Source organism: Onychostoma macrolepis, chromosome 03 (assembly GCF_012432095.1).
Source record: "Onychostoma macrolepis isolate SWU-2019 chromosome 03, ASM1243209v1, whole genome shotgun sequence".
In the NCBI taxonomy this organism is placed as follows: domain Eukaryota; kingdom Metazoa; phylum Chordata; class Actinopteri; order Cypriniformes; family Cyprinidae; genus Onychostoma; species Onychostoma macrolepis.
Window position 1 is genome coordinate 11,827,902 of NC_081157.1, and position 60,948 is coordinate 11,888,849.

The 60,948-nt window shown below is 38.8% G+C and overlaps 3 protein-coding genes and 1 pseudogene across 9 annotated transcripts in view; 1 reads left to right on the forward strand and 3 right to left on the reverse strand.

The window, feature by feature from the left end:
- LOC131536687 (gastrula zinc finger protein XlCGF57.1-like) overlaps positions 1–13,291 on the forward strand; it is a 14,500-nt gene extending 1,209 nt beyond the window's left edge. For 2 of the 3 annotated variants that reach the window (XR_009270044.1, XR_009270045.1), the window contains exons 3-4: positions 7,707–9,302; positions 13,153–13,279. Coding sequence is in view for 1 of the 3 variants with exons in the window: in XM_058769728.1 (XP_058625711.1) it covers positions 7,707–9,229 (1,523 nt within the window). In the remaining 2 variants the exon portion in view is untranslated. Of the gene's footprint in view, positions 1–7,706; positions 9,303–13,152 lie in introns of all 3 variants that reach the window. The other variant, XM_058769728.1, reaches the window with a different exon arrangement.
- Positions 13,292–23,990: 10,699 nt separating this feature from the next.
- Positions 23,991–29,160, reverse strand: LOC131535865 (gastrula zinc finger protein XlCGF8.2DB-like). 4 transcript variants are annotated; one of them, XM_058768377.1, is made up of 3 exons: positions 28,969–28,987; positions 28,689–28,822; positions 23,991–25,750 (listed from the first exon to the last, which is right to left on the reverse strand). In XM_058768377.1, the coding sequence occupies exons 2-3, from the start codon at positions 28,771–28,773 to the stop codon at positions 24,687–24,689; spliced, it is 1,149 nt and encodes a 382-aa protein (XP_058624360.1). In that variant the 5' UTR covers positions 28,774–28,822; positions 28,969–28,987; the 3' UTR covers positions 23,991–24,686. The 4 variants fall into 4 exon arrangements, with proteins under 4 accessions (XP_058624360.1, XP_058624359.1, XP_058624358.1 ...); XM_058768376.1 differs by lacking the exon at positions 28,969–28,987 and adding an exon at positions 28,934–28,952; XM_058768375.1 differs by lacking the exon at positions 28,969–28,987 and adding an exon at positions 29,086–29,160 and having other exon boundaries at positions 23,992–25,750.
- A 477-nt stretch (positions 29,161–29,637) lies between these two features.
- LOC131537650 (uncharacterized) lies at positions 29,638–43,073 on the reverse strand. Of its 2 annotated transcripts, XM_058771228.1 has the most exons (9): positions 42,554–43,073; positions 42,361–42,451; positions 35,824–36,032; positions 35,209–35,407; positions 33,554–33,661; positions 33,318–33,469; positions 33,141–33,236; positions 32,820–33,016; positions 29,638–32,507 (listed from the first exon to the last, which is right to left on the reverse strand). In XM_058771228.1, exons 3-9 carry the CDS (start codon positions 35,835–35,837, stop codon positions 32,260–32,262), a joined length of 1,014 nt encoding a protein of 337 aa, XP_058627211.1. In that variant the 5' UTR covers positions 35,838–36,032; positions 42,361–42,451; positions 42,554–43,073; the 3' UTR covers positions 29,638–32,259. The 2 variants fall into 2 exon arrangements, with proteins under 2 accessions (XP_058627211.1, XP_058627212.1); XM_058771229.1 differs by lacking the exons at positions 29,638–32,507; positions 32,820–33,016; positions 33,141–33,236; ... (2 more) ...; positions 35,209–35,407; positions 35,824–36,032 and adding an exon at positions 37,728–38,330.
- Positions 43,074–43,677: 604 nt separating this feature from the next.
- Positions 43,678–60,673, reverse strand: LOC131537649 (gastrula zinc finger protein XlCGF57.1-like; annotated as a pseudogene).
- Positions 60,674–60,948: the final 275 nt, after the last annotated feature.

Consider the following 60,948-nt stretch of genomic DNA (forward strand, 5'->3'; position numbering starts at 1 on the left):
CAAATTGTGGAACACGTGCTGATCTGAGATAATATTGCCACTTGTGCTGAAAGCCCGCTCAGATGAGGAACTTGCGGCAGGGATGCAGAGGTATTTTTTTGCTCAGCAATCTGTAAATAGCTGTTAAGCTCCATTTCATTGGCTTCTCTCTCTGACTGAGAGACAGCTTCGCGTTTACATGATACAATTTTGAAGAAGCTGCCAAAATCATCTTCTGTTTCTTAGCAGGAATTTCTGACTCCTCAGCAGCTTCAACTGGCCCCGATATAATTCAAACGAAGTTCATTTTCGTAAATAAATATTGGAGTCATCACAACACAAACCTGTTTGTTGCTTTATTTTATTTAATTATTTTATTAAACTGGGTAAATTATTACACTTATTTTTTTATTTTTTAATATTTTGTGGTGTCATTATTTATTTTGGATAAAAACAGGCTTATTATTGTATGTTCTTTTGCCATTTTATTAATTACATACCTTTTTAAAATTCACATACTGAAAAAGCAGCAGCAGTATGGTATAACAACATTTATTTGAAAGGATTTTGGTTTCTTGCTTATATCTCCATTCTTTCCTTTCATTCTTTTCATGGCTTTGAAAAACTTGTCTCAGATTTTTCTCTACGTCACTTTTTTGCATAAACCCGAGTCGTCGACACCAAGCTTCGTTGCAATTTCTTTTTAGGAATTAAAAGCCTTCTCCGAATCTTTAAAGTCTCTCCGCGAGCGATCGTACAGGTGTGGATACGTTTCTGCTCAGCTGTTCGACACAGTGTATTCATGTTGCTAGTAACTTGGTGGTGGTGTTTTCCTGTCTGACCTCCGAGGAATGAGAAACAAACCGGGGCAGAAAAAAAATCTCATGTCAAAGAAGGTGGAGATCCTGAACACACACACCAATTGTTTAATAGCCACGGACCAATGGCAGCTCAAAGGTGTTTAGGAGCCAAAACAAACTCCTCCAGAAAGTTTGCTTTGGTGAGCTGCCTCGAACCGCCAAAATGAGCTCAAAACTAACTTGGTTTCAGACAGATTTTGTTCATTTGAATGAGCGCTCGCAGTTCACTTTCATGCACACTCTGTGTAAAGTGAGTACATTTTTTAGGTAAAAAATCCTAAAAAATGACCCTCACTTAATAAGAATAACATTCTGAAGTGACTAATTTTTGTAGGCTTTATAGATGGATAAGTTGAGAGTGACTCATGAAGGACCATCTCATCCTCTTGTGCCACTGTTTGGAGAATTTATCTTCCAGAATCTGGCAGTAAGTTTTAGGAGCTCATTTTTAGTCAATCTCTGCAAGACAGACTTTTCAGGATAGGAGATGAACTAAAAATGAACTTCCAAAACTTACTGCAACATGGAGCTAAGGATACACTAACTTAGCTTAGTGTAAATGAACAGCTTAGTGAAAATGAACAGCTTAGTGTAAAGCGTGTACTGTTTAAAAGCAAATAGAAAGTCCTGGGGTTTTTTTTGTTGCAGATTTGCACATGTACAAGGTTTAAAATATTCATGACATATTTTTAAAAAAAATATTGAAATTTTGAGCAGCTGCATGTTTGAGCACCTGCATTCCTCACGGTCAAAGATGGAAAAAATGGGATTTACAAAATAATTTTGACTTGAGTTATTCATTAATGAGTAACGTCTCTATTGAGAGAATGTGCAAATTTTTAATGTTAACAGGTTTCACAGTGTTATTACAACATTTAACCATTTTTTGTTAATTAAAAAATTGCGGAATTCTTTCAAATTTAAATCTTGTACAAGAACTACAGAAAACACTTGTCACGATCCTACTGGATCCCGGGAAACAAGGAGACGAGGAGCTCGGTAATAAGGACTTTATTTTACAACTCAGGAACACAGGAGACATGGGACTTCCAAACAGACATATAGACAATTAACAGCTGACCTGGAGACAGGGAAACACAGGGCTTATAAACAGAAGGAAATCAAACGAGGAGAACTGTAACAGGTGGGGAACAAATCAAACACGGCTGGAGACTAAGGAACTCATAATGACAGGAACAGGAACAAACCAAATATGGGCACGAGAGGAGGGGAAACGAGACAGGACTGACATTACTCCCCCCTCCCGGAAGGCGCGTCCCGCGCCTAGCAACATCCAACGGGGTGGGGGGGTGGGCGCTCTGGAGGCCTCTAGGGATCAGCAGACACAGACGGCCTCCAGGGCGGCGCCCGTTCTGGGAGCCATGGCGGATCAGGGGAGTCCGGCGGCCACGGCGGATCAGGGGACTCGGGATGCCATGGCGGATCTGCCTCCGAGACCTCGGCCCCAGCCCCCACCTCGGCCTCTCTGGCAGGGGCCCTACTACCCCCCCCAAAAATTTTCCTGGGGAAATTAGAGGTGGTCTTGGGCTGGGGTTCAGGGGAAGCGGACTCTTGGGAGCGCCTTAGTGGCGGAGGCACAGGGGGCGCTCTTGCAGCACGGATTCTGGGCGGCGCTCTTGCAGCGCGGTGACAGGGAGGCGCCTTCGTGGCGCACGCACTGGGAGGCGCTCTGGCAGCGCGGAGCTGGATGGGACCAGCGGAGACTCTTGGGAGCGCCTTTGTGGCGCAGGCACTGGGGGGCGCTCTTGCAGCGCGGATTCTGGGCGGCGCTCTTGCAGCGCGGTGACAGGGAGGCGCCTTCGTGGCGCAGGCACTGGGAGGCGCTCTGGCAGCGCGGAGCTGGACGGGACCAGCGGGGACTCTTGGAAGCGCCTTCGTGGCGCAGGCACTGGGGGGCACTCAGGCAGTGCGGTGCTGGACGGGACCAGCGGGAACTCTTGGAAGCGCCTTCGTGGCGCAGGCACTGGGGGGCGCTCTTGCAGCGCGGATTCTGGGCGGCGGCGGGCTTTCGTGGGCCGCGAACAGCGGCTGGCCTGTGTGAGCCGTGGACGGCGGCTGGTGAGACGGAGCCGCGGACGGCAGCGGGCTTGCGTGGGCCGCGAACGGCGGCTGGTGACTAGGGCCGAGGACGAGGGTGGAGCTATGGAGGACACGGGGGTATTTGGGGTCGGGCCGGCGGTCCGAGCCGTTGGCGCGGTATGTGGGGGTGCTGGGCATGAGGTGAGCTGGTGAGACGGAGCCGCGGACGGCAGCGGGCTTGCGTGGGCCGCGAACGGCGGCTGGTGACTAGGGCCGAGGACGAGGGTGGAGCTATGGAGGACACGGGGGTATTTGGGGTCGGGCCGGCGGTCCGAGCCGTTGGCGCGGTATGTGGGGGTGCTGGGCATGAGGTGAGCTGGTGCGACGCGGCGTGCTTCTGAGTGGGCTGGACGACGAGGCTTAGGAAGTTATTTCACTTCCTGAACTTCGAATTCAGAACTATTTACAAAGAGCACGAGATTAATCAGTTCGATCAGGGGAAATTCCAAGGCAGGAAGATCGCAACGGATCATCTCGTCGTCCAGCCCCAGCAGAAAGCACGCACCAAGAGCGGCATCGTGCCAGCTCAGCTGGTGAACTAGCTCACAGAAATCCTCCACATACCGCTCCAACCTCCGACCGGCCTGCCGCAAACCCCACAGCCTATCCTCGGCCATCATCCAGTCAGTTAGTTCAGCTGTTCTGTCACGATCCTACTGGATCCCGGGAAACGAGGAGACGAGGAGCTCGGTAATAAGGACTTTATTTTACAACTCAGGAACACAGGAGACATGGGACTTCCAAACAGACATATAGACAATTAACAGCTGACATGGAGACAGGGAAACACAGGGCTTATAAACAGAAGGAAATCAAACGAGGAGAACTGTAACAGGTGGGGAACAAATCAAACACGGCTGGAGACTAAGGAACTCATAATGACAGGAACAGGAACAAACCAAATATGGGCACGAGAGGAGGGGAAACGAGACAGGACTGTCATTACTAGTTTGATGCATATTTTATCAATATTTTAGAAATTGTATTTGAATATTACCAGTATTAACTTCAATGAATTTCATTAAATTCCTTTGAACACAACTGCTCAAAACGGTCTAAATTTATGAAACCTACACATTCAAAACATTATTACTCTGAAATTTTAAATGTAAATGTTAAGTGTAAGTAAAATGTTTAGTACTGTAAGGTTTTTCATTTCATGCTGGCGTGTGAATTTGATAGGTGCTTGATATAAAATAAATGGTGCTTAAAAAAGTCCTTGAATCTGGCGTTCATGAAAGAGTGGGAACCCTGTATGAAAATGTCATCAGAATACGTCTCATTTCCCCTAGCAAGAACAAACACAACAGGCTTGTTTGGGATGCATCGGTGCCGGGCAGACCAATCGGTACGCAATACCGAGGCTCCGCGGGAATGATCCAAAAGCATAAAGAGCTATCTGTCTTCCAGTCGCTCCTGCGGCACATTCGCCTGGCACCATCCCGAACAAGCCTAAACACCATCAACAGTGGTGGACATTGCATTGCTATTGATGTTCATGGCTTTAAGAACCTACATTGGCATCCAAACACAGCGAATCCAACGTGTTCGTGTTTAGCTGTTATTTCAAATATGGTGGTCAAAAGTATTTTGTTGGTCACGGTAACCCTGCCCCCAGTCCCTGACACAAGCGGTTCTTACTTCTAGCCCAGCAATGTTTTATTGCTACTCAGGGCTCTAGACTGTGACCAAAATGGTCGCATTTGCTACCGTTTTTTTGAGAATGTGCGAGTGCATGGTCTGCACTGCTCCAAAGCATCTGCTTCATACAGCGTGTGTTGCCAAGCCACGGCATACTGTAGCAGGAGCCAGATTTCACTGATCACGTGAAGAGAGGTGCTTTCAGCTCGAGCGCTTCGGGTGTAGAGCCTGGTTTTTATACTCGCCTCACATTACACTATGGAGGCTTTCTTTGTTGTTGTTTATTTTATTCATTTGATTCCTCAGTGTTTGCTAAACATTCTGTAATTTATTAGTCGTTATATAATACAGCACGTTATTTTTTTATTAATTAACGTTTTGTAAGCTAGTTTGTCATTGTAATCTACTGTTTTGTTGTTGTGCTTTTTAATTAAGAGTAACAATGAATCCATCTTTTGTTTTAGTCTTAAAAAGTGAAAGGTCAGAATTCAGAAACCGAAAGAGCTTTTATTGCCAAGTATGCTTGCGCATACAAGGAATTTGTTTTAGTGTCATAAGCTTCCAGCTCACAAAGACAACAACAACACTGTCAATAAAAATAAGATGAGAATAAAAAAATACACATGTAAATATAAATATTTTAAAAATTGAAAAATAAATAATTTGAAACAAATGATTATATGTACAGTTGTGTTATAGATGATAGAAAGGAATAGAATAGAAGAAGATGCAGGGATGTACTAGGATGGAGGTGGTAGCAAATAAATATAAGGTTATTGCATAATGTGGGGAACATTTAACTGTTCATAAGGTAGATTGCCTGGGAGAAGAAACTGTTCTTGTGCCTGGCTGTCCTGGTATTTGGGGCTCTGTAGCGCCAGTCAGATGGCAAAAGTTCAAAAAGGGGATGACTTGGATGTGAGGGATCCAGAGTGATTTTCTGAGCCCTTTTCCTCACTCTGGATATATACAGTTCTTGAAGGGTGGGCAGGGGGGCAGCAATAATCCGTTCAGGAGTCTGAACTGTTCTCTGCAGTCTTCTGATGCCTGATTTTGTAGCTGAGCCAAACCAGACAGTTATTGAAGTGCACAGGACAGACTTGAGTAGAACTGTTTCAGCAGCTCCTGTGGCAGGTTAAACTTCCTCAAGTTGGCGAAGGAAGTACAACCTTTGTTGGGATTTTTTTTTACAATGGAGTCGATGTGACTGTCCCACTTCAGGTCCTGAGAGATGATGGATCCCAGGAACTTGAATGTCTCCACTGCAGTCACAGTGCTGTTCATGATGGTGAGTGGGGGGAGTACAGGGGGTTTTCTCCTGAAGTCCACAATCATCTCCACTGTTTTGAGCGTGTTGAGCTCCAGGTTGTTTAGACTGCACCAAACAGCCAGCTCTTTAACCTCCTGTCTTTAGATGTGCGGTTGTTGGTGTACAGGGAGAAGAGCAGTGGGGAGAGGACGCAGCCCTGAGGAGCTCCAGTGCTGATTATGTGGGTGCTGGATGTGTATTTTCCCAACCTCATTAGCTGCTGCCCCTCTGTCAGGATGCTGGTGATCACTGACAGATGGAGGTGGGCACGGAGGGCTGAGTTAGACTGGGCAGGAGGAGGTTTAGAATGATAGTGTTAAAAGCTGAGCTGAAGTCCACAAACAGGATCCTCACATATGTCCCTGATTTGTCCATGTGTTGCAGGATGTAATGCAGTCCCATGTTGACTGCATCATCCACAGACCTGTTTGCTCTGTAGGCAAACTGCAGGGGATCCAGTGATGTCCTTCAGATGAGCCAAAAACAGTTTTTCAAATGACTTCATGACAACAGACATTAGAGCCACAGGTCTATAGTCATTAAGCCCTGTTATCTTGGGTTTCTTTGAGACGGGGATGATGGTGGAGCGTTTGAAGCATGAGGGGACTTCGCACAGCTCCAGAGATCTGTTGAAGATCTGTGTGAAGATGGGGGCCAGCTGGTCAGCAGTTTTCAGATAGGCTGGTGTCACACCGTCTGGGCCTGGTGCCTTTCTTCTCTTGTTTTTCCTGAAGACCTGGCGCACATCTTCTTCACTGATCTGAAGTACAGGAGTTGGGGAAAGGGGGGTTGCTGGAGGTGTTAACGGTTGAGTAGAGAGATGGTCAGGACAGGTGTGGGGGGTTTCAAATCTACAATAAAACTCATTCAGGTCTTCAGCAAGTTGTTGATTCACCTCAGTGCTGGGGGATGGTGTCCTGTACTTGGTAATGGCTTTCAGGCCTTTCCACACTGAAGGGGAGTCACTGGACAGGGGTTAAAGTTCTCCGGCACCATGCCAGATCTCTGGCGTGTGGTGTTCGGCTGTGAAAAAAAACAAAAGACAGTCCTACATAAAAAAAAAAAAAAAAACTTGTTGATATCACGTTCGAGTTCACAAGTTTGCCTACCAATGGTATGAGAGGAATGCGCTTTCACTCTCAAACAAACCAGAGCCATTGAGAGAGTCTCTCTATGGCTCTGAACCAAACTAACATTACTACTTCAGAAGTTTTTGCTCTTAGAGACAAGACGTGCATAATAGTATCCAGAGCCGCAGCCCTGATGAATGGAAAAGAAGCTGGGTCAAGAGCGAAACGCGTTGGAAAAAGCTGCGAGGCACAATGGTCAAAGATGTCACTCTAGCACATATTTACATAGAAAAGCTATTTAAAAAGCAAGTACAAGTACAACTTTTGATAGTAATAATGTATTAGTAAATGTTAAAATTAACATGATCAAAGATTAATAAATGCTGTAGAAGTATAGTTCATTATTAGTTCTTTAAAGTAGATAAGTGTTAACAAATTAAACCTTATCGTAAATTGTTTTGTTCCGAAGTTAAAGACCGAGATAAATTACTATTATTATTATAAATGTAATTTAATTACACACTTACCGATGGCTAAATGAAGACGATGCCCAAAACACTGTAACAGTTCTGATGTTGTGAGTGGCATTATCAGTAGTGACGCAGACTTGACGCTCCTCTCGCAATCCCCATGACCGAAGCGCTTCCTTTAATAGATTAGTGGATATACTTTCTAGCTTACATGTTGGTACATGTTTCTTTGTGCTATTAAACTGGGCTAACTTACATTTGTCTTTTTTCATCATAGACCTCATGCCGCTGAAAGAGGAGTGCACAGTATCGAATGAAACAGAAACGAAAGAACAATATGAGACTCATCATGATTTTATAACAGGAGAACAATCTTTCAGTTGGCCACAGATTAAAGAGACTTTCTCACAGAAAACAGCTCATGAAACAGGAACTAAAAGTTATTTCACCCCTTTTTACTGTGAAAAGAGTTTCAATGAACATGGAAACCTTAAAGTCCACATGAGCATTCACACCGGAGACAAGCCTTCCATCTGCCCTGAGTGTGGAAAAAGTTTCACGTCTGAAGGAAACCTTAAAGTGCACATGCGAGTTCACACTGGAGAGAAGCCTTACACCTGCCCTGAGTGTGGAAAGAGTTTTACTCAAAAAGTAAACCTTAAAGTCCACATGAGAATTCACACTGGAGAGAAACTATACTCATGTCTTCAGTGTGGAAAGAGTTTTACTCAAAGGGTAAACCTTAAAGTCCACATGAGAGCTCACACTGGAGAGAAACTATACTCATGTCTTCAGTGTGGAAAGAGTTTTACTCAAAAAGTAAACCTTAAAGTCCACATGAGAGTTCACACTGAAGGGAAGCCTTTTATCTGCCCTGAGTGTGGAAAGGGTTTCGATCAAAAAGTACACCTTAAAGTGCACATGAGAATTCACACTGGAGACAAGCCTTCCATCTGCCCTGAGTGTGGAAAAAGTTTCACGTCTGAAGGAAACCTTAAAGTGCACATGCGAATTCACACTGGAGACAAACCTTACACCTGCTCTGAGTGTGGAAAGCGTTTTAATCAACTTGGAAACCTTAACATGCACATGAGAATTCACACTGGAGAGAAACTATACTCATGTCTTCAGTGTGGAAAGTGTTTTATTCAAAAAGTAAACCTTAAAGTCCACATGAGAGTTCACACTGAAGGGAAGCCTTTTATCTGCCCTGTGTGTGGAAAGAGTTTTAATCAACCTGGAGCCCTTAACATGCACATGAGCTTTCACCCTAGAGAGAAACCATACTCATGTCGTCAGTGTGGAAAGTATTTTACTCGAAAAGTAAACCTTAAAGTCCACAAGAGAATTCACACTGAAGGGAAGCCTTACACCTGCCCTGAGTGTGGAAAGGGTTTTGATCAAAAAGTACACCTTAAAGTGCACATGAAAGTTCACCCTGGAGAGAGTCCTTGTATCTGCCAACTGTGTGGAAAAAGCTTCATTCATAAAGGATTCCTTAACGAACACATGAGGATTCATCCTGAAGAAAAGCGTTACGTGTGCCATCAGTGTGGAAAAAGTTTCAGCCAAAAAGGAAACCTTAACAAACACATGAGAATTCACACTAGAGAAAAACTTTATACATGCCCTCAGTGTGGAGAGAGTTTCGATCTACATGAAAGCCTTGAAGCCCACATGAGGATTCATCCTGAAGAAAAGCGTTACGTGTGCCAACAGTGTGGAAAAAGTTTTACTCAAAAATCAAGCCGTAACAGTCACATGAGAAGATTACACGGCATATTTTCAAAACAATCTTGATCGACACGTGAGGATTTATTTGAGAGAACGGTAACACTTTCTATGAAGCCCGTATTTATAATACATTATACAGGTATTTTTAAGGCATTATAATGAATGCATAATGCAATATAAATAACTTTTATAATATGTTGTATCATCTCATGAATATTCATAAGAACCATTTTAATGTATTATAATAGTTACTTATTTGTGGTTATAGCTTTTAAGAGTAGGATGATTTATAACAAACAATGAACACGATCCATCTGCTTAAGTTACAATGGATTATATTTCTCATAGTTATAATGGATTATAAGTCTCATATCTTGCCACGTTACTTATGTCACTTTACTTAAAGCAGACAAAGACCACTTATAAGTAGTCAAGATTTCAGTGTTGTAGCGGCAAACTACTCCTCCTCGCTGCTGAATCCTGATGGTTTAGAGAACAATTACTCCTAGTTGTGTCAAAGAATAGTACTCTACATAAAGATCACAGAGTCCTCTAGATAATGTAATGTTGTGCTTAAGACCGAGTAAAAAGGTTTGTAGAACTTTATCCCTCTCTTATTAAAAATAAACACAAAAACAAACTTCTTTCAAGCATGTGTTGGCTGGTACAACCAATGTAAAACCTCTTTATTGTATTTAAAAACACACATGTATGAATGCTAGCACAGGCTAAAGCTAATACAGACATTCAAGTGGAAGACTGTTCGATGTAAAATTACAAAAGTCAAGTGGTGCAGCTGCAATGAATGTCTATATGAAATTTAAAAACCTTATTTAAGGTAAATAAATAATCTAAGATTGTCTGTTTTTAAAAAAAAAAAATGTTTTAATTATTGTTTGAGAATTTATTTTAAGTTAAAGATATTTTACACTTTCAAACCATTTTCATGATTATATTTTTTTAAATTTACCATTTTAATTGCAACTCTCAAGTACAGAAAAATCACGACATGGAGCTCAATGCAGGGCTTAATTTGTGCCGGAACGAGCCGGATCCGAATCCAGCATCTCTGAAATCCGATCCGTCACCTCATTTTGGTGGATCTCCCTCCCCACACGCCAGTGAAAGTCGTTCGTGCTGACCTGTGGCGTGCATATATTTCATGAAAAATCTTCTATTATGTGCTTGCCGCACATCTACATTTGAAATAACAAACTTAAGCGCACAAAAGATGCGACGTGAACGGCTTCTCACATGAGGCTGTTCTCACAAGACCGAATGCACGGATCCATACTGTTACACATGCGTTTTCTTTCTCAACTGTTTACATTTAGGAACCTACTGAGCTAAAGAGGATGCTCACCAGGTCGGCCATTTAGACATCATTTTGTGTGTATTTGGTCGCTTAAGCTCAACAAACTACAAAAACTCTTATATAATACTAGCGAAGCGGCTTTATACTGCACTTTGGATGTGACTGTGTGAGCGCGCGAGTACCAAATGGCTTAAAAATACTTAAAAAGTGCAAATGATAAATTTTTGTGACAATGCAACAATGACCCGATTAGTGAAGTGACAGTTCTATCAGCTGTCCCGAAATGCGAGTGAAAGTCTTTTATCGCAGCATGCAGCAGCTCATTGTAGTGCAGACAAGATGCGCTGACATGAAGCGCGCTCTGAGAGAGTTCATGGTTTCAAACTACTGATTTAATCTTATACTTTGTGTGGATTTGTATGCGCATCTAACCTACATGCTATATTAAATAAATACAGGAATTTCTCTCATTATAAACTTGAAAGCTGCGGGAATGAGTAAAACGATGCGTTATAGCTACACACAATACCCCACCGAAATGTAGGACCTGATTAAATATAACTCTATTGTACAGAGAACTTTTTTTCAACTTTTTCAGGCCTGAAAATTGCTGTTTTAAAGTTTCATGGCTTTTCCAGGTTATTTATGGTACGGACCCTAAAAGCAACTGATGCACGCTGTTATGCCGAGTTCACACTGCACAATTTTCAAACTCGTCGGATCGCTGTTGTTTTCACACTGCGTGACTATCTGGGGTAGCATTCAGTCGCTGCTGTGTTCACACTGCACGATGGATCAGCGACAGGGGCTTTCACATTGCATGACTTTACAATAGGAAGAATCGCCGACAACTCTGTCTGATCCGCAAACTACGTTTCACAACAAAACACACGTGAGAAGTGATAAGGAAATAACGCGAGAACCCGCGTTACATCTCCCTCCTGTAATCACATGCCCAATCCGTTACCCCGCTTGTTCCGGGACCTCACAATTTACAAATTAAGCACTGGCACAATGAAAGTGATCCAGCTGCAAGAGAAGAATATCTTGTAAAAAGAAAAGAGACGAAAAGGTCATATGTTGAAAGTCTTGATAAAAGTCTTCATCTTGTGGAATGTAAAAGAGAATGTAAAGTTGCATTGTAAATCATGCAAAATGAAAAGACAAATGAAAGCTGCCAAAAGACTTGTTAAAGGGTTACTCCACCCCAAAATGAAAATTTTGGGATACGTTTCACGGATATGTTTCATTTTGGGGTGGAGTAACCCTTTAAGAGTTGTTGGCCTGGTTTCACAGACAGGGCTTAGACTAAACCAGGATTAGGCAATAGTTCAATTAGGACATTTAAGTACTTTTTATAAACATGCCTTTGAAAAAAACAATACTGATGTGTATCTTGAGACAAAACAAAGGCACTGACATATTTTAAGATCGGTTAGTGCAAGTTTCTTTAAGTTGAAACAGCTCAGACTTACATATTAGTCTGGGATTAGGCCTAAACCTCGTTTGTGAAACCAGGGGGGTTATGTTGAGGATACTCGCATACAAAAAAAGGCATGCAATAGTTAAACCCTTCACTGAACTCAGTGTGCGCTGTAATTCTGAAGTGCAAATGTCCAATTCTTTGTCACACAGCCAAAAGTATCAGACAGGAACACTTTTTAATTTAACTATTTTAATTTAAACACTGGTTTAATAATGATCAAATGGTTGGTCTGTTTTTAAATAAGTTTAATTATAATAAATTCATCAGCTAATCGTTTAAATTATAGGAAGTTCATTTTCTTGCACATAACTACAATATTACAATTATGCATATAAGGCAGTTTTTACTAATAGCCTAACAATAAATAGCCTAACAATTTAATGCTATAACTAGTAGTAAAGAGGAATAGATGATTGCACTTGAACTGATACAGATCTGTCAAGACGCATCAAAAAGCATCAAAACAACACTTATCGTTTGAATTTTCTGGAAAAAAAATGGACAGAATTTGAAAGATGAGACTTTTTTTCTTATTGAAATGAGAAAGTTCCACAGATGCAGTGGTTAAAACAACAATGTATTTTTTAAGGACACATGCAAACCAAACCGAAAGCTATTTTTGAAATAAATATATACTGTAAAGCCTTGGTAAATGCTAAATTGTGTATTAGTAGAGTTAAAACAGAGCTCCACTTGAGCTTATTAAACCTTATGTAAATTATTTACAACAAATATTTTACATTTAAACGCATTTATACACTTTCCCAGTGCGGTTGTAATCATTTCCATAGAACTATTTTGAGTGTAGTCTGTTTTGGGCCAAATGCCAATGAGATTAAATGGTTTGTATTCCAGTTATGTGTTTGTATCTAATTGTAGACAAGTGTGCTTCTATAACTATATGGCTTCATGTTGTCGACTCTCATGCTCTTCTGGTTTCTTGTATTACATTTGCAATGCTTAACAACTTTTCTACTTCACTGCTTTTCCACTTTCACTCAAATATATATTTTGGCTTAATACTTGGACTCAGAGCAGCCATTGAAACCAGCAGCAGGCTGTTCATTAGCACACATTCAGTCTTCAGTTACAGTCATCAGCAGGCTTTTGGCATCATCTCATGTTTTCTTATGAAACCCTCCATGTTTGCAGTCGTTTTTGATGAATTCCTTCACTCTTCTCCTACAGGGCTCTTTCACCAGAGCGGTGCTGGGAGGTCTTGGAGTCTGCTGAAAATGACGTCTTGAAACACATCAATAACCTTATGATCGACTGGAGATACATCAGAGAAATGACGAGGGAGCAGGAGCTGCTGCTGGTGTATTTCCTGGAGGCTTTAGTGATGCTGACATTCCTCCAAGAGCCAGAAGTGGTGAAGAAAATGACTGTGAGTGATTTAGTCTCAGTGACAATTAGTTGTCGACCGATAGTGGATTTTACCGATACCGATAGCTAGGTTGGACCACACTGGTCGATACCGATTAATCAACCGATAGTTTTCAAAATGGATACTGAAAGAAAGCTAGTGCTTTACTATTTAAAAAAAAAAGCAGTAACAGTACTGAACCATACTTTGTAAATTAATAAGAATATTAATATTATTTACTATATTGATCATTAAAGTTATTTCATAGTTTGCTAATGTTAAAGAAGAAACTTTAATATTTAGTAAAAAATTAGTAGCTAATAGTGAATGTTGAAATGAAAACACTCTAACAAGGAACAATACTTCTACAGTTTTCATTAATGCTACGAATGGACTCTTATTGTTAAGTGTTACCATTTAATTTCAACAGTCATGCTTAAAGATGGCCATGTTTAAATATCTACACAAGGCCATAACATTAAAATTACATACATATGGATATTGTATGTGTACTCACACACTTTATTTGCTTCTATTTTTAACACTTGATAACTATCTAATCAAAAAAAAAAAAAGTTAGTCACACACCGGGCAAAATCGCAGCGCTGTGTCTAGGAGAACTCAGAGGTATCACACACACACACACACCAGACGCTTTGCGTTCAAATCAAGTGGCGGTCTAAAACCATTAATTTAATCACCAAACGGACATGAGTTTGCTTCAAGAATGAACAATGTGGCATAAATGAGTTTGAAGTTCGGTGTTTAAAAAAACAGAGCAAGCAAAGTGAACGCGCAATCTGTATTACAGCTCTCTATATGAAGCATACAGACTTTATTACAGCCACAGAAAGACAAACATTTTGCTGAAAAATGCACAATACATAATTTATAGCCTAGGGTGAAGTCATTATGTACATTCACAACGATTTGGGACAAATATAATGTAATTTAATAGAAAACTATGTGAATGGCGCTCTGTTCCGTGGCAGGCTTTTCTGTCGGCTGTATTTAAATGCGCGTCTGGAGTTTCCCTCTCTGTGCAGTGTCACGTGTCAAAATAAACAACATGTGCTGTCAGTGATTTCCGCCTCTAGAGGCTGCTCTCGTACTGTATAATGCCAGCAGACCCTTCTCAGCCACTCCAGCAACGGTTGCAAACTATCGGCATGGATTTTTGCCGATAACCGATAGTTGCGGCAATCAACTATCGGTGCCGATTAATTGGTCAAAACCAATGAATCGGTCGACCTCTAGTGACAATGACCTCTTCTACATGAACTCATCAATCCAAAATAAAACTCTTGTTTTTCTATTAGAAGCACCATAAGCTTCTATGAAGTTTATTAATTAGTGTTACAGGTGTCACTACTCAAATAATTCTAAGAAAATCACTTCATAAACAGTAAATCAAGTTAATATCATTAACCCTTGTGCATCCTTAGAGACATTTTGTATTTCGCATTTTTTGTATTTTTGATCATTTTGGCTGTTACCACAAACAGTATAAATTCCGCATTTTATGTATTTTTCTAAGAATTTTAATATTTAAAAAATGTATTTACACTTGGTACACAAAATAGTTCAACTCAGGTCCTTAAGCACACAAATGTCCCCAGTGAAACAAATTAAAACCCACAAGTCTGTTGGGATGGATATCAGTGCATTATGCATGGGTTAAAACCCTGAAAATGAATGAGTGTTTGGTAGTTTTCAGCATGACTGACGTCAGTTAAAAATTACATCAATGCAAACAGAAACAAACAACTATATATAACTTTTTACTGACTGTTCTTTTTTGACATATTTTTGTCCTCCAAGGACCTTGGTGTAATTTTTTTTTAAGTTTACTCTGGTTACTCTATTTGACCGTACAACAAAATAAAAACGGGGGGGACATATGTCAAATGTAAACAATTTCTTAAGTCAGAAATTGAAAACAAAATACACACCATGTTAGGAAATGTCCTAAAGGTGACCTAAAATTGTTTATTCACAATACATATCAAGTCAGATTTTTCATGTATTTTTAAGAGAATTATGTGTATTTTTGTCATCAACCCCCATAATTGTAGATGTTGTGAAATGGTCAGTTAAATCTGGTCAGTTTTAGTTTCTGGTTGAGAGTAATTTTGGCTTGTTATTGTTTGATGGACAACAATTGATGCAATTGTTTGCAGGTTTCTGATTGGCTGAAGCGGACATACACCGAGGGAAATGATGAGCGAGTTATGGTGGGAGTGGACGAGTGCAATGCCTTCTTTGTTCTGTCAAAGCAGGAGGAAGCGGTAAGTTCAATAATAAATGAGATTAAAATTAAGCTACTTGGATTTGTCAGAACCTCACAGCTTTCTCTTTTGTCCATCATGCAGTGGTTTGACGTTTACTACCAATATCTGCGTTCAGTGATGATCAAGAGGAGACACAGAAGATGCAGTTTAGATGAAGCAGAGAAATTCTTCATGTACTCTTCGGGGAATCCGGTTGACAATCCCTGTGAGGATCTAAAGAAGCTGCATGACGAGTGAGTGCACTCAAATAAACCGTCTCACCTTTTGTGAAACTTCTTCGTTCTTTACTAAACCACCTTTTCTTCTGGATGCAGGTATCACCTCCCAAGCGTCACCACTGATATGGTCAGATCTTCGGTACACACTGCTGTGCACAGATTGCATTTGACGGATGATGAGAAACTTTCAAGGTACTTCAGCTACTGGACAGACAACGAGGAGAAACCTCAGTCCGGTCCTGCTGGGTCTTTATAGCATGTTATCTTGCATTTTCTCCATCATTCAAGTATCCTGACCAATACTGTGTTTCTTTAGTCCAGCTGAAGCGCCCGAGGCTGAATGGATGAATGAAAACATAGCTTTCTACTTGCTGAAGATGTCACATCCGTAATGGTACATGCAGCGCCTCCAGAATTAGCTGCACGGGTGCAAATCTCAAGGAAATTTGAGAGCGATTGCCACCGCTTTGGTGCGTGACTCAGAAGAAACTCCGTGAGCGTCTTGTACTTGGTAAGGCGTTCATTCAAGTCATCAAAACTGATATTCCTCATTTGGGTGTTACATCAACTTTGGCATTGGCAGATCTGACAGATTGAGCTTTATTAAAACAATTGTTCCTTTTCTTAATTTATTAATGTATTTATTTTGTGAAAAATTCTGACAAATGATTCCTCATGCTCCTGATCCTCACTTCAATATGCAACTTTTCTGACCAGCAAGTGTATAATGTCTTAGTAAAGACTAGTCATAGTGTGAAAACATTGAAGTTGAAGGCATTTTTGGAAGTCACATGCACAGCTAATATCGTCTTGTTTCTACAGATACGTTTGGTCCACGTCAGCCATCTGAGAGCAAAGTGCACAGCTGGATTGAGAAGCAGGGATGGATGGAGAACGTGCCAGATGCTGCTGAAGTTGTGAAGAACTGGAAGCCTCCACGAAGCATCCAGGCTCCGACAGACAGTAACTCGATCCGTCGGATGAGCCGCAGGCAGTGCTGGAAAGGTCTGCAGCTGATGGCAAGGGTCTCGGGGTCGTCACCAGCAGGCGGTTTGCTTGCGGAGAGGTGATCTGTGACTTCCACGGCCGGCTGCTCTCCAGGGACGAGGGACTGGAAATCCAGTAGAACAATCAGACACAAGCTGGACATCTGTTTTTCTTTACCAGCAAGAACAGACAGGACATGTGTTTGGAGCGCTGTGACTGCCATCCAAACAAAACTACGTTTGGCAGACAAATGAAACACTCTGCCAAACGCACCAATCTCAGTCCTAGACTGCACTTTGTGGAGGATGAACTGGTCATACTTTTCTTGGCCACACGGGACATTCAGACCGGTGAGGAGATCCGCTATGACTATGGAGACAACAGAAGGTCCTGCGCTGGGGACGGTCTGGATCTGACACCGTCCTAACTGAAGATGGACATTATCTGGAACATGTGTAGGCTTTTAGGAAAATATTCATATATGGATGGGACTTATTGGTTTTACATTAATATTGTGACAACAGATGATTATATAAAACAATTTCACTTGTACATTTCAAAGAAAAATATACAAACGACAAACCTAGAATTTTATATAATAATTCTCATCTATTGCTACAAAGAGAGTTTAACTTTACTAGGCAGTTATAAAATAGCAGTTTGTAAAAATAAAGAAAATCATATCTATTTTGTTGTTATATCTAAGGAATGAATGGTGCTAAGCTAAACGCTAGCATAGTTGCGCCGTGCGATTAGAGCGATTAAGTGCACGCACTGAGACGGGAGAGGTACGCATCAACTCGTCTAAGTTGAGGGAAGAACATATTAGAATATGGAAAAACGGTGGTGTTTTCCTATAAGAACGGAGAGGTGGTTGTAACATCACAAACAACGTGAGTTTCAGCAGAGCATACATGTCAAGGCTTTTACACAGCAGAAATAAACATGACAACAGCCACTATAGATTATATAAGATAATAAACACACGATTACGATAGGATATTTGTATGTGATTTTCTTGAGATGAATGTAAATAGCGATATAAAAGGCTATAAATAGCATATTTTAACAACAGTAAACGACCAAATTCCACATGTGATCGTAAAAGGAAGTTATTACAAACACTCGATGGTGGATTGAAGTGAGTTCTGAGTAAAAGTGCACTATTAATCTCATAAATTGTCTTATGTAGCATGACGCTAATATTAGCTCTAATGCACCTGCAGAACAGGTCCAATTCTTCTTCATAATGCATTTTGTCATAATATTTCACGTAAGGTCGCAAGAAATGTTTTGTTGTATTTATTTAGAAATACTTTTGATAATAGTTGGGTAAATGTATACTGGGATTGAAGCGATGTGGCTTGGTAAACGTTTTATTGCCAGTTTAAAGGCTGATAATGGCTGGATAAAAACAAAAGAATAATGATGAAAGAATAATAAGGATTATGTCTCATACCTGGCGGAAGTGTGAAAGATTCTGTTTCCTTAAACTAGTTTGTCATGCATTTCTTTATTTCAACACATTTACAGGTAAATCCTAGTATTTTAAATTTGTGATTAACACGATAAAATTTTTTCATCAATTGACAGGACTAATATATATATATATATATATATAATTAGTTTATGTTAACTAATGAAACATTATTGTAAAGTGTTACCATGATTATCAATGTTGATTAATTACAGTACATAACGTTTTTGTGTGTGGGGAAACAACACGTCATATTTTGACATTGTTCACATGGGTTATTTTAGTAGCATCAAAACCAAAACGTTAATTAAAATTGGGATTAAACCATATAAGCGAGCAATAGACGTTCCCCATCACTGAAACGTACAGTAAAACAGTCTAGCGCGCGCTCACTCGAATTTGCGAGACTGCAGAGTTCAGTCAGTGATTACACACACACTGAAATGTAAACTTGATGTACCATAAACTTGAAAATTAATTAGCTTGAATTTAATTGGCCTAATCGAAAATTCCTTACAACTTACCTTTCATATGGCTTGAAAGCGCAGCCTCACCCATGGTGAAGAGCTGCACATCCTTTTTGCAGGTGGATACTTGAAGATTTGGTCCACGTTTTAGCCATAATTTGTATTTTTCATCCTTCAGCCAACGAGCATTGAAACGGCAACCTCCCGGCTGTTCATCTCCCACTCTGCTCCAACAGAGGGCGCACATCCAAAACTGGCAGATTACACTATAGTCACACGCACAGACTCGAGCAGAGTTCTTTTGGTTGTGCAAATTACTCTGTAAGATAACAAATTATGAAAGCAATGCAATTACAATTTCAAGCATTTTCAAGCACTTCATCCAAAATCCAAACACTTTTCTAACCTTGAAAACACTATATTAAAATTCAAGCATTTTCCAGGATTTCCAGCACCCGTACGAACCCTGAACTCATCAGCCAGGTCCACCTGCGAACCCCACAAGCTCACTTTCCACGGTGCCTCAGCAGTGGCGGGTCCTGAACCGTGGGGAGCCAATGCGCTGTCCCTCTTTCCTCAAAAACCGAGAGCAGAGCTTTTTCATGGGAAAACGTTCACAATGCACACAAATTGCCACCAATCCTCAGCTTCCAGGGGTCCAAGAATATATTTCTGTTGATGTAAAAAATCCCCAATAGGGTTCAGAGAACTAGTGGTTGTGTCTCTTAGGTTTGCACAGCAAATAGTGTTTGGTAGGTTTAGTGTGTGTGCTGCTGTGCATGTTTCCTCCAAGAAAAAAGCAGTGAGCATGTCATCTCATCGGTATAGACGAGGAAAATAAATTTTGTGTGGCTCTCTACGTCACCCAGACTCATGAGGCCTAAAAATGTGTATCCAGGCCTTTGCGTGACGTTTCGGATTTTCTGATCCTTCTTCAGGCGAGCTCTGGACACAACTGGCTGGAATTCTCTACAGCAGCCATATATATATACTGTTTCGAAGTGGGTGTGTCCCTACACACACGCCAAATCACCCAATGTCACGTCCGTTGTGCTTTAAAAATAAACAAGTTGTTTTAAACTGTTGTTTTTACTGTTTTTAATATTTTTACATCCCCAGAAAATATTCCCGGAGCCCCCAGTCACCGAAGAAAGGCTCAGAGTTGCAGGCACTGGCTTGGTTAGGGGATGAAAATCCAGTATTCTGAACAATATCCAATTACGGCTGTGCACGGTTCTTGAACAACAACTGGCCACCAATCCTCAGCTTCCAGGGGTCCAAGAATATATTTCTGTTGATGTAAAAAATCCCCAATAGGGTTCACAGAACTAGTGGGACAATCGAGGACATCGCGCGCATGCTCTTCGCCCAAACATAAAAAGGCAAATATTGTGTGTGTCATCAGGTGTCAAATAACGAGGACACGGATCCGCAGACTTCTTAAATGCCTTACTAGTGCTTGCTATGGTAAAGAAGAATAATCGCTCTTACCGGAATGCACGCTTCAAACAAAACAGTCCCTTGAACACGAAGAAGAGGATGACATTCTTCCAGCACCCCTTTATACTGTGGTCGCACCGGTAATGACGTCATAGGCGGTCGCTGGACAATTTTATTGTCGTGTTTAGATGTATGCTTCAGACACCGGTCATGCCAAAGGCGTTCCCCATAGCGACCGCTAGAGGACGCAGTTCGATGTTCCCTCGGAAGGGAACTGCATAAAATGTGCAGAGGAAATTTACATTTTTGTAGGTACTAAGATATTACATGAATCCATCAAGTTTCGTCCATGTATGTGAAACATAGCAGGAGGGATGCTTTGTTTAAAATTTTGTAAGTGGTGCTATCGAGCCATTTTGCCACTCCCTGAAACCCATATCAGATGTAAAATCTCAAATGTGATTCATTTAGGACAAGAAGAAGAAGAAACAATGATGATGGGATGTAGTTAATTTTAAGGCGAGACACGGCAGGCAAAAAAATGATTTTCAGATTTTGGTATTTTTTTGCTTCTATAATATGTCTTCTTTAACAGGGATACTATAAAAATGACATATCTCTGTGGTTGCGTTTGAAAACAGCGAGTGTTTGGTATCACTGGAAAGCTCGTTCTCTTTAGCGTAACGATAGCCTGTCTATATTTGGTCATTTCCTAAGTAGAGCTCACCAATAGGGAAAAAATAAAGGCTGATCTAAATCAGGAGATGAAATTTCATTGGCTGAATCAATTTCCAGTGACCTGATTTGCCGAAATGTATCACGTGACATGCTCCGCTAACTCACAGAAACACAGACATCAGTCTAGTGAAGATGGGGAAAAACGAAAGAAATTCTGTGCTAACGCATAAAAAAAAAAAAAGATGGAAGCTGCTATCTATAGCTCGATTAAGTAAAGAAAGTGCATGCAAAAGAGTATTAGTTTGCAAGAACGAGGAAATAAATACTAATAGTGCATCGAAGCAAAAGATACATGCGATGAATGAAGACAGGAATATCCCCATGGATCACAGCCAAGTTACACAGCAGTGGCTAATAATGCATGTGTCGCATTTGAACGAGTTGATTAAAGACTTGATTTATCTAAACTGTATGTCGAATGATCTACAAATAAATATAGATCCCCAAAATCAAGGCTTTTGTAGCAGTCTGTTGCTGGAATGCAAAAAATGTAAATCACTAGAAAATAACTACAGTGTATTCTCATCCTCGAGTCTTTTCACCGTCGCCTCCATCATCAGAACCTTCAGGGAGGAAAACAGGTAGGTGTACTTACAGTAAGACTGCTCTGTACAGTAACTTTTGAGTGCTGTACTCTGTGCTGACAACACATACACTGTTGCACTATGCTACTGTAATAAAGAAATGCATCAAATTGCCTTGCATACAGATAGTTTCAGTATGTTTCCATTTTTTCCTGTAAAAACTATGTGTGACAGTAATGGATGCTTCTATTTTTGTAGGACACCTGTAACTGTCGTAGGCCAGTAAGAGCTGTTGCGTGTAAACCTCACGCCCCTGATCTCATGAGGCGCTCTAGTGATTGATGTTAGAGGCCGTGGTCTTTAGCCTCCTTGTTAAAGCGCCCGCCTCCCACACCAGAGAGCACAGTTCGAATCCCGCTCAGAGCGAGGCGAGTAGGACCGGTTACACACAGAGACGACCGAGTATAGCAGTCTATGCTGCCATTTGTGCCCTCTTGAACTGTGCTTCAGGGTAGTGATTTACTGTACTGTGTTTAATGTGTTTTGCAGAGAATCTTTGAGATTGAAGGCCGGCCTGTTCCCCATGAAATTATCTTTGTGGATGAGGCTGGTTTCAACCTGATCAAAAGAAGGAGAAGGGGGTGGAAAATAATTGGCCATCGGGCTATTGTAAATGTCCCTGGTCAGTATGGAGGGAATGTCACTATGTGCGCAGCCATAAGGCAACGAGGGGTACTCCACCGCCATGCTATTTTAGGACCCTATAACACTATGCTCCTCCTTGCTTTCCTTGACGGTCTAAGAGAGCATATGTTCCAGCTCTATATGTTCACTACGTTGTTGTTTGGGATAACGTCAGCTTCCATTGCGCTGCTCTGGTTCGTGACTGGTTGTTTCTGCCTGTGTACCCCCCCGGGTCCACACCGCCACACCTCGTTCTGGTTCTTTGTTTCTAACCTGGGGTCTCCAGCGTGGGAGGCGGGCGCTCTAACAAGGAGGCTAAAGACCATGGCCTCTAACGTTAGTCGCTAGAGCGCCTCTTTTTGAGATCAGGGGTGTGAGGTTTACACGCAACAGCTCTTACTGGCCTACAACAGTTACACCTGCATACTCTCCCATTCTAAACCCAATATTGGAGTTCTTTTATATAGCCTGTGAAGTGGGCCAGATTCTCTGGCCTGACCCAGACCAAAGACAGGATGCTGAGGTGGAATAATTTTTATTATTTTTTTTTTGTGTTTGTGTGTTGTACTGTGTAGTACATGAATGAATAAAAATGTGCCAATGTATACATTGGTTGTGTCTTTTGTGTTCATCATGTGAAAAGGTTTTTGAGGTCTGTATGCGAGGCAATTTGATGCATTGCTTCTTTACAGTAGCATAGTGAACCACAAGCAACATAACTTACCAGTTTTGGAAATATTGTTTTGAATTTATTGCACCATTGTGTAAGACTATGTTGTAGTGTGTGTGTTTTTGAGGGCTTGTGTGTGCTGTCTGAGGGCAAAGTTTGGTTTTTCAGCAAGAGTGAATGGTTCGATCAGACAAATCCAGACGTTATGGATTTGTGTTTACTGTTTTGAGAATATGAGGCATACGACGCAAGAAATGTGTTTAAGCAATCGAGAAAAACTGTAACAATGTTTTTTTTTTCCTGATTTACATACCATTTTTGTGATAAAAATATTGCGATAATCGCATTCTAATATGTTTATAGTATTTTCATATTTTTAATTTAAAAAAAAAGAGATATCCAAAACCTGTTCTGTAAAAATTTGCAACTGATGTTATTAAAATGAAACAAAGATTACAAGTGTAACTGTTTTTAGTGTCTAGATTTGTATTTTAAACATATGTAAAAATGTGCATATTTAATGAGATATCAGCTGATTTGCATATCTAAACATGTTTTGTCAGAAATCTTAAAATGCAAAAAATGTTAATAATAATGCATTTAATTTATTGGTGAAGTTAATATGTTTAAATAAATACCACCCGATCATCACATTCAGGGTTCAAGTTTTTTTCAAAGTTTTGGAAAAATAAATAAACCCAGAAAGTTTTGGAAAAGTCATGGAAATCTATTTCACAATTCTCTGTATAACAGAATTATGTTTAATCAGGTCCTGAATTTCGGTGCGGGATTGCGCATTTATCACATTACTCATACCTGCAGCTTTCGACTTTAAAATGAGGGAAATTCCTGCAAAACACTTATTCAATGTAGCATGTATAAGTGAGTAAATAAATCCACACAAACCATTAGATCCAATCAGTCATTTGAAAACAGCATGAGCAATTCAGCTGTACCGCCTCCTCTCTTTGACCTTCTCTTCACATCGGCGCATATAGAGCTGCTGCACGCTGTGATACAAGACTTTAGCTCGCGTTTCGGGACAGTTCCCAGAATTGTCAATTGCCTAATACTTTTTTTCAGAATTCTTTGGTTAATAAAAAGTAAAAAAAGAAGAACAACATTTATTTAAAATATAAATCTGTTGTAATAATATGCATCACCATTCAAAAATTTGGGTCAGTATTTTTTCTCTTTTTCAGAAAATAAATAATTTTTATTCAGCAAGGAAGGATGTATGTTGTTACAAATGTATTTTCATAAACATCATTGTAATAAATCTTAAGAATACTGAACTGAAAAACTGCCACATGGATAGCGGTAACTTCTTTTGCTCTGAAAGCTAAGTGTACCAAATAAAACAATCAGCAACTGAATCGCACAATGCAACTGGAGGGAGCAAAATTGACTTGTTTGTGTTGAACTATCAGTAGTTGTGCAAATAGTTTGTTGGAACTGCATGTTTTTGTTGATTAACACAAGTTAATTCTCACACTTTAATAGTAATTTGTAGCCAAAACTCTTGTGACTAAAGAATGTACAGATTTGGCCCATGTTCAGCTGCGGTGTGAATTTTACACAGATATGTATCTTCTGGTGCCATTTTAAATTGCCGAGCCATTTGAAACTCTTTCCACTCACAGAACAAGAACAGGGTCTCACATCTGCATGACTTTTCAGGTAAATGCAATGGCAAAATAAATTTTCTATAACACTGATCACAATTAAATGTCCTTTCTCCAGAGTAAATATGCAGGTGATTTTGAAAATTGCTCCTTTTTCTAAACCTCTTAGCACATGGAGAACTCTGCAGTTTAGCTCTGCTGTGAAGCTCTTTTCACACAGTTCCAATGTGAGAAGTCATGTGTTTTTTAAGGTTTCCTTTTTGGTTGTAACTCTGTCTACACTGTTGGCAGACAAAAGAGCTCTGGTGTGAGCTCTCATGTGGACATTAAGGTTTCCTTTACCAGTGAAGCTCTTTCCACACAGTTCACATGTATAAGGCTTCTCTCCGGTGTGAACTCTCATGTGGACATTAAGAGCTTGCTTATGTGCAAAACTCCTTCCACATTGAGGGCAAACATACGGCTTCTCTCCAGTATGAATTCTCATGTGACATTCAAGGCTTCCTTTTCGAATGAAACATTTTCCACACTGTTTGCAGGTATAAGGGTTTTCTCCAGTGTGAGTTCTCAAGTGCCTGTTAAGGTTTCCTATTTGGTTGAAGCTTATTCCACATTCAGGACACAAGTAAGGCTTTAGTCCAGTGTGAATTTTCATGTGGGAACTAAGGTTTCTTTCTCTGTAAAAACTTTTTCCACACTGTTGACAGGTGAAAGAGCTCCCTTCAGCGTGAATTGTCATGTGGACTTTAAGGTTTTCTTTTCTGTGAAAACGTTTTCCACAATGTTGGCAACTGAAAGCACCTTCGTCAGCGTGAGTTGTCATGTGGACTTTAAGTTGTACTTTTTGTGTGAAGCTCTTTCCACACAGTTTGCAGGTGAAGGGATTCTCTCCAGCGTGAAGTTTCATGTGCCTGTTAAAGCTTCCTAGCTGGGTGAAATTGCTTCCACACTGTTGGCATGTGTAAGGCCTCTCTTTGGTGTGAACAGTCATGTGGTTTTTAAGGGACACTTTTTGAGTGAAACTTTTCCCACACTGTTGGCATGTGTAAGGCTTCTCTCCAGTGTGAACTCTCATGTGGACTTTAAAGTTTCCATGTTGACTGAAATGCCTTCCACACTGCTGGCAGTTGAAATGACTTCTAGTTCCTGTCTTTTGGGCTGTTTTTTGTGAGGACGTCTTTTCAGTCTGTGAGCAAATAAATGATTGTTTTCTAGTTATGAAAGAATGCTGTTTCTCATACTGATCTTCCTCTTCCGTTTCATTCAATACTTCACTCTCCTCTTTCAGTGTCACCAGGTCTAGGATGAAAAAAAAGGCAAAAATAAGGCAAAGTTAGCCACAGTTTAAATGGCATAAAGCAACAAACATCAAAACAAAACATCAAAAAACACCATTCATTTCAGTGGAGAGCTGGTGATTTCCGGCAACAAGAGCGACAATCTCTGACAGCGGCCGTTGGCGACTGGATGGGTCGTGTCCAGCGACGCGACAAAGTTCAGAATCCCTAAACTTTATGCAAATAAAGAGCGACTTTCGGGAGAGACAGGCAATAGGAAAGAAGACGGTAGAGCTCATGTGATCGTTCTCCTAGACAAAGTCTACAAAGAAAGTTTGTAACCAGGCTGTTTTCCACATTCTTCAGAATATCTTCCTTTGTGTTCAGCAGAACAAACACATTTATACAGGTTTGGAACTACTTGAGGGTGACTAAATGACAGAATTTTCATTTTTGGGTGAATTATCCCTTTAAGGCTTTGTCTAACGTCTTTTCTGAACTCATTTGTTGATTTGTTGACTCTTACCTGTTCCTTGTCTTCTGTTCTGCTTGGTGACTTTAATAGTCATGTTGATGATGTTTGCTATAAATCTAATCAGTTATCGTAAATTTTTGACAGTTTCAATTTGACTCAACATGTTCATTTTCCTACTAATAAGCGTGGCCATATTCTTGATCTGATATGTACAATCAGGGGTTGATATCTCTTCCATGACACTGCTATCCCTGATCATAAACTTCGTGACTGTATCTTAAGCCTGCCTGAGTATATGAACGTCCTAATGTCCTAAGACAGTCATATCCAATCGCAACCTTAAAACTGTTGATGTTACATCATTTTTTACTTCCATTGTTTTCTCTGATCTTTCTGAGGTCTTTGCTCTCTCTTCTCCCTCACTGATATTATCTAAATATCATTCTACAATTTCCGAGATCTTGCAAGACCACGCTTCTATGAAGACCAGATCTGTCCCTTCCACCCACCATTCTCCATGGTACACTCCTGAGCTTCTTATTGTTAAGGCTACTAGTAGGCAGCTCGAGCGCCTGTACAGGAAAACTGGCCTTATTATACATTATTTAGCTTTTCTTGAACATCTTAAAAAACATAAATCTGCTCTTAACTTAGCTCGATCTAGGGTTGTCTCGGCTTTAATTAACAAATCATGTAATAGGCCAATAGCACTATTTAACAAAATAAATCCATAGGCAATGTCCAACTCTCCTGAGCTCATCCACAACATATATACGTAGATCCTTGCGTATCGCAGCCCATAGAAACAGTCGCTAATGAGGCATCTATGTATATATATATATATCTATGTGCCAGAGCAGGTTGACGCATCACATGCCGGATGTTGTGACAGTTGGACATTGAGGTTTATCAAAGGTAAAAAAAAAAAAATGATATAAATGCTGTTCAGTTTCTAGCACAAACCGATCGTTTCGTGTCTTAGGACATCAATGTATCGTCACGAGCCGCAAGGTTTAATTTGGATTTGTGTGTGCATGTTTTTTTCTCTCTCAAAGATTCTGTGCCCATTGACTGGCATTATATGACTGACAGACTGCAACGGTTTGAGTTAAAAACCTTTGTTTGTGTTCTACTCAAGAAACAAAGTCACCTACATCTTGGATGCCCTGGGGGTAAGCAGATACACATCAAATTTTCATTTTTGGGTGAACTATCCCTTTAAAATAACACAAGATTTAAAAAACACATGCACGGTCATCTTCCCCACTGATGTAGAAGTTTTATTAAAATGTTATTCATCTAGCACTACGTGACGTCTGTACATATGTATCTGGATCCACTAATCTTTTTATTGACTAGTGCTGGCTGCTTGACAATTCATAATAATTCATGGGTAGAGAGAATTATAGTATAATTTTTATTTTCTGTGGATCAAACGTTAAATGTGTCTAGAATAGTTCTTGTTTGCTGTGACAATAACAACTTATAACCAAGAATTAAAAATTTCCAGAGCTTTCTTTTTATTAGATTTTTAACAAAAAATTAATTTGTACCAAGGGTGCGTTTCCAAAAGGTGAAATTCCAAAAGCCATTTATTTCATACTTTTGGAATAAAATCACAGTACAAGCAGTTTTAGCTTAAAGGGCACCTATTAGCCCCCTTTTTACAAGATGTAATATTGGTCTTGGGTGTCCCCAGAGTCCCACCTGAACCTATGATTTTCTCTAATCTGGATTTCTGCACCCGATCCACTCATTACAGTTGTTTTGAAGTGTGATGATGTTGAGCAACATGCAGAGGGGGTGCTTTTAAGGCTGTTTGTGTAATCTATGAACTACACACATCACAAATAAACGTCTTTTAGGCAACTACCAGATATGCGTTTTGTCATAAAATAGTTTTAATATGACTAAATTTGTATTTCAATGTGATCACAATTAAATAAAAAACATTGTTACTAATTATAATACTTTTAATTTCCAGTTATTAAAAAAGTGAAGCAATATACAAAAAGTGAGCAAAGAACAAATCACATGAAAGAACATAATCACTGAATTCATAACGAATGAAGCCATCTACTCTGTGAAATTACTCCTCTCATATTTAGTGATCTCTTAACTACTTATATTTTGTAACATGAGCAGATCTAAATTTAATGCCAAAATTGACACACTTCATTTTCACTTTAATCACGACAGCTGCGATAGATTAATTGTGCGGGGTATCTTTGTCCAGTTTTCTGTCATCTTTGCCTCAAGCCCCGGTTAACTTCTGACCTGTGGACAGGGGAGACTAAGCTTTGCCCAAGAGCGATAACGACAACTATAACTATTATTATAGCTATATTTGTGTCCACAATAACCATTGTTAACTGTCTGTTTATTCTAAGCTCACGAGCTGCAGTTTCAAACTAATGAAAGTGGATGTAGATGAGCTGCTGCTTTATGTTTCACAAAGGCACTGAAGGAAACAATGAAAACCAACCTGTTTGTTCCTCAGTATCTTCATGTTTGACTCTGAATGCTTCTTCAATCTTCACATCTTCACTCTCCTCTTTAATAAACGCCATCTTTATAATAGTGTCACCTCAGTTTTTTTCTGTTTAAACGCTGTCATGACTAAAATGAGAATTATTAACTGAAATTAAATGAAATGCGATCTAAATCTTTCCGTTTCTCTCATAAATAAGTTACTTGACACTGACTGACTTTTACTATAAACTTACTCACGATATTTGAAGCAAAATGAGATGCATTTTACTCACACAAAATAACATTCATTGTTCTATACAGCATTACAATGTTAAATTCAGAAATATTAAAGCTTACACGCCAAAAACTATAAAGAGCGGCTTGCATTCATTCAAAATAAACACACAAACCTTTCCTCAGCAGCGCGGCGCAGACTTGTGGCGTCACACCGCAACAGCAAAATAAAAGTCCCGCGTGATGCCTAGAAATTTACCTCCATATACATTTACAAACACATATAAATAAACAGTCAGAGGTACTTAAATATACACTTTATCCAGTGAAGTGCTAAAAATAACTATCAATGAAAGAGTAATACATGAGAGGGCTTTCTAACAGACAAAACAGTCATGCCATTGTTAAGAAACCAGAAACACTGCAATAAATTATTTCACACTTAAGACTTTATATTAATAATATTCAATAAACTGTTGATTATCCTGTGCAGAAAAAAGAACATGTTCATTTTATGATGTTTTGATGCATCAAAATATTAAGTATAATAAGTTTTTTTCTTTCTGTACATTATAATGCTTCCTGATAAATATATTTTTTTCTGAGCAAAAAAAAAAAAGACACCCAATAAAATGTAATTCGGTGTAACAATAGTTTATATCTAACCATAAGGCTAACCTCAACGCTTTAACTGTTTATTGTAGTTTTTTTTTTTTTGTTAAATCTCTGTTTAGTTTCTATTTTAATTTGTTTTCTATTTTCCTTTTATCATATTTATGCCATAAGCAGCACTGAACCTCTCATTTTGTAATGAATAACAACAGTTTAATGATTTATTTAAGTGTAATCCTGTTTCTACATTTTAAATTCTCAATTGTAAACAATGAAATATGTATGCTGCTGCTATACAATAATATGCTTAAAATCATCCCTATAAGGCAGAAGAAATATAAAACATAAAACCCTCCAGAACAAGCAGATCTATTGAAATATGGATATTTTTTCTTACAAAAACGCATGGATTTGTAACAGGAGGCCTTTATTCACCCTCCGGAGCCGTGTGAGGCACGTTTTATTATGGAAGCGCGCACTTTATTTGACATCTTGTGGACTGTTCAACAGAAACACCCACCGACTGTTCAACAGATGGAGCCAGGACAATTTTTAATATAACTCCGACTGGATTTGTCTGAAAGAAGAAAGTCACATACATCTAGGATGCTTCGAGGGTGAGTAAAACAGGCTAGTTTTCATTTTTGAGTGAACTTTAATAAAATATTCCCAGATTTTGATTCAACATGCCTTCGTTGTTCAAGTGAACCAGCCACCTTACTGCATTCCTTTTGGTCGTGTCCTAAATTGTTTGACTTTTGGGGAGACTCTTTAGGTGTTTTTCAGTCATTTTGTCTTTACAAATAGACCCTAACCCTCTAATGGCAGTGTTTGGGATGTACCAGACACCATCAAACTAACTGCAGGCTGATAGTGTAGCTTTTGCAACCTTATTGGCCAGACGACTGATTCTCCTGAATTGGAAGTCTGCAGTTCCACCTTCCATTATTATTACTGTTCCAGTGATGACACCTTGTTTTGTATGTTTTCAAAATAAGTTTAATAGAGCCAAAAAAAAAAAAAAAAAAAAGAGGGGAAAAAAAATATCCCAGTATTCTAATTCAATAAAAATCCTTAGGAAGTGTTATTCAAAAGTTTCTTTACTTTTTCTCTCTAGAGTTATGCTTACAACTTTACTGGGTAAATGAAACTCTCATTCCATCCTGATGATCCGACGATAGCTGCTTTTTCTTGCTGGATGAAGGACCATCACCTTCAACTCAACCTTGCCAAGACAGAACTGCTTGTGGTTCCAGCAAACCCATCGTTTCATCACAATTTCACCATCCAGTTAGACACATCAACCATCCCTCCTTCAAAAACAGCCAGAAACCTTGGAGTTACAGTTAATGATCAGCTGACTTTCTCAGACCACATTGCTAAAACTGCCCGGTCCTGCAGATTTGATTTATTCAACATCAAGAAGATCAGGCCCTTTCTTTCGGAACATGCTTCACAACTCCTTGTTCAAGCTCTGGTTCTGTCCAGACTTGACTATTGCAATGCTCTCTTGGCAGGTCTTCCAGACAGTTCTATCAAACCTTTATAATTAATCCAGTACGCAGCTGCAAGATTAATTTTACAAAACCTGGCTCTGCACCCCTTTACCTAAATTCATTACTTCAGACTCATGTGCCTCTAGAAGCTTGTGTTCTGCAAGTGAACGTCGCTTTATTGTTCATCCCAAAGAGGCACAAAATCACTTTCACAGACTTTTCCATTAACTGTTCCCATCTGGTGGAATGACCTGCCCAACTCAATCCGAGCAGCTGAATCCTTAGCCATCTTCAAGAATCGGCTAAAAACACATCTCTTCCATCTTTAATTGACCCTCTAACTCTAGCAATCTCTATTCTAATTCTATTCTTTAAAAAAAAAACTTGCCTCTTTTAGACTTGCACTCTATTCATTTGCTAACTGCTTGAACAAAAAGCAAATTCTGAAAAATAATTTTATTCTGTTTTCTTTATTATTTAATAAAAATTAAAAAAAACTTGCTGTGTACTGCGTTAAGCTAACTGAGACTTGTTATAAACATGAAGCAGAACAATTGTTTTTTCCTAAACCAACAATATATAGCTTTACTTTACAATAAAAATAAACTGTTGAAGCAAATGGAAAAAGTAAAGAAAACATGAGAACACAACCAAATATAACTGCTATTTTATAACTGCATAGAAAAGTTAAACTCTTTGTAGCAATAGATGAGAATTATTATATAAAATTCTAGGTTTGTTGTTTGTGTATTTGTTTGTAATGTACAGTCCAATTATTGATGGTCTTCAGGTGAAATTGTTTTATATAAAATCATCTGTTGTCGCAATATTAATGTAAAACCAATAAGTCCCATCCATATATGAATATTTTCCTAAAAGCCTACGCATTATTCCAGATAATATCCATCTTCTGTTAGGATGGTGTCAGATCCAGACCGTCCCCAGCGTAGGACCTTCTGTTGTCTCTGTAGTCATAGCGGATCTCTTCACCGGTCTGAATGTCCTGTGCGGCCAAGAAAAGTATGACCAGTTCATCCTCCACAAAGTGAGATTGGCGTGTTTGGCAGAGTGATTAATTTGTTTTGTTTGGATGGCAGTCGCAGCGCTCCTCATGAGCATCCAAACACATGTCCTGTCCGTTCTTGCTGGTAAAGAAAAACAGATGTCCAGCTTGTGTCTGATTGTTCTGCTGGATTTCCAGTCCCTCGTCCCTGGAGATCAGCCGGCCGTGGAAGTCACAGATCACCTCTCCGCAAGCAAACCGCCTGCTGGTGACGACCCCGAGACCCTTGCCATCAGCTGCAGACCTTTCCAGCACTGCCTGCGGCTCATCCGACGGATCGAGTTACTGTCTGTCGGAGCCTGGATGCTTCGTGGAGGCTTCCAGTTCTTCACAACTTCAGCAGCATCTGGCACGTTCTCCATCCATCCCTGCTTCTCAATCCAGCTGTGCACTTTGCTCTCAGATGGCTGACGTGGACCAAACGTATCTGTAGAAACAAGACGATATTAGCTGTGCATGTGACTTCCAAAAATGCCTTCAACTTCAATGTTTTCACACTATGACTAGTCTTTACTAAGACATTATACACTTGCTGGTCAGAAAAGTTGCATATTGAAGTGAGGATCAGGGAGCATGAGGAATCATTTGTCAGAATTTTTCACAAAATAAATACATTAATAAATTAAGAAAAGGAACAATTGTTTTAATAAAGCTCAATCTGTCAGATCTGCCAATGCCAAAGTTGATGTAACACCCAAATGAGGAATATCAGTTTTGATGACTTGAATGAACGCCTTACCAAGTACAAGACGCTCACGGAGTTTCTTCTGAGTCACGCACCAAAGCGAGTGGCAATCGCTCTCAAATTTCCTTGAGATTTGCACCCGTGCAGCTAATTCTGGAGGCGCTGCATGTACCATTACTGGATGTGACATCTTCAGCAAGTAGAAAGCTATGTTTTCATTCATCCATTCAGCCTCGGGCGCTTCAGCTGGACTAAAGAAACACAGTATTGGTCAGGATACTTGAATGATGGAGAAAATGCAAGATAACATGCTATAAAGACCCAGCAGGACCGGACTGAGGTTTCTCCTCGTTGTCTGTCCAGTAGCTGAAGTACCTTGAAAGTTTCTCATCATCCGTCAAATGCAATCTGTGCACAGCAGTGTGTACCGAAGATCTGACCATATCAGTGGTGACGCTTGGGAGGTGATACCTGCATCCAGAAGAAAAGGTGGTTTAGTAAAGAACGAAGAAGTTTCACAAAAGGTGAGACGGTTTATTTGAGTGCACTCACTCGTCATGCAGCTTCTTTAGATCCTCACAGGGATTGTCAACCGGATTCCCCGAAGAGTACATGAAGAATTTCTCTGCTTCATCTAAACTGCATCTTCTGTGTCTCCTCTTGATCATCACTGAACGCAGATATTGGTAGTAAACGTCAAACCACTGCATGATGGACAGAAGAGAAGGCTGTGAGGTTTTGACAAATCCAAGTAGCTTCATTTTAATCTAATTTATTATTAAACTTACCGCTTCCTCCTGCTTTGACAGGACAAAGAAGGCATTGCACTCGTCCACTCCCACCATAACTCGCTCATCATTTCCCTCGGTGCATGTCCGCTTCAGCCAATCAGAAACCTGCAAACAATTCAAACAATAAGCCAAAATTACTCTCAACCAGAAACTAAAATGGACCAGATTTAACAACATCTACAATTATGTGGGTTGATGACAAAAATACACATAATTCTTTTAAAGGGGTCATATAATGCTATATCCACTTTTACAAGTTGATTGTACTGAAATGTGTGTTGGCAGTGCCTGTACACAACCATCCTATAATGATAAAAATCCATCCAGTATTTTTTTTTTATCTCCTAATATGTTTTCCCCTGTCTGAAATCGAGCTGTTCGTCTTGTGACGTCACAAGATCGGAGGCCCCTCCCATGATTGTTGATTGACAGGAGCGTTTCAACACAGACCTGCCCTGAGTGAGCTGTCATCATAGTCCACCATTGTTGATACGCTGGAGCAGAATGGCGTCTAAGCGATCGTGGTGTTCTGTTCTTGGGTGTAATAACGAACACATCAGTCGTTTTGATGTTTCTAAATCAGAACCGCTGAAGACACAGTGGCTGAGTTTTGTTTTCGAAGGGAATAGTCCCCCAGATCAACCTCAATTCTTTCATGTTTGCGCGAATCATTTCTCACCAGACTGCTTTATAAACGAGGGTCAGTTTAAAGCTGGTTTTGCCAAGAAGCTGCTCCTGAAAAAAGGATCGGTACCAACTATTCGTGTTCCTGCTGCACCTCCAGAAGAAGTGAGTGTAACATTTTATTAACCTTTAGATTAATCTTTCCTAATCGCTTGCATGTTTCACCATGAATGTGGCTAAAGTTTACACTAACTTTCATTACGTGAAATCATGTGTTCATTACGTGAAATCAAGTGTACATTACGGCATGTTTTCTATGTACGATGATCTCAATATAATTCATAATCCCACGTTTGTAATGAACAACGCGTTATGGTTATTGTGTTATTATAAACTGTGTACGCTGTGGTAAAGTTAACATGGTAACAGTACATTAAAATGAATGAAAGTGTCCTCAGAAACTCCCGCTGCCATTCTTCCGCCAAAAGATACCCTCAACTGTTGTCAAGGCAACACTCCACTTGTGTTGTGTCACGCCCCACAGAGCAGAGGGGCGGGGTGAGCAGAGCTCATGATCATTTAAAGGCACATGCACTGAAATGGCGTGTTGAACAGAGAGCTGTTTTTGACCAGGTAAAATGAGTGTTTTCTTACAATACGAACAAGAATTTTTAATTAAAGTATATTACAAACTTTTCATTTAGACCCTAAAGAATCATATTAACTTGTACAAAAATGGCATTATATGACCCCTTTAAAGTGTGTAAAGGTGAACTAAAATGGTTTAGGACATTTCCTAACATGGTGTGCATTTTGTTTTCAATTTCTGACTTAATCATACATTTTACATACACATTGTTTTTTATCATATTAACTTGAATTACTGTTTATGAAGAGAATTATTTGAGTAGTGACACCTGTAACACTAATTAATTAACTTCATAGAAGCTCATGGTGCTTCTAATGGAAAAACAAGAATTTTATTTTGGATTGATATGACTCATTGTCACTGAGACTAAATCACTCACAGTCATTTTCTTCACCACTTCTGGCTCTTGGAGGAACGTCAGCATCACTAAAGCCTCCAGGAAATACACCAGCAGCAGCTCCTGCTCCCTCGTCATTTCTCTGATGCATCTCCAGTCGCTCATAAGGTTATTGATGTGTTTCAAGACGTCATTTTCAGCAGACTCCAAGACCTCCCAGCACCGCTCTGGTGAAAGAGCCCTGTAGGAGAAGAGTGAAGGAATTCATCAAAAACGACTGCAAACATGGAGGGTTTCATAAGAAAACATGAGATCCAAGATTTAACTCTTAAAAGAATAACAATAATTTTGGATCATTTTAAATCTGTGATTCTCTAGATTCTGCAAAAACCAGAAGCCAAGATGCTCAACATGAAGAGTTTGGAAGCAGTTGTAAACTTAAAATGTTGTATATAAACTCTTGCCTATTCATTTAAATTTTAAAATAATAAACAAACAAACATTCATCATGAAATTTCAACTTGTTTTAGTTTTATGTGTAGCCTTAGTTCAACAATACTGGGGTTAGTTCAGATGTCTTTAATTGCTAATAAATGCTATAAATTGAAATGAATTGTTTCAGTGGAAATTATCAAGACAACAAAAGCAAGTATTTACCTCTCAGAAGCCATTTCAGTGCCCAAATATCTCCAAATGGGGATTTTTCCAGAAAGAAAATAAGTCCGTGAGTTTGTTGAGGTGACTTCAGTCCGTTCAGAAGAGATCTACTGAAATCTGTGAGCTGTGGAGGCTTTAAATGATCTGAGCAGCAACACAGCCGACCAATCCTGAGCTGACGAGCTCATTAGCATTTGAATATCGTTCCTCTTCCCGCCGTTAACAGCAGTGATTCACAGATGGGCCACCATGTTAATGGAGCAGACAAATAAAGCAGAAATAATAAAGGTTATAAGACACTGCATGTTAGTATAATTGCATTTACAGTAATAGTCATGTGAATCACGCCGCAAACATCTTTCACCATATAAACTATATAGACTGCATACTATGAATCAAATTGTAAACCTACTATTTATGTATTTCCAGTAAAATATGGAAGCCTTGAGATGAGCAAAATTGTATATTTCAACTTATTTTAGAGTATATACTGTACCTGTAATATACAGTGTATATGTAATGGGTTGAGAAAATGCCATTTATGAGTTTACTGAAAACAGTGACACCCCCATCCATTTGTGTATAGCTTTTTTTCTTTTGTTTTTTAACAAAATGAGAACTTTTCTAATTAAGGTAAAACAGTATATCTTTGTGGCATTACACCATGGCGCATCAGGCGCTCGTGGAAGCCGCGAGAGATTTATTTTCCCCTGGTCAACCGACTCAGTAATAAACTGGCTTCCGCTGTGGAAACACGTAACTTCTCTGTCCTCTCTGTTTTTCACAGGTATGAATATATTTCAAGAGTTTGCGTGAGTTTGGAAGTGCATCTAATCTAAAAAAAAAAAAAAGTGTTTTAATTATAAAATTAAAATGATAAAAAAGGCTGACGAGTGAGTTAAATCGTGTTTCAGGCCTGATTTATGTTGACTGAGATTAGAAAAATGTTTTATCAGACTGAAATAGTGAGTCTATGCCATCTGTTATATTGGTTAAGAGTGGTTTCTCTGTGTATGTTGTATTCTCGGTTCAGTCGCAGGGCTCTCAAGTCTCACGCAACCAGTTCACACGCTCTCACGCCACACCTTGTATTTCTCACGCTGAGAAGGGACAACTTAACCGCTACAATTACTCAGTGGCGGCTGGTGATGGAAAAAGTAGGGGGGGCTGAGGGACAATGTGGTTTTAAAATTTTTATTTTAACAATTGAACAATTTCTGCTGTTTATTTATTACATTAACACCAAAGTAACGATTTAAAAACAAATAGCATCTAATGTAATTATTAAAGTATGAATTTAGAATGTCCTTGTAGATTTCAAATATTGTTCTTTCAAAGACAGAAAGATGTGCCAATTTGAGATTCATTGGAAACCAAGTCATACAAGGTGAACTTATAATTGCTGTAATTTGCGTCAATATTCAATAAACACAAAGAGGTAAATAGTCGCTGTTATTACATGGAGTAACCACTAGATGAAGAAGACTGTGCATTACCAATTGTAATGGTGAGCAAGTCAATAAAAAATGCTATACATTGTCTCCAGTGTTCACATCATGAATCGTACAGTAAACCACCTCTAAGACAGACAAAAAAACCCCATCAAAATCCTCCAAGCACTCAGCATCTCCTCTGCTCCTCCAGAGACACAACAGCATCTCCCCTGCTCCTCCAGAGACACAACAGCATCCTTGATGCACTCAGCATCAAGGAGCAGAGGAGATGCTGAGTGCTTGGAGGAGCAGAGGAGATGCTGTTGTGTCTCTGGAGGAGCAGAGGAGATGCTGTTGTGTCTCTGGAGGAGCAGAGGAGATGCTGAGTGCTTGGAGGAGCAGAGGAGATGCTGTTGTGTCTCTGGAGGAGCAGAGGAGATGCTGTTGTGTCTCTGGAGGAGCAGAGGAGATGCTGTTGTGTCTCTGGAGGAGCAGAGGAGATGCTGAGTGCCTGATGGAGAGAAGCAGCTGAGATGATTATGCAGTCACTTGTAAAGAAATTTGTCTCTCCTTTCTTTCTGGGTTGCAAACCTATCAATAACTTTGTTGTTGAAGTTGGGCATGTCTTTCACAATCTTTTTCTCCATAGAAAGCATGGCAAGGGCATTCAGTCTTTCTTGAGACATTGTGCTCCTTAGGAACGTTTTGATTCTTTTTAGAGTGGAGAAGCATCTTTCAGATTCTGCTGATGTCATTGGAGTAGTGATAAGGATTTTCAGAAGATTAACAGTTTCTGAAAATGTGCACTGAAGGTTGTTCTCCATAAAAAAACTGATACAGAGGCACTGCACCACTACACTTTTCAAACTCCGGGTTTTCATAGACCAAGGATAGTTCTGTCTTCAGTCTAGCCTTGTTCAGCATCGGATAGGCCTCCACGGTGGCATTCAATGCAGCACTTGGAAAGGTTTTAGCATGCTGTGAGAACAGCTCTCCATGCAGCAGTGTTGAACTCACAAGGTGCCCAGTGAACGCAAAGTGCTCCTTTGTCTGAGCCCAGATGGTATCACACACCTGTAAAACATAGAAAATAAATAACATATTAATTGCTATACATAGAACTTTATTAAATTATGTCACAATAATGCAAAAATCAGGTATGAAATACTGTTGTCTAAACCAAAACTATCTACAATAGAACTAAATCATTGGTGAATTGAGATTAGGAGGAAATCCCAAATAAAATGATTGTAATGTACATGAATCCATGTATGATTCGTTCAGTCGTTTTTTGAATTAATATTGAAAGTAGAAAAATGAGAAACCGGTTCCTTTTTCGTTTTTTTATTTTCTATACAAAAACGAAAAACAAGAATTCAGCTGGATTTTTCGTTTTTCGTTCTCAGTTAGAAAAATTTATAAACAGCTGGAATATTCGATTTCTACACGTGGACGGGAATTAAACGCCCCTTTCCTCTGATTTGTCAGCCGAAGATCAAACTGTTCCGCCATCAGTTCTTCCTCAGTTCTGCACAGCAGAATAAGAGTCCTCTGTTGTGCGGATTCTTAACGCATTTATTGCAACTACATTTAATCTTTTTCTCATCAAACAACCAGACTAACGAATGTCTCGACACAACCCGTACCGGAGAATAGACTAGATAGGGCTTTCTTCTGTGTAGATATAAATTCGATTAATCACAGCGTGCTTCTTGATAAAAAACCCTGTGACTTTACAATCCGGAAAATAGCAAATTATTTCACGGACCCCTGGCACTTGAGAACTATTGGTCTACACAGAAGAAAGCCCTATCTAGTCTATTCTCCGGTACGGGTTGTGTCGAGACATTCGTTAGTCTGGTTGTTTGATGAGAAAAAGATTAAATGTAGTTGCAATAAATGCGTTAGGAATCCGCACAACAGAGGACTCTTATTCTGCTGTGCAGAACTGAGGAAGAACTGATGGCGGAACAGTTTGATCTTCGGCTGACAAATCAGAGGAAAGGGGCGTTTAATTCCCGTCCACGTGTAGAAATCGAATATTCCAACTGTTTATTCATTTTTCTAACTGAGAACGAAAAACCCAGCTGAATTCTTGTTTTTCGTTTTTGTGTAGAAAATGAAAACGAAAAGGAACCGCTTTCATTTTTCTACTTTCAATATTAATTCAAAAAACGACTGAACGAAACATACATGGATTTACGGTCCGTGTACCTTCGGATAATTCGTTTTTTTATTTAATATTGAAATCTGAAAATGAAAAACGCCACATTTTTCGTTTTCATTTGTTCAAACAAAGCGAAAAATCAAGAATTCGCTTCAGTTTTCGTTTTACGTTCAGGGACAGAAAAGGGATAAACTACTTGAATATTCGATCTCTACAAGTGGGCGGAGTGAAACGCCCCTCTCCGCTGATTGGTCAACCAAACATTACAACATAATAATAGTCCTTAAAAATAATAATAATAGTCCTCTGCTTCTACAGATTCTTAACATGTTTATTTCTGCTACATTTGGTCTCTTTCTCTTCATCAAACAGCCAGATTAACCAATGGCTTGACACAAACCGTGCGAGGCAGAACCTTTCAGTCCTCTGGCACACCGCCTGTTTTATTATATAGCCACCTATCAAAATTTGTGTGGCAAAGCCGCGACGCACTGCAGAGCGGGAAAATGTATTGTAGTGAAGCGCAGACCAGTATCAATGTATGTGAACGTACACAGAGTCATAACTTTTGTTTTAGACAATACGCTACGTTTTGGACAATGGAGGAACCTAAATAATATGACAAGATATGACTTTGTGTAATTTACCTTCACATCACATCTATTAGCTATTTTTCTATTTTGAGTTTTATTCACAGAGCACTTTATAGCAAATCATATTGTTATCCCACTGGCATGGGACTATTTGTTCCTCCATGGTGCTGTTTTAGTGAAATGTGAATTTGACGTCATGATTTGAAGGTGAACTCGGTGCTCACACCTCATGTTTGCGGCTAAATGCAAATTATCATAATTGACGGACAGCTATGCCCCTGAAAAGACATCAGCACTCCGGCTGTTGATGTTAATAACGTGTTTTAATGTCGGTAATAATTTCACCACCATCAACGCATCTAAGTTTCCATGTTCCCTTACGAAAATTAGCCATGGTTTTAACACGAATAAATACATTTATAGTGCTCTGCGCTAATACAATCTCCCGCGCTGCAGTGCGTTGTATGGGAAGCCAAACAACCAAAAAATTTGAATTTGAAAATCTGGAATCTGATGGTGCAAAAAAAAAAAAAAAAAAAATCTAAATATTGAGAAAATCGCTTTTGTCCAAATGAAGTTCTTAGCATATATTACTAATCAAAAATTAAGTTTTGATTTATTTGGGGATTTACAAAATATCTTCATGGATGATCTTTACTTACAGTAATATCCTAATGATTTTTGGAATAAAAGAAAAAATTGACAATTTTGACCCATACAATGTTGGCTATTGCTGCAAACATACCCTTGCTTTTTGTGGTCCAGGAATTTTTTATTTATTTTTATTTATTTTTATTTATTTTTTGGTCTCTAAAGACCAGGGAACATCCAAGGTAATGTTCTTTAACTTTAACAGTGCAATTTTATATAATGGCTACGTTTGTCAGGCTTTTCTCTCGCTACATATTAAATAAATAAATAAATAAAATTTAATTAATTGATTTAAAAACAAACTCTTTTCAAAATTGTAAATTGTATGTAAATTCAATATGATGTATTTTGAATTTTGCACTGCATTTATTTTAGGGTTATTAACTTAATACTGATCTTCATTATGTTAACGTGCAGGAAAAATACGAACTTCTTATTCTCTTCTTATTCGGTGGCGCTTAGCAAACACGTCCTCCCTGCGCTGTAGAGTCGGTCGTGCCGCTCGGTCCATTGAGCCTATGACAGGACAGCGGCGCAAACTCTTTAATATCGCACTGTTTCTCCCACTTTTGGGTTGTTTGGCTTCCCATACGTTGCGCAGTTTTGCCACACAGATTTTAATAGGTTCCCTACTAAAAAAAAAACAAAACAATAGAAGCCCATTAGAAACCATCACAGAAATTCCAGTGGTTTACATTAAAATACCATTATGAACCATTAGCTTTTTCCAGTAAAACCATTACAAAATTCCTTTTTGTAGTGTGTTTTGGGCATTTTCAATAGGATTTAACATCCCACCAATAGAATCTATCACATACCAGTAGACACCACTATAGTTTCCATTAACACCAATACAATTCCCATCATAACCATTAAATCCATTACATTTTCTATTGTGTTTTGGGCAGGGTTCTATTGTTTTTTTCAGCAGGGTGGTTAGCTATAATAAATCAGGCGGCCGTGCCAAAGATGTAGGCTAGTAGGTAGTTGTGTGTGCAGGTACGAATTAAATTAATATTTATGAGATTTCAGGGGTAGGTTGCAGAATTTAAGCCTACACAAAAGAAATCTCTGTCTAGGCTCTGCCTCGGTATTGTTTGTGTCAAGCCATTCCTTAATCTGGCTGTTTGTTGAAGAGAAAGAGATCAAATGTAGTAGAAATAAACACTTTAAGAATACATAGTAGCGGAGGACTTTTATTATGTTTTTATGACTATTATTATGTTGTAATGTTTGGTAGACCAATCAGCGGAGAGGGGCGTTTCACTCCGCCCACTTGTAGAGATCGAATATTCAAGTAGTTTATCCCTTTTCTGTCCCTGAAAGTAAAACGAAAAATGAAGCCGAATTCTTGATTTTTCGCTTTGTTTGAACAAATGAAAACGAAAAGGTGGCGTTTTTCATTTTCAGATTTCAATATTAAATCAAAAAACGAATTATCCGAAGGTACACGGACCATTTACATGTGCTATGTTTTTATCTGTAGTGGCACTTTCTCAGCAAATGAAGTCCCTAACGGATAAAGTGAATTTGATTTGCAAAACATTAGTAACTGCTCCAAACATAACACAAAATTAAAAACTATATATAACAACAGAGGACCTTTGAGTGGCACCAGTAACCATGCAGCAGTTTGTGAAGCACTATTGTAGACTAGAGCACAAGAGGCCTATGAAAGTGAAATAAGCTGTACCTCAATAGCAATCCGATGTTGTTCTGCGGGCCCCAGTGTCCTCTCTCGCTTGGCAGCTGGAATCTCCTCTTGCACAGTGAATATGGAAGACCTTGTTTAAACATAAAACAATTGATTAATACTACATTATTCTGCATTCATGTTATTTCTATGATTTTTCACATAGATTTTCACACAGATTTTTCACATTTACCTGATGTTTCTAATGCTGTCGGCAAACTTAGAGATGGCAGCTTTGATGAAGATGGGGTCAATGTTTCGTTTCTGAAGCTGCTGAAAGAGCATGTCGACGTGTGGCATGATTTTGTGAAATAGTTGGAGAAAAAAGCAAAATGTACCATCCTCCAGCATCCTCACAAACCCTCCTGCTTCTCTCACAGTCACAGCATCAAAGTTCCCAGAGTCCTGAATGGTCTTAAAACACTTAAGAAGATCATCCCTGTGCTCATATACAGTGTTCACTGAGCGACTGTGAAAGTTCCATCTTGTTGCACACGCTCTCGGAAGTCTGCTGCCAACAACATCATCAAGCACGCTGGTCCGTTTGGGCGACCTTGAAAAAAATGCACAAAATCCACCTAGCTCCGAAAAAAATGTGGAGACTTTGGGTATCTTTGAGGTGGCTTGCTGCATTACCAGATTTGAGCTGATGTGCGTAACAATGTACGTAGTGTGCGTTTTCATACACATCCATCACTTTACGCTGAACTCCTCCAGTGGCACCCGATAACGCCGCTCCGTCATAAACTTGAGCTATTAATTTTGTCTTGTCTTTGGGTGGGATCAATGCACTCATCCTTTCCAAAAGTGCTTGAGCGATGTTTTCAGCATTCGCGTTTTCAATCGGCATGAACTCAAAAAAAAGCGCTCTTGAATGACGTTGTAGCGGTCGATGTAGCGAAGTACAAGGGCAAGTTGGCACTGGACAGTAACGTCAGATGTTTCATCGGCTTGAATGGCAATATAATCAGCCGCAGTCACCTCCTCGTGAATGTACTCCTTAACAACAGTCAGCATACAGTCCAGCAGCTCATTCTGAATCGTTTTGGACGTACCTCTGAACACAGTAGCTCCCTCCAAGTGCTCCTTCAGAGAAGCGTCCAACGACGAGGCGAAGTTAACAAGGCCCCTAAAAATGCCTGGGTTTTCAGAGGCTTCAGTCTCGTCGTGGCCACGCAAAGCCAATTCAAAGGCACCACAAAATTTTACACAGTCAATCAGTTTAGAAAGAATATATCGATTCTTGTCCACTTCCTCATTGTGCCTTCTTATACAAAGTCGATGGCCATCATCCAACTGAGTAGCAATGTTAGCCTTCCCCAGCAACGCAAATTTCAGGCAGTTGTCCATATGCATCTTTGTGTGTTCGTGTTTTTTTATTTTTTCCGAAAAATGTTTCATGTCCTGAACACCGTTTTCACAACAGGCTCGATCGGTCGCTGCAGTTTTAAAAAGCAAACAAGGGAAGCAAAACAGTGAGTTAGTTACTCCGCAGCCGGTTAGCCACGGCTTCCTAGTGTACCATGTCCGCGAAAAGCCTCTAGTATAAGACGCTTCCTTGTCTTTCACCTGCTGTCTGATGTTAATTTATGGCTGGTCCGGTCCCATTTCTTTTATTTTTTGTTTTTCAGCCAGTGGTCTTCTTTCAAACGGAGTTTGAAGAAGAGATTGCACGGTCTCTTTCTCGTGTGACGCTGGCGCCATTGTCAACTAGAATCTCACTGCCACGTGACCACACCAAACTCATGTTATTCTCCGATGGGCGCAGAGGCAAAGCGCCCATCGGAGAATTATTACTGCGCGTCACTGATTGGTTGAATTGATCATATTTAGTGACGTTTTATAGCATATCAGCGCTCCATTGGTTAGATAGCGTGGGCGCCCTTTCTCGGCGCCCCGAGCATAAAACTACACATTTATGATGTTATGCGGCACATGATGAAGCTGGCAGACAAAAAGCCCCCCCGCCCTCCCTCTCATTCTAGTGTGAAAAACAAGTAAGTTTTTTTCAAACTTAATTTTTTTTTTTACTTGGTAGGAGGGGCGGCGCCCCAGCGCCCATAATAGATCAGCCGCCCCTGCAATTACTATACAATTAATATACCATTAATACATGAGGGAATACTGAGGTATGTTTTCTGCCGAGTTCATTGCTCTCTCGACTCTGTAGTTATAGAGTTAAATGCCACCTACCAGCCAATCAGAAATTAGGATGTTGTTGTTTCCGTTTAAATTACGCGATTCTGCCGCAAGCGGGTTCGTTACTAAGCAACATGGATGCGCGCGCACATGGAGTGTAAGCTGGAAGAGAAAGATCCGATGAATGCTGTAGGTAACCCCTTCATTTATTTTTTCGATTTTAAGATTCCTCTACGAAATCACTTGCCTGTGAAACGATAGAGAGAGGAGAGCTGATGTTGGGGAATATAGCCAAATTCGCGCTAAAGTAGGCTATAATTGATGCAAAATTGAAGCTTTGGCTTCCTGAAAGGAAAGTACAAGAGATGCTATAACAGTTGGTGAATCTGATAAAAGACAGACAAATTCATCCAAATAAAATAAATTGTTTTACATATTTAAAAAAGGATCAAAAATACAAAGAAATGTGGCCCCAAACATGCCAACTGAACAGCAGTGCTCAATGCACATACTGTACACACACAGTAGCATTACAGAACTTGTCCTGAACATGTATGTCAAGCTCTCTCTCTCTCTCTCTGTGTGTGTGTGTGTGTGTGTGTGAGAGAGAGAGAGAGAGAGAGAACACATTTCAGCTTATGATTTTATTTTTTTCTGTTGTGTTTGTTGCACATCTTGATGACATGGGTAGGGGGCTCCCATATAAAGCACTGAGGCTTCCCCAAATTCAAATTCAGATGCAGTGTTTTCCATGGTGGGTATGAACAAAACCAAAACTAGAAACAGTTTGGCTCTGGATGGAACGCTATTATCACAACAGTGCTTTATGTGGGAGTCCTCTACCCTTGTCATCAGGCATCAAAATGTGCAACAAACATTTACAACAGAAAAAAAAAAATCATAAGCTGAAATGTGTTCTCTCTCTCTCTTTCACACACAGTTTGACATACATGCTCAGGGTAAGTACTGTAATGTATGTGTACAGTATGTACATTGAGTACTGCTGTTCAGTTGGCTCGTTTGAGGCAAAATTTATTTTTATTTTTGGTACATTTGTATTTTTAAATACATAAATCTTTTTATTTTATTACAATGAATTTGTCTTTCATCAGATTTACCAAATGTTATAACTTCTATTTGTGCTGGTCAATTATGAACAATAGGTCAAATTGAACTGCTAGCAAAAACTTGGGTGCTGCAAATATTTGAGTTGCTCCTCCCCTTTGAGTGACTCCTCCCCTAATCTCACTCCAAACTTTCGCTATAACTTGAGAGCCTGCAGTCGCCATTTTGTGTGTTCAGCACGTGCATTGTTTCAGTGTGCACGTGCATGAGTTAAATGGAATAGAAGAAAATAATTATATCAAATTAATATTTCAAGTGCAATGAAGTCTAAAATATTTTTGTTGTGAAATCTGGTCTTTCTGTATCTTGATAATTGGCATTTGCATTTGTGATACTCTTTTTGCGCTCATTGTAAACTATTATTATTATGATTAGAAATGTATCTCAGATTCTCAGTATATATCTATGTATCTTCATATCAACTTATGTATCTATATATTTTCTTGTACAGACAAAATATTTACTGCTGCAGTCTTTTTTTATTTTATTTGCGGAAAGGGGCGTTTCATTCCCGCCCACATGCAGAGATAAATATTCAAGCTGTTTTATCCTTTTTGGCTTGGTTGTATTTCATTTTGGTGCATTAGAACAAAGTGTGATAAAAACAAAAATAAAAAAAATATATATAGAAAAAACAATATCAGATTAGTTTGTTCATGAAAAAGGTTGAATATGTGATAAATGAACATTGTCTTAGTTTTTCCGTTTTGAAGACAAAAACGAAGAGAAAAAAATATCTGAAGGTACAAGGATCCATTTTGCGCCTCAGTTGCTGACTGTGTTTACTTTAAAATGAGACCTTGGTGTTAAAGGGATAGTTCACCCAAAAATGAAAATTAGCCAAAGATTTATCATAGACATGTCTTATATTCCTTTTTCAGATGAACACATTCTGATGCTCGTTGGTTCAAATAACAGTGATGCTGCGTTCTCTTCTAAAATATTTAATTTTTTTATCTGATTTCATGTGATTATGTATTTAAGATAAAAATAATAATCTAAAAAATACTGTACACAAGCATTTTCTTTCTCATCTGTTTACAATCACTTAAGACAAAAACAGCTGTGTTTATGATGATGTACTGACGTAGTTTTCTGCATTCTGGTCAATAAATATGAAAAATGTCTTATCGAATACCCGGTTCTTGGAAATTTGGAACCAGTTCTAGAATGGAACTGGTTTTCAATACCCAACCCTATTTGTGACAGGTGTTTTGTTTTGCTTTCTCCTCTGTGCATCCGCATTCGCCACTCTCTTTTCCTGGATCTTACATTGTGCCTTTCGTTACACCTACGCCATACGCTCGACCGCCTTGTCGTGAACATGCCTGCTTGAGAGACCATCACATGCGATTAATCGTGCAGCCCTAATAGCTATTGTCAACTACAAACCTGAGCTCATTTTTGATAAGCTCGTATTGAGAAATGAATGCAGCAGAAAATACTAAATAAATATGTATAATATAAAAAAGTGTAACATACCAGATTTTGCTGCTTTGAACTTTATTCTGTGTGGTGTCAACTTTTTTCTGAGTTTCTGTGATAGCACCTCGAAACGGAAAATTCTGCTTTTGATTGCTTTTTGAGATGCTGTCACTTCTTTGAGGTTTGCCGTTTTGAGAAATTAAAAAAAAACTGATGACACTTGATACCCAGATAAACTGGGTGGTCACGGCAAAAACCGACAGACTGACTCTCCACCCACCTGTGAAAAGAAAAGAGTAATTTGCAAAAGAATTAGAACGGTGTAAGTGGTAACTGAACAATAACCATAAACTGGGGCTATCAACAAAAAATAAATAAAAAATTGTGCATGTAATCAAAAAAATCTTGCTTCAATAGCTGGCACCCAAGATCAACCTTCTGGCAGAAAAGCCAGGAAAGCATATTTCAGCCTCTGGAAACACCAGAACCACAGTATCTCTCACCATACACATCCTTATAACAGTTTTTTTTTGGGTGAACTCTTATGTTCCTCCCTATCCTATGTTCGTGACTGGTGGCTCTGTGTAATGTCGACTATTCCGCTGACACCAGTGTATAAGATGATAGGGCCTCATACATTTCTAGAACAGGATGTAGTCTATAACTAATCAGCATATGACGTGTTTACTAAGCAAGGTCTTTCAGAGCGCGGTATCTTCTGTATAAAAATCTGGAAGGATAACAACTTACTGTCCTTTGCACTAAGAAACTCTGTGTATGTGAACTGACCATTCTTGCAAAAATTTAATAAGACAAAGACAAGTCTTTGGTTTTGAGTCTTCATTCTCAGTCTTACTGGTGTTTATTGATTGTTTTAGATTCTGCCTAAGATAATATACTAATCAAATAAGTGGAATGTATTTTACAGTGCATTTTACTTTACAATACAGTATATAATATAATCCAGTGTGTTCAATAGCTAGGTGTGGGTGCAATAACATGCAAATATCACAGTTTTCTCCAAAGAAGAAAAAAATACATGTGCGAACTGAATGAGTTTCTTTATCGTTTACATAAAATCGTTTATGTATTAATAATTTTGAAAGCAAACAAATAACCGTTTAGGAAAGGGACATCATACCTTTCAAAAAATATAATTTGCATCTTCATTTTGCAATGAAAACGTATTTAACAGTAATATATATGTCCATGTATGACAGGGTGGATGTATCTTATGGTTTATGCTTCGGCCCATATTTATCTAAAAATAATGTGTAGCCAATATGTTTCTATAGTACTAGAGTGTCTACTATTTATGATATGACAAAGTGACTGGGATATTAAAACCAAAATATTTGAGTATTGTGAGAGTTGAAAGGCACTCTATGGTGATATTGACCCATATAAACTTTATTTACATGTGTGTAGGTTACGTACGTGTGTCAGACAGCGGCTTTGTTCACAGTAGTTCCACAGAAACTTATTATTTACATGTGTGGAGCGTCTCAAACTCCATCTCTGCATGTTGTTGTGAGTTTGGGTTTATTATAATGTTCATCTGGGAACGCAACGTGCACCATTTAATCAGATTTGTAAGGTAAATCATTTTTAAATCTACGCAAACACAGGAGAATACATCGCGGTTTCAAAATAAAAGCTCAAACCCTCACTTTGAGTTTACACATTTTGATTTTCACGTTTTCACTTAATTACAGTGGCTATAGCAGTTCTGTCCTAAAGAAATGGCCAAATATTGAAGATTAAGTGGACATTTGAATTAAACGGTGCTTGGTCAATATTAAACAAGGATTAGATTGCACAGTAACGTGTAAAAACAATCGTCAGGCCGCTGGCGCCCCCTGCAGGCCTTTGTTGTAATGCGTAATTGTACATTAGCTCTATTGTTTATAATACATTAACAGTTTTGTTCAATAAAACCATATGATTTCTTGCTTTTGATACTTTATTTGAACATTATTATTACATCATTGCTATTATATATGTATTTTAAGTCATTTTAAATGCTATTGTTCACTTACATCTATTTTTATTACCACAAAAAAAAAATTATATATATAATTATAGGGCCCCATGAAATCTGTTTTATTTCCAAATTCAGTTTGTTCCATTTTAATTTTTCTATACTCTGTTTTAATGGTTAAATTAAATTTTATTAATCAAAAAGCCTGTCCAATTAATTTGTTTTTTTACAGTTTTATCTTTACCAAATTCTGTTTTCCATTATTTTCTGGATTCCTTTTTAATAGTTCCATTTAATTTTTATAATCAAAAGCATCTCCAATTAATTGCTTTTGTTTAAAAAAAAAACGTTTTATTTTTTATTTTATTTCTTCCCGATTTACATTTTTCTCCTAAATAAATTCTGGTAAATACTCCTTTAAAAAGTTTTCGATTCTAATTTTATTATTAGTAGACTAAAACACGTGGATATGTTGTCATTCATACACTAATACTGAACTTTGATTTCAGTGATTTGGACTGAGATGGACACTTACTTTTTGCACTCTGTTGCACTTTATTTATTTATTTATTTTTAAAAAAGGATTTCATAGAAATTTGGATTTCATTTGGTTTAATAAAATATTCTTAAGCAAAATTGTTTTTTTTGTTTTTTTGTGGGAAATTAATAGTTTAGATTAATCAATGAATTAGTCGATAGATTAATCTAAATAAAAAGTCGTTAGTGGCAGCCCTACATATTAGAAAATGGTATTAAAAATGGCATGGTGCCTGTATATTTTACAACTACAACTCTGATATGTACTGATAGCCTAACCACCATGATAATAGCTAAATGTAGTAAAATAGAAAGTCGTTTGATGAATCCAAAGTTTGAAATACAAAATACTATTTTGTATTTTAAAGCCTTTGGATTAAATCTAATGTATTTTTTATTGAAATAAATTTAAGATCAGCATTTTTGTATTTTCAAAATACATAAAACACTTTGTCAGCCTCTTTATCAGGGTGCTGATATCGTGCATCAGATAGTTCACACATGAACTCTCTCTTCCAACTCCAACATTCATTTTCGTGTTCATCTTCGGAAACACAAATTAAGATATTTTTGACCAAATCCGAGGGCTTTCTGACTCTCCATAGACAGCAGTGCAACTGAAATGTTCCAGTCCCAGAAACGAAGTTAACTCCACAAAAGCAGATAACTCCACATTTTATGTTTTAAAGTAAAAAAAAAAAAAAAAATCTTTGTAATCTCCTCAGATGACAATGTAGATGCTTGACAAACGTTGTTGTGATCATAGATTATGGATGTGATTACACGCAAAACACAGTTTTCCCCTCACCATTGTAGCGCGCTGCTTTCGCAAGGATCCATGAAAACATTTCAGCTTTTATTTTCCTTTTCCGCCCTGAAGAAGATATCACAGGTTCATCATGTTCGTCGAAATTATCCATCCTCGATCACTTTTAGTCAGCTTTGATGAAACTCCTCTCAGCTAGCATGTCTTTTCAAAGTGAAGGTTGCCTTGTCACCTGACCTGAATACAGCGCGCTGATTTGCTAAAATGGACTTATCGGCTTCTGTTCAAAAACAAGGGCGCTTATCGGCTTCTGCAGTAAAACGTGAACTCGTGATGCCTTGAAAGTGGACAATACAGACTTATTTGACAAAATGTGTTTAGGGTTCAGATTGTGCTATATGTGGAGAATAATGCACGGCACTCAGCTCTTTTTTTTTTTTAAAGTGGCGTTTATCGGTTTTAGCAAATGAGCTCTTCATATACTGCTCATACTAGTTCATGGTGGTTAACATTAACTAATGTTAACAAAACCTTACTGTACAGGGATACCTTTAACTTCATCACCTAATTATGGAACTATAATGTTATTCATGTTGTTTATCTTGCTAAATCTTCGAGTTAAATATTTTAAACATGTTTAATGTCTGCAACTTGTAAAGTCTGATGTTCAGCTAATGCTACAACATGTTTATACATGCTCCTTTTTTTTTTTTCTAAACAGAGAGTTGTGAAGGTGCCCCAGGTTGATCGTGCATTTGGGGTCTGCAAAAGAGTTGTGAGTGCCTTCTCAAATAAGTGGAAGAGACGGTGTGAACTGGCCATCGCCCATAAACTCATCACTGAAAGTCTAACAAGATGGGCCTCCAGGCAACAAATAATCACAAGGGTCATAGAGCAGGAGAAAGTTCTAACACAAGTCCTGCAAGCTGACAGAAAGACCAGACATTTAGCTCTTACATGGCAGGACATGGATGTTCTTGAGTCTGTGAACAAAGCATTAAGCCCTCTTGTGGAGTTCACAGATGCCTTGTCTGGGCAACAGTATGCGAGTCTTTCATACTTGAAACCTGTGCTTCATCTTTTCAATGAGAAGGTTCTTAAATTTCAGGATGACGATACCCAGCTCAGCAAGGACATCAAGGTGAGAATGAGAAATATGCAGACCAATCCAGCCAGGAGCTGCTTGACATGGCATCCCTTCTCAACACTCGGTTTAAAACTACATGCATACAAGCAGAGAGAGGAGACTACATGAAGGACAAAGCTACGTCTCAAGGCCCCAATATACTTCAAACGAAACAGTGTGGCTCATTCTTGAAGCAAAGTTTTGCCTGAATGATGATTTAGATTCACGATTTTGGATCGCTGCATTTAATCTGAGAAGGGGTGCTGTTGGCCTACTTCTAATAGAGTGAAAGCAAAATACACAAATAATGATTGTGTTTCTGATTAAATAAAGCAGTAATTGATGACATACAAATGACATACACCACATGCTGTATTATATATTGACTAATAAATTACAGAACGTTTAGCGAACACTCCAATAATCGTAATGTGAGGTAAACAGCAAAGATAACAGGTTTTCAAAATGAAAACAAAAAGACAAGTAGTCTAATCTAAACTGACTGTCGATGACAGTACTAGCATGACTCTGTCACGGCTCTGCAGCGCGTGATATGGAGCAGATGCTTTGGGGCACAAATGCGACCACGTCAGATTTTAACTCACGCATTCTCAAAAACTGGTCACAGTCTATATATATTCTATACATATTCTAAAAGCAACTCATGTAAACACCTTAATCATAATATTCAGTAAACAATTAGATTACTGATCTCCATGTAAATGTAGTCCATGTCATCTATACGATGTTGTAATAAGGCCTGTTTACACTTGGTATTTAGATGCGTTTTGGTCGATCAGATCACAAGTGGACAACGCTAAATACAAGTGTACACGGGGTGTGAAACGTTTTGAGTTTGTCCACTTTCGACCACTTCCAAAGGTAGTCGAAAACCCATTTGACCGAATTGCTTTTGTGGTGTAGACGCACTTATCAGACGGCATTTAAACTTTTTACACAAAATAACACAAAATACAAAAAAAGCAGCAATAAGTACAAGCAGATGTAATATTAGTGCACAATAACTTTAGCCCTCCCGCTCGTGTTTTGACGCTGACAGAGGGATCTGCACATTTACCCTCCTCTTGACATAATCATCACAACGGGGGGGCAGTCTGGTCAGAAGTGGTTGAAAATGGACAGAAGAGACGAATTAATACGGCAAGTGTAAACGGGTATGTGTCTCCATTGTCCACTTGTGATCCGATCGACCAAAAACGCATCTTAATACCAAGTGTAAACAGGGTCAAAGATGTGCTGCAAGATGTTCTGGTGGAGAAAGCATGCTCTTATGTGTGCCTACCATGGCATGCTGACAGTGGCACTGCGCAGAAGACGGGTTAAGTATCCTAAAGACATGACGTGGACTCAACCAGACTCTGTAAAAGTCCAAAATGTCTGAGTCCAGGTTTAATCCTTTGTTAATACTTGGAATCAAGTTCAGACTTGAGTCCAAGTCCAAGATCAGGTACCCCAACTCTAACAGTGCCACACAGCACCTTCTCAATATAGAATCCTGCTGAATATAAACCACCGTCTCCTGGTCTTCACTTCTGAGCTTCCTAAACATCACAACATTATTACATGATTCCTGTCGGCGAAACTTCCACACTGATGACATAAAACAGTTCTCTCAAATGAATCCTCGTGTGTTGATCAAGTTTGTTTTGAAAATATGCCGTGTAATCTTCTCATGTGACTGTTACGGCTTGATTTTTGAGTAAATCTTTTTCCACACTGTTGGCAGGTGAAGAGACTCTCTCCAGTGTGAACTCTCATGTGGGCTTTAAGGCTTCCATGTAGATCAAAACTCTCTCCACACTGAGGGCATGTATAGGATTTTTCTCTAGTGTGAATTGTCATGTGCCTGTCAAGGTTTCCTTTTTGGCTGAAACTTTTTCCACACTGATGGCACACGTAATGCTTTTCTCCAGTGTGAATTCTCACATGTCTATTAAACAATCCTTTTTGAATGAAGCTTTTTCCACACTGTTGGCAGATATAACGACCCCCTCTAGTGTGAACTTTCATGTGGACTTTAAGGTTTACTTTTCGAGTAAAACTCTTTCCACACTGAAGACAGGAGTATGGTTTCTCTCCAGTGTGAATTCGCATGTGCACTCCAAGGTTTCCTTTATTTGTTAAACTTTTTCCACACTGTTGGCAGGTGAAAAGCTTCTTTCCAGTGTGAATTTGCATGTGCACTCCAAGGTTTCCTTTATTTGTGAAACTTTTTCCACACTGTTGGCAGGTGAAAGGCTTCTTTCCAGTGTGAATTTGCATGTGCACTCTAAGGTTTCCTTTATTTGTGAAACTTTTTCCACACTGTTGGCAGGTGAAAGGCTTCTTTCCAGTGTGAATTCGCATGTGCACTCAAGGTTTCCTTTATTTGTGAAACTTTTTCCACACTGTTGGCAGGTGAAAGGCTTCTTTCCAGTGTGAATTTGCATGTGCACTCCAAGGTTTCCTTTATTTGTGAAACTTTTTCCACACTGTTGGCAGGTGAAAGGCTTCTTTCCAGTGTGAATTTGCATGTGCATTCTAAGGTTTCCTTTATTTGTGAAACTTTTTCCACACTGTTGGCAGGTGAAAGGCTTCTTTCCAGTGTGAATGTGGACTTTAAGGTTTCTATGTTCATTGAAACTCTTTTCACAGTGAAAAGGGGTGAAATAACTTTTAGTTCCTGTTCTATGAGCTGTTTTCAGTGAGAAAGTCTCTTTAATCTGAGGCCAAATGAAAGATTCTTCTCTGGTTATAAAATCATGATGAGTCTCATATTGTTCTTTCGCTTCTGTTTCATTCGGTACTACACACTCCTCATTTAGCGGCATAAGGTCTATGGAGAAAAAAAGGCAAATGCAAGTTAGCCCAGTTTAATAGCACAAAGAAACAGACATCAAAACATTTACCAACAAGCTAGATAGTTTATCCACTAATCCAGTGGTACTCAAACTTTTTACACCAAGTACCACCTCAGAAAATATTTGGCTTTCCAGGTACCACTATTATGACCAACATTAAAATGCAGTAGCACTATGCATAGTTAAAAACAAACAAAAAATAAATAATCCGTTTTATTCCTAATAAGAATATTTAATATTGTCAGCCTCTTAAAACACTGTAAATACACAGTTTGAACATTAACACTGCACTGTACTTACTTCCAATTAAATAAAAAAAACTTAATTATTAAATTAAAATATATTGTACCTAAAAGTGAAATAACTGTATTGTACTTAAAATGTTAAAAAACTGTACTTAAAGACTAAATGAAAATGTATCGTACTTAACATTTACAGTATCTCACAGAAGTGAGTACACCCCTCACATTTTTTAAAATAAAGAGCAGTCTGCTTTCCAGTCGTTCCCGCAGCGATGCCACGCACTGAACGGTCCGCGCAGCGTCGATCCATCCTGAACAAGCCTAAACAAACTGTCAACAATGGCGGACGTTGCGTTGCTGCTGATGTTCATGGCTTTGCAAACCTACATTGGCATCCAAACACGGCAAATCCAACGTGTTCATGTTTAGCTGCTATTTCAAATATGGCGGTCCAAAGTTTCTGTCGTCTTGTTGGTCACGGTAACCACGCCCACAGCCCCTGACGTAAGCGGTTCTTCCTTCTAGCCCAGCAATGTTTTGGTGCTACTTACGAACCTCTTTTCCTGGTTCAGAGCTGGTGCTTTGGGTGTCGAAAGACAAAGAACCTGTTTGAAACTAGGCTCTGGCTCCGAACTAGCACTGGAACCGTCTTGGTGGAAAAGGGGTATCTGAGGATCTGAAAAAAAGAATTGTTGCTCTACATAAAGATGGCGTAGGCTATAAGAAGATTGCCAAGACCCTGAAACTGAGCTGCAGCACAGTGGCCAAGACCATACAGCGGTTTAACAGGACAGGTTCCACTCAGAACAGGCCTCGCCATGGTTGACTAAAGAAGTTGAATGCACGTGCTCAGCGTCATATCCAGAGGTTGTGTTTGGGAAATAGACGTATGAGTGCTGCCGACATTGCTGCAGAGGTTGAAGGGGTGGGGGGTCAGCCTGTCAGTGCTCAGACCATATGCTGCACACTGCATTGAATTGGTCTGCATGGCTGTCGTCCCAGAAAGAAGCCTCTTCTAAAGATGATGCACAAGAAAGCCCGCAAACTGTTTGCTGAAGACAAGCAGACTAAGGACATGGATTACTGGAACCACGTCCTGTGGTCTGATGAGACCAAGATAAACTTATTTGGTTCAGATGGTGTCAAGCGTGCATGGCGGCAACCAGGTGAGGAGTACAAAGACGAGTGTGTCTTGCCTATAGTCAAGCATGGTGGTGGGAGTGTCATGGTCTGGGGCTGCATGAGTGCTGCTGGCACTGGGAGCTACAGTTAATTGAGGGAACCATGAATGCCAACATGTACTGTGACATACTGAAGCAGAGCATGATCCCCTCCCTTCGGAGACTGGGCCGCAGGGCAGTATTCCAACATGATAACGACCACTGCCTTGCTAAAGAAGCTGAGGGTAAAGGTGATGGACTGGCCAAGCATGTTTCCAGACCTAAACCCTATTGAGCATCTGTGGGGCATCCTAAAATGGAAGGTGGAGGAGCGCAAGGTCTCTAACATCCACCAGCTCTGTGATGTCGTCAAGGAGGAGTGGAAGAGGACTCCAGTGGAAGCTCTGGTGAACTCCATGCCCAAGAGGGTTAAGGCAGTGCTGGAAAATAATGGTGGCCACACAAAATATTGACACTTTGGGCCCAATTTGGACATTTTCACTTAGGGGTGTACTCACTTTTGTGGCCGGTGGTTTAGACATTAATGGCTGTGTGTTATTTTGAGGGGACAGTAGATTTACACTGTTATACAAGCTGTACACTCACCACTTTACATTGCAAAATTACATAGCAAAATGTCAAAGTACAGTAACTTACAGTTTTTATTACAACTTTTAAGTAGCTACAATACATTTTCATTTAATCTAAAGTACAGTACAGTTTTTATTTAACTTTTAAATAAAGTACTTGATTAAAAAAAAAAAAAAACGTTAACAGGCTGTATGTGTAGCTGCGATTAATGACAATCAGGCCGCGTGTCCACCAAAGCCAGCTGAAAACACCCAGCTCTGAGTGCTTGAACGGTGAATGCGACAAGTATAAAAGCCTCATCCCTTTGGGAAGGTGCGCACGCAGTCAGACAGGCGAAAGTATAAATCCAGCATGAGAGGGCAGCGTTTTTGTTTTTTTCAGTTGAGATGCTGTGGTTGCTATGATATAGAATATCCGCTTAGGTAATATGGCAGACGCATCACAAATGAAATGTTTCTCCAAGCATTATTTTTCATAATATTATGGTACTCTGGCAATTCCATCTGGTAAAGACATAATTACTCTGAGACAAGCAATATTAACTTCTCCATTGTTGTTCAGTCGTAGTACAAGCAGGGTGTGACGGTATTAGTCCCGCCCCTCCTCCACTGTGATTGGTTAGCTGACTAAAAAGTGACAGTGATGAGTGCTCCGAGAAAAGAACGCCCGAGTGAAAAAGACGCTCCCATTTAAAACAATTTAAAAAACACTTATATTTAATATAAATATTAAATAATTTAAATATGCCTAATTTATATTTAATTTAGAGATTCCTCTGCGTACCACTAGAGGAAGCTCACGTACCACACTTTGAGAACCACTGCACTAATCTATTAAAGGAAGCGCTTCAGTCATGGGGATTGCGAGAGATGCGTCGAGTCTGCGTCACTACTGATAATGCCACAAACAACATCAGAGCCCTGCAACTAAATGACTGGACGATGTTACAGTTTTTGGCCATCGTCTTCATTTAGCCATCAGTAAGTGTGTAATTAAATTACATTTATAATAATAATAGTAATAGTAATTCATCTCTGTCTTTAAACTTAGTAACAAAACAATTTACAGGTTTAATTTGTTAACAGTTAGCTACATTACATAACTAATAATGAACTATACTTCTACAGCATTTATTAATCTTTGATCATGTTAATTTTAACATTTACTAATACATTATTACAATCAAAAGTTGTATTTATAGACATTAGTCAATGCAATGTGAACTAACATCAACAAAGATGAATAAATACTGTAACAAATATACTGATATAAAACCTTACTGTAAGGGGTGCCGCTACGGTTTCTGGGCCCCCTGGACAGCATATTCACTCGGGCCCCTGCTTTCCAGGGGGGGAGGGGTTCCCACTCACCTTACGGCACCCCTGCTTACTGTACAGGGATACCTTTAACTTCATCACCTAATTATGGAACTATAATGTTATTCATGTTGTTTATCTTATTCAATTTTAGAGTTAAATATTTTAAACATGTTTAATGTATGCAACTTATAAAGTCTGATGTTCAGCTAATGCTACATGTTTATACATACCCCTTTTCCAACTTTTCTAAACAGAGAGAGGTGTGAAGGTGCCCCAGGTTGATCGTGCATTTGGTGTCTGCAAAAGAGTTGTGAGTGCCTTCTCAAATAAGTGGAAGAGATGGCGTGAACTGGCAGGCAGAATCGCCCAGACACAGCTTGGCTTGCCTGCTCATAAACTCATCACTGAAGCTTAGGGATGTAACGATTAACCGCGAGCCGGTTGAAAATCGATTCAAATATGCAGGGGCGGATTTAGAGATTTGGGGGCCCTAAGCAAATTTCAGGTACAGGGCCCCAACACAACAACTATATGCTCTTTTATACCTAACCCTTATTTTGCTCGCTAGCTCTCTCTCTTTATAGCTATAACTATTATTTATTATAACTATTACCCCTTCACAACTTAAGTAGCCTAAATAATTAGTCAACCTGATGCTATTCTAAAGCCATATTAAGCTACCTTTTTTTCCCGGATCACCAAAGAAGACATTATATTAAAAAAATGCTTGCACTTGTCAATTTAATGAACTGTAAACTTCTTCAATCTTTTTACAAAAAGAATTAAAATGTCATAAACATTATCCCATGCAACTCGTTCTGTATTCCAACTGTTCTTAAAGTATATGATAGGGTTTGCCGAGAAACAAATCGAAAATCTCCAGTCATTGCATTCGTGCATTTATACGCTTTTTAATTTATAGTTCATTTGCATTCATTTCACGCTGGTGCGAATAGGAAAAGCACATGAGAGTCATTTTGAAACATCAAGACAAATAAAATGATGACTTGAAACAATAATTTCTTTAACTGAGGTGAATATATCTGTTCTGAGACAGTCAAAACAGCTTAGAATGCACGCAAAAAGTGCTCCATCTATAATCACTAAAAGCTGTCACTTCAGTTCATCGCGATCTCACAACGTTCTGTTAATAAGCTCTCTGCACAAATAATCTCTTAACTTTGAAAAAACATGTCTCAAAACTTTATGGCGGAGAACGCGTCTCTCCCATTCCACTGCATCTCATGTTTTTAAATGAAACAAAGTAACGTTACTCTTTGTGATTGGTTTTCCGTGCTTTGTATTAAACTTGTATACATGATGCTGTTTGGTTTCTAATTGTTTAATCAACTTAATTATATAAGGTTAAACATTATTTTAAACATTTTGCACATTTTTCAAAGATAGTCGTGTTATTTTAAGCTTTGAAGAACCGTGGATTAGTAATATTTTGCTCGATGCACCCTCTTGTGGCCTCAGGAGAGAAGCCAAAAGCTTTTTTCCCCCTAACTGAAATTATGCTTTTAAATTTGAATATAATTCAATTTTTATAACATTTAAGTACAAAATTTGAATTTAGTTTTTCAGCCATTTTGACAGCCCTATCAGGTTTTATTAAAGAAACAGCGCTGCGTTGAAAGTGAAACCTGCTGCAGTCTGTGACTGATGTAAATCAAAGAACTAAAGAAAAAGAGAAATCACTTGACTGCTCTAGTCGCTGATTAACTTTTGTAGCTTGAATAAAGAATAATCAATATAGCTTATGCATACAATTTATAGTTTATGTGAAGAATGTTTTAAGTTCACTTATAAAAAGTTGTTACATTTTTCAAAGCCTATTAAATTTAAAAAATAATATAACATTTCAATTATACTGTAATATTAAATGGCTATAATTAATGGCTAAAATTAAAGGGAAAAAATGGATTTAATACAGACAACAGTAACATTATTTGTATCAAGGATACTTCTTCATTAATACGCTAGTAAAAAGATGCCATTAAACATTTAAAATATACCCCCCTATATATTGTTTCTATATTAATTTGGAAGTTGAGTGTGAAAATATGACAACACAAATATATTAATATGCGTTTAGTCACCTTTTTTTAAATTATTTTTTTTATTGAATGGCAGATAGCACTAATGTTTACCTCTTATAGATGTTACTGTTGGTAATATTAATTTTACAGCTGAATATGGATTTAAATTTAATTTCCAATTTTATAAGCCCCCCAGAAAAAGATCTGGACGGCCCCTCACCCCCTTTGCCCCCTTCAAATGTTCTATTCGATAATACGGCCCTCAAATGAAGTTAATTGAACAGCCCTGCTATAGGCTATTGAATAAATGTGTGAATATCCATCATTTTAAAGTCAAAAGCTGCAGGAATGAGTAAATCTATGCGATATAGCCTATGCGCAATCCCACACCAAAATTCAGGACCTGAATAAACAGAATTTTTGTTTTTATTATACAGAGAAATAGATTTCCATGACTTTTCCAAATCTTTCTGGGTTTATTCATTACTTTTCCAGGCCTGGAAATTGCGGTTTTAAAATTCCATGACTTTTCCAGGTTTTTCATGACCGTAAAGCTTTTCTTCAGAAATGTAATCAAGTAAAAGTACTAAAAGTTTGAGATTGTACTTCAGTAAAACCCAAATCCCCCAGAGTAATAAGTACAGTAATTTTACTTTTTTTCCAAGTACTTTAAACACCTGGACATGCTTCAAAAATATAATGCATTTTTCTGTAGAGCTTGGCATTTTAATAAGCATCAAATGAGAATGAAACCAACCTGTTTGTTCCTCAGCTTTGACTCTGAATGCTTCTTCAATCCTCACGTCTTCACTCTCCTCTTTAATAAACGCCATCTTTATAACAGTGTGTATTAATGAATTAACTTTACATCGCTTGTAAAAACTACAAGACTCGATCGTTTGCATTCATGTAAACACTGTAAATGTTTAAAAACACAAACCTTTCTTCAGCCAAATCTCAAAAGATGCAGGAGAGCGGCGCAGACTTATGACGTCACAGTGCCCTACCAAAATAAAAGTCCTGTTCAAGAGTTATTCAGTATTTCATGAGTTATTCAAAGTTGAATTATTGGTTAAATAAATGTTAGCTAGACCCATTTCTAACCATTTAACATATTATTATTGTAACAATTTAGAACCTTTTATTTTTTCCCAAAAACACCAAATTAAAACGTGGTTTTACTACAAATAAAATAAACAAATAAATAAAACATGGTTACTATAGTTAAACCATGGTAACCACAAATTAACCATGTTCTACAAGTTGTATACTTT

Bases quoted from the DNA above. Each gene is read 5' to 3' on its own strand.
- LOC131537650 (XM_058771228.1), bottom strand. The intron at 33,662-35,208 runs GTGAGTGATTTA...AATTGTTTGCAG, and splicing joins AAGTGGTGAAGAAAATGACT to GTTTCTGATTGGCTGAAGCG. The intron at 32,508-32,819 runs GTAAGGCGTTCA...TTGTTTCTACAG, and splicing joins CCGTGAGCGTCTTGTACTTG to ATACGTTTGGTCCACGTCAG.
- LOC131535865 (XM_058768377.1), bottom strand. From the start codon at position 28,773: ATGGCGTTTATTAAAGAGGAGAGTGAAGATGTGAAGATTGAAGAAGCA. The intron at 25,751-28,688 runs GTTGGTTTTCAT...TTTTCATCCTAG, and splicing joins AGATACTGAGGAACAAACAG to ACCTGGTGACACTGAAAGAG.